The sequence below is a fragment of the Trachurus trachurus genome (assembly GCF_905171665.1).
Source record: "Trachurus trachurus genome assembly, chromosome: 19".
NCBI classification, from domain to species: Eukaryota; Metazoa; Chordata; class Actinopteri; order Carangiformes; family Carangidae; genus Trachurus; species Trachurus trachurus.
The window spans coordinates 11815001-11867103 of NC_139913.1; the positions used below are offsets into that span (position 1 = coordinate 11815001).

At 42.1% G+C, this 52103-nt stretch overlaps 3 protein-coding genes and 1 long non-coding RNA gene across 6 annotated transcripts; 3 read left to right on the forward strand and 1 right to left on the reverse strand.

Annotated features, from left to right (window-relative positions):
• Positions 1-695: 695 nt before the first annotated feature.
• Positions 696-12724, reverse strand: LOC311002657. Its single transcript, XR_014596248.1, has 3 exons — positions 12649-12724; positions 10534-10762; positions 696-851 (listed from the first exon to the last, which is right to left on the reverse strand). It is a non-coding gene; the product is annotated as an uncharacterized lncRNA (long non-coding RNA).
• Positions 8432-12065, forward strand: tha1 (threonine aldolase 1). Its single transcript, XM_083994069.1, has 7 exons — positions 8432-8769; positions 9543-9626; positions 9724-9812; positions 9891-10076; positions 10619-10756; positions 10886-11078; positions 11507-12065. The coding sequence occupies exons 1-7, from the start codon at positions 8469-8471 to the stop codon at positions 11812-11814; spliced, it is 1299 nt and encodes a 432-aa protein (XP_083850195.1). The 5' UTR covers positions 8432-8468; the 3' UTR covers positions 11815-12065.
• A 1703-nt stretch (positions 12725-14427) lies between the features above and the next one.
• eef2k (eukaryotic elongation factor 2 kinase) lies at positions 14428-27826 on the forward strand (the record flags this gene model as incomplete). Of its 3 annotated transcripts, none has more annotated exons than XM_083994057.1 (18): positions 14428-14673; positions 15271-15330; positions 16486-16586; positions 19574-19634; positions 19733-19770; positions 21344-21515; positions 22327-22476; positions 22571-22703; positions 22813-22940; positions 23041-23263; positions 23382-23446; positions 23790-23867; positions 24267-24323; positions 25132-25263; positions 26138-26326; positions 26435-26559; positions 26678-26856; positions 27252-27826. In XM_083994057.1, the coding sequence occupies 18 exons, from the start codon at positions 14428-14430 to the stop codon at positions 27362-27364; spliced, it is 2250 nt and encodes a 749-aa protein (XP_083850183.1). In that variant the 3' UTR covers positions 27365-27826. The 3 variants fall into 3 exon arrangements, with proteins under 3 accessions (XP_083850183.1, XP_083850182.1, XP_083850184.1); XM_083994056.1 differs by lacking the exon at positions 24267-24323 and adding an exon at positions 24525-24590; XM_083994058.1 differs by lacking the exons at positions 15271-15330; positions 24267-24323 and adding an exon at positions 24525-24590.
• A 1115-nt stretch (positions 27827-28941) lies between these two features.
• On the forward strand, positions 28942-41971 carry polr3e (polymerase (RNA) III (DNA directed) polypeptide E). The gene is made up of 21 exons (XM_083994059.1): positions 28942-29079; positions 29907-30022; positions 30808-30858; positions 31036-31113; positions 31225-31340; positions 32529-32611; positions 32885-32992; positions 33230-33279; positions 33379-33498; positions 33587-33672; positions 33855-33899; positions 34012-34103; positions 34385-34505; positions 34658-34739; positions 34830-34889; positions 34982-35139; positions 35704-35765; positions 35864-36309; positions 38442-38519; positions 38770-38892; positions 40510-41971. Exons 2-21 carry the CDS (start codon positions 29984-29986, stop codon positions 40564-40566), a joined length of 2055 nt encoding a protein of 684 aa, XP_083850185.1. The 5' UTR covers positions 28942-29079; positions 29907-29983; the 3' UTR covers positions 40567-41971.
• Positions 41972-52103: the final 10132 nt, after the last annotated feature.

Below are 52103 nucleotides of genomic sequence, written 5' to 3' on the forward strand. Positions count from 1 at the left end.
AGAAGTCTCTCTCCCTCCCTCCCTCTCCCTCTCCCTCTCCCTCTCCCTCTCTCTCTCTCCATTCACAGCTGTGCGAGTGTAAGCGGCAGTGGAGCTCGGGTGCCAAATGGCTTACTGTAACGGCATGGACCGCGACCAAACCCTCTAACACTCTCAGGTGTCACTGTGTCCCCTCCGCCAGCAAACAGGCCTGCGTAACATTTGAGCCTGCAGCAGCAGCAGCAGCAGATACAGGCATGAGTACGAGCGCCAGCACAAGCAACATACATATGTGGTGAGTAAGGTTTTATTTTTGTTTTTTTTAGGGGGTTATGAATGAATGAATGGCAACGCCCAGGATTTACCTAAAGTGCACGATGAGGAGCTGATTTGACTTTTTAAAGAAGGTGAAGCTGTGTGCATTTATTAAAGACTGTAGGAGTCCGGTTTCGGTGTCTCCACATTCTTGGAAGATTGGATGACAAAAAGAAAAGGACACAAGCAGTAGAAGCAGTAGACAGGAAGACATGAAGGAAGGAAGGAAAGAATCAAAACACATGAGGGTGGAGGGAAGGGAAGGGTGTCACACAAGAACAGACGAAACTAAGAACTGGAAAAAAAAAAAAAAAAGGAAACAAAGATATTTCTATAGTTTGACACACAACATGTTTATCAGGGGTTCAGCTCACTTACATGTGTGTGTGAGTGTTTTCCAACCCTGCACAGCAGATGATGGAGGAGGAGAGGTTAACCACCTCCAGCAGCAGCAGCAGCAGCAGCAGCAGCAGCAGCAGCCATGTGTCATTGTTTTCTTCAGTGTGTGACATTTATAGAGTTCAACTTCATCTGCCGAGGGAGTCAGTGAGATGCAGCTGAAAGAGATAAAGAGATCAGGAGTTAAGTTGTTTTTGTTTTTTTAAGACTGGAAAGCTGAAAAAGTTCACAAAGACCATGACTGAATCCCAATTTATCATTAATTCATTCATACCCCGTTCCCCTATGAAACAAACACCATTACTAAACCATAGTACATCATCTGCATCATAAAGAACTGATATAAGACGAGTGGTAAAAAAGTTTAACTAACTCACGGGTGCTGAACTTTCCGACACCATCTGATATACCACACAATAAAGTGTAGGACTGTTGTGCAGCAACAGCAACATTGTGATTGCCCGATTTCCACCATCTTGGACAACTACTTACGGCAACTCCACTTGGACAAACTTCATTGGAGTTGAGTTAGGGCACTGTCCGATTTCTGTTGCGCATGAAATGCCGCTGTCATTGAGTTTATGTAACCGGAAACAATTGACGGTACAAGCGCAAGTCTGTTTAAAGTTCTGTAAAATGGAAACACTGAAATAAAAAAATCAAACAAACAAAAAAAGCAACAGTCTGTTTATCTGCCCGATTTCCTTTGCGCATGCATGAGCGTGCGGCCGCCATCTTGGACAGCTACATACGGCAACTGATTTGACAAACCTCATTAGAGTTGCATTCTGTCACTGTCTGATTTCGGTTGATTTCCGCACATGAAAGGCCGCTGCTAGGTGGCTAATAATAACAGTGCGCAAAAATACGGATACGACCGGCCCATCAAGGATAGGTGAGATGTGTCCAAGGGGGCAGTTGTTGGTCTGAGAAGTGAAGCTCATTTCTGCGTTCAAAAAACTGCACTCCTCTCGGCTGCCACTGGGGGCTGGTGTCAAAAAGCAGCATTCTCCATAGACCCCCATGTTAAAATCGCCGACTTTACATCCTCAATAAACATGATCAAAGCCTGGTGTCATCACGTTTTTTGGTCTCAACCGATAGTTTCTACCCCCACACACACTCTGAGGGGGGTGATTTTTTTTTAAACTCTACCGTTTTACTATTATTAGGTTAAAATTCTGGCCAATTAGGGTGCGGAAACGTTGAGTGACAGGTTGAGTGACTGCTTCGAGGCCAGTGGGCGGGTTCTTGGCCGGTAAATCCAACATGGCGCTGTTCAGGCCGCCATATTTGAGTCACAAAAACGACTCCCCAAAACCAATGGGTGACGTCACAGATGCTACGTCCATATTTTTTACAGTCTATGGATGTGTCCTGCGAGAACAGGCAGGAGAACGATGCAGCCGCTGGATTGGGACCGATTGGGACACAGCTATAGTTCACTCATTCACTCATTCACTGTTGCCTATGCATTCAAAAACAGGAAGAGTCACTCAAATCTCACATCTATAAAATGAGCTGCATTGGGATTATTAGCATTAAAGAAGTGAACCAGTAGTGAATGTTTGCATATCAAATACATAGATTTACACTTTAATTCTAGACATTGCAATAAAATGGTGGACAGCAAACACCGTGCAATACAGCAACAAGTTATTTCCATATATGCAAACCTCACGGTGGCGCTACTGGTGACGACATTTGAATAAATCCTCTGGAGACTATGAGAATATCTGTGTGTGTGTGTGTGTGTGCAAATCTAGGTTATAAAAGTATGTTTCATTGATGGATGGTGATGGTTACAGGAAAAGCTTTGGATCAACAAAGTCATAAAAGTCGGTCCCATGGAGACCACGAGCGTTAAACAACATTTCACTCTGTTGAAATATTCATTTCTTTAGTAAGAGGGGGAAAAAAAAAAAGTACATTTGAGATGACGTCAAGTATCTGCTCTTCGCTTCACTCCCACTTCTGTTTACTTGCCAGCTCACAGTCATCCTGCTACACTGACACACACGCACAATGTCCATCTAAGTCAACATTACTGCTGCAGAGTGTATGAAATGACAGCAGTCAGTAGGAAAAGTGTGTGGGAGGGTGTCAGTGTGTTACCTAATAAGAGAGACTCCACATCCCCTGGTGTTTCTTTATCAATACTCCTCCATTGTGGTTTCCACATTGGATTAAAACAAACAAAAAAAATCATTAGCCGCCTCTTTCCTTTCCTTTCCCCTGAAGCTATACACTTAAACTACCAGCTGGAATATCAGTGTCAGTCTCTTTTCTCTTTCCTCAGAACAGTGTTTCGGTGTGTTTGGGGGGTGTTGTTTCAAATTATACAGGATTTTTTTCACTGCAAATTAAACTCGACACAAGCCTTCAATCCAACCTCGGGATTTTCAAGCATGAGCAGCAGCACTTTTCTGCCAATAACTAACAGGCTCCTCTGTTTCATCTCAACAAGGATCCAATTGGATTAAACAACCCTCTCTGCTGAGCCCTCTGCACCGAGTCCATTCAGCTATTGACCTGCCACAGCACGCACCTCCCCTCGTCCCCCCACCACCACCACCTTAACAACATAAAACAAATGGCACTGCTCCTCTGGCTTCAGTGTGTGCATATGATTTCACCTTGTGCAAACAGCCCACCTCCTCATTATGGGCTAATAACCAGCCCATTGCTGTATTTGAATGCTCTCTTTCCTGCAAGAGGTGGCGGCATTTACGCAAAACAGAAACACACACTCCCTCTCATAACCTCCCCCTCCTCCTCCTCTTCTTCTTCTTTTTCTTCTGTGTTTTTCCTTTTTTTTCCAATGTGGAGGATCACATTTGTTCCTGAAAGAAGAAAACAGGGGGTCCGCTGTGAGAGTGTGAGTGTATGTGTGTGTGTGTGCACCCAGCAGTGCACAGCATCTGACCGCGGGAGCCAATCAGAGCGCCGTATAGACAGAGCCCCCCAAGTACTGCTGGTTTATAGGGCTCAGCTTCAGAGAAGTCACATGACTTCCCAGAGAGAAGGAGGGAGAGAGAGAGAGAGGGAGAGGGGGGAAGAGGGAGAGAGAGAGAGGAGTGGGCAATGTGGTGGGAAAGGAGGATGAAGAAGAAGAAGAGGAGGAGGAGGAGGAGTGAAAAGAGGGTCATGAGGGTGACGGGAGCGCTGCGAGGGGTGAACTGAAGGTCTGGTAAATGAATGGAGGAGAGGGAAGGTTGAATGCAACTGTTCTCGGAAGTGAATTTATACAGGCTGGTCACGGTCTATAATTACAGCTGAATGAACAAAACGAGAAATGACTGAGAGGAGGAGAAGTGGGTGAGCAGATGGATGGATGAGTGGATGGATGGATGGATGGATGAATGAAGGATGAGATGAATGAGTGTACGCATAGACACACACACACACAGGCAATAGTGGTTGCAGTTGATTACCACATTGGGTATAATCTTGATGGTCTGGTTAACCCTGGCCGATACTGTCACACAACAAACCATCTGCACCGCAGCGTTTAAAGGCGCAGTTCACCCAAAGGAGAAACAACAACAACAACAACAACAACAACAACAAACTACTGTACTACTACTATTACTACTTTTCCAAGGCATTGCACATGACCTGTGGGCAGAGACACGGTGTTAATGGAAGTGAATGAAATTTACTTTGAGCACTCAGAGCATTTGTAAAAAAAAAAAAAAAAAAATCCCTTTGTGCGATCCCACAGGCAATTTTCTGGTTACGATAAATCACAGAGTTTGCTGTCAGGGGTTTTCCTCGGGACTATTTATTTGGAGGAAAGTAGTTCCAATGAAAACTATTCACAGCAAGTTCTGTGGAAACAAGTGATGCAGTCTCTTTCTCGAACTCTTTCTCTTTTTTATTTTTACAAAAGCTCGCAGGACCATAAACACAATTCTGTTTCGCCTCCAAACAAAACCAAAACAAACCTTTGTGGCTCGAGGTATGCAGACGCCCCTGCTGCCGGTCTGAGGGTTTGGGTTCAGGCCCCCTCACGTCCTCATGAAAGTGGAGGGGGGGGGGGGGGTGTCAATGCTATACAGTGTGCATGCAGGGGTATTTCAGACAATGGAGCTGCTTTCACTTTGTGGCATTTTCCCTGTTTCAACACGACAATGCCCACATGTGTAGAGAGCTGAGTTCACAGAGTCTCTACAGTCGGGTCTCTTTCTGCTCCGTGAAGCTGTTTTGGTCATTCCAGCTCTGTAAAAAGGACAACGTGGTTTTTCCCAGTTTGGTGTGACGGCACCTCGGCGCTTTCCAACTCCTCCGGGATGAGTCAGACCTTATCTGTCCTCCAACATAGCATCACTACTACCTAACCAAACACTTTACTTCACTTCACTTCAGCTCTTGTGGTGGATAAATAGGAGAAAACCCCTGCAGCCAGGATCCAAAAAGCTTGTGGAGAGGCTTCCCAGAATAAAGAGGCGGGGGTAGGGATGGGGATGGCTGTTCGGTTACAACAGCAGATTAACGTCCATGGTTTAGGAATGAGATGACGAACGACCGCATTCGGGTGTTAATGTTTGGCCTGTGCGGGTTTTTGGCGAACTGACCCTTTAAAGAGCCGCAACAGAGGACGACCCCCAGGAGAGAGCGAGAGAGAGAGAGTTTACACCAGCAGTGCATGCATGTGTGTGTGAAATAAAGCATGTCCACATGGCCCATGACATATGAACAGGGGTGTGTGTGTGTGTGTGTGTGTGTGTGTGTGTGTGTGTGTGAAATGTGAAACAGATGTTACTCTTTTTTCACAGGCACTGATGTCAACACCTTTGCACTGTACGGGGAAGTGTGAGTGTGTGTGTGCATCTTTGTGTGTGTATGCAAAACCACACTGGAGGGAGGGCTTCCCATAAACACCTGTTTTGTTCCGGTTAATATCTCTCGTCATAGTGAAGAAATGATGGCCTCAGTGAAAGAGGAGAGAGAGAGAGAGAGAGAGAGAGAGAGAGAGAGAGAGAGAGAGAGGAGAGAAGGAGGGGGTCACCTCCATTCCTCTCTCCGTCCGTCCGTCCGTCCGTGAAAGAGAAGAGCTCATGTGGGATGAACACATTCGTTTATTCATTCGGCCGGCCCGTCTATTTTCAGCCCAGTGGGTTTATGGTTATTGGAAAGGCGTTGCCGTCTCGCTCCTTCCCAGAAGGAGTCAATATTTCTCCCTCTCCTTCATTTCTCCCTCTCTGCCTCTTTTTCTCTAATTCAATATTTTCTCCAAAACACCACCACTCTCTCTCTCCCCCCTCTCTTTCTCTTTCTTTCTCTCTCTCTCTATGCACAGGGCCGAGGAATGCTGGAAGGCAAAGGCACATACACACATATACACAAAGACAAAAGTGTGAGGTTACAGGACGCAGTGCCAACAGTGATCCCGGAAAAAAAAAAAAAAAACTCCTGCTCTGGAGGACGTCTCCCCACTTTCTCTCTTTTTTTTAATCATTGCTCACCGATGCATCTTTATCTCCCTTTCGTTTCAGCGGCGGCTCTTTCTTGTGGGGCTCCCGCGAGGCCGACTGCGGCCGCTTTTATGACGCTGATGATGTTTGCTAATGACTTTTAATGACGACTTGTTATGGCCCATAAAACCTGCAGCTCTGTTACTGGCAACATCAAGTTTAACTACAGGACGGCGGTGCTGCTGCTGCTGCTGGTGGTGGTGGTGGTGGTGTGGCGGCGCTGATAACACACACTGGGACTTTTATCAAGTGATTAAAAGCAGACAAGACACCATGAGTATGCATGAGTGGGAAATGTGTGTCGGGGAGGGAGGGAGGGAGGGAAGGGGAGGTGAATGCAGCCATAGTATTTGTAGGTCAGAGAGAAAAAAGTGAGTGTGAGAGAGGGAGGGGGTTGTTTTGTAATGAGTGGCACCTCCCTCATAGTCTAATCTCAGTCCACAGGAGATAAATTCCCACAAGGCCTCACCTCCAAATATTGACTCAGTCTCTCAGACATGAGCGAACTGAGGCTTATTGCTGATAAAAATAGGAGACGGTGTTGGATATAACCTAGTCACTGCACTTTAGCACTTGTCACTTCAACTCAGCACTTATGCACTTTAGAAGAATCAGCCTTTATTGTCACTATACAGAAGTACAGCGAGATTACAGATCTTTATCTCCGAGAACAAAACTCTTATGGTCCCCCTACCTGTGGAATGTGTTAGTCGCCTTTTTGTCTTTTTGTGTTGTCTACATTATTACGTGTTCTGTTATTGAACTTTTTTTTTAATGTTTTTTTATGATGGAAATTAGCACTTTGCCATTAATCCAGCACATTTACATGTTTTTAAATCCATTAATGTGCACTGTCACATTCAAATAAACAAATAAAGTAAAGTAAAGTAGTCTGGTTTGCGCCCGAGCCCATATAGCTCCACCATCGTCATGTAAGGACGAGGGGTTGTGGAGGGATGAGAGTGAGCACATGTTTGCCTCGTCTCCACAAAAAGTAAGTGGATGATGGGTTAGAATTAGCTTTACAGCTCGGCTCAGCTCGGCGCAGCCAGAGGGATAAGGTCACGGCCAAAACAGGTTTGTGTGACCCCTGAAGAATCTCAGAGTGTCACAGTTATTTCAGAGCATTCATGACTACAGCGGCGTGTAAACACACACACAGCGTAGCCTAAACACACACACACACACACACACACACACACACACACACACACTGGCATTGACACAGACAGACAGACACACACAGATGCACACAGATAGTTATGCAAATGCATGCCTCTCTCACTGGGGGTGGATTAATGTGGGACATTAATGTGAGACTAACATGGGAAAGTAAACTCAATCTGATACACTCTGATTAAAGAGAAGTGTGAAAAAATACAAGACGTTGATTTGAAAATGCATAAAAAAAGATCATTTAGATTGCCTGCATTAGCTTTCCATTAATTTCCATAAATTGTTATTGTTTCATAGGTTGTACATTTCAGATGATCTGTTTTGTTTGTTTAATCTGATGGTAGAAAATGTAATATCTTTGAGGTTTCAGCTGTTTATATATCTATTCTTATGGGACTTTGGACTTTTTTCTTATGTTTTATAATCAGTCAGTCAAGATTTATTTGTATAGCTCTTAAAAACAGCCCAGAGGGTGAACTAAGTGCTTTTACAATAAAATAACCAGTAAAGTTAAAAATCAACAGAAACAACAGTAAAAACACAGAATAAACATGGCACAACACTTTTAAGTGTTAAAAGCCATTTTAAAAAGAAAGGTTATGAGTTTTTGACCTAGGTCAGACCACAGCATTGATTTAAAAAATGATCCACAGTTTAAACTGCGATTAAATTAATGATTTTTTGCTGCAGCCCTGGTAGCCTACTCAATCCATATAATATAAAATGATCCAGACATAAATGTTATGTCTGTGAAGTGTATTATGTTCAGATTTCCAACAACAATTAGACCGTGGATTCAATTTATTCCATCTACAATTTGTAAATACACCAAATTAAAATACACACAGCAGCAGCAGCAGCAGATAATAATCCTGTGTATTGTGTTACCAAGACCAGCTCCAGTTATGATGAAGTATCGAATAACCGTAGCTATAATAATCCCCTTTGTTGAGGTAACAGCGCCACCGTGAGGTCAACTCTGCTCTGTGCATGTCTAAAAAAAACTGATAGGTGATCCATTAACTGTCCTGGCAGTCAATGATTGTCGATTCCAAGCCCCGTCGATCCAAAGTTCAATACAATAACACCACGAATGAATATGTTTAACCGATTGGCACCATCATGTCTTTGAAAACATTTTCCTGCAGAGTTTTGTATAAGTTGTTGAATCCAGGTTTCCCGGTTGTCTCGGTTCAGCGGGATGCAGCAGCTTCAGCAGCGGCCGCGGCGCGGGGCCGGAGCTCCGTGCGGGGCTACTACAACACCGGGAAGCCCCGGTACTCGGAGCCGGGCGGGGCGGCCCACGTCCGGGTCGTCGACCTGCGCAGCGACACGGTGACCAAGCCGGGGCCGGCGATGCGCCAGGCCATGGCGGAGGCCGAGGTCGGAGATGACGTGATGGGAGAGGATCCGACAGTGAATGGTTGGAGATCAATAACAGTGATGATAAAATAAGTTAGTTAGTTAGTTAGGCCCAAATTCAAAGTATTGATAACTTATTGTGTTTGATAGATAAATCTTTATTGCTTTTCAATGCACAGTGTTGTTTTTCTGCTTAGAAATATCCACTAAATCAGTTTGCCATGTTTTGTGTATTTTGTTGCTCCTAATACCACATAACCAGTATAATAATTATTATATCATATAGCTATATTATCAACTTTCAAATGACATAATAATAATATTAGGTGCTTTTATTTTGTTGTAGTAGTCAGTTGTATAATTACATGGCTCAAAACTCAGTGATGCTAAAAGTAGCCTATAGCTTCAGTTAGTTAGTTAGTTAGTTAGTGGTAAACCAATTAAAGGAGGTATTGATAACTTATTGTGTTTCATAGACAAATCTTTATAGTTTTTAGATATATCCACTGAATCAGTGCATCTGAATCAGCTCCTAATACAACATAACCAGTATAATTATCAACTTCCTCGAAATTACATGATAATGCAATATCAGGTGCTATTTTTGTTGTGTTTTTGTGTGTGTCCCTCATATTCACATAACTGAAGAGTAGCCACCATGCAGACAGCAGGATTGTGGAAAAAAATACATAATTTTGTTGGCAAAGTTAGTTGTAGTTACAGTATGTGCCAAAAATGTGTGCCACAAATTTACAGGTTTGTGCACCCCCCCTCATCCCCCAAAACCTTGATTATCATTTTTTAAACTTGTAAAATTCTGCCAAAATCTTACAGAGTTACAGAAAATTGCAGCTGATATGTTTGGAATGGAGGCTGCACTGTTTGTCCCCACTGGAACAATGAGTAACCTTATCGCAGGTGAGTTGTGCTTTTTTTTTTTTACTGGTGTGAATCCATTTTTTTATGAGGTCAGCAATGCATGGTCATAAATGTCATAAATGTTTTCATTTCGCAGTGATGGTGCACTGCAGGGAGCGAGGTGATGAGATGATTGTGGGCGATCTGTCCCATTTACACATCTACGAACAAGGAGGTAGTGCACAGGTGAGTGCAGCAGACAGCGGCGGCCAGCTTTTGACTTTGCAGGGAACTCAGTTTGTGTGTTGTGTTGTGTTGACACAGCTGGCTGGTGTCCACGCCACCACGGTGACCACGCTCCCCAACGGGACGTTCGACTTGGAGCAGCTGGAATCAAAGATCCGACACGGTTACCCTGATCCCCACTACCCACGCTCACGCCTCATTTGCGTCGAGAACACGCACAACATACAAGGAGGACGTGTGCTTCCCCTGTCATTCCTGCAGGAGGTGTGTGTGTGTGTGTGTTATGTTTTTTAAATTTAGCAGGCAATGTTTAGACGTTTCAATCTGAAGAACTTCCTCAGGCAGTTTGACAGCACGTTGCTTTTAATTTTAACCACGAGGTGGCAGTCTAGTTTGCGCTATTTGCAATAATTTTAATTTTTATAAAGAATTGTAAAGTAGAAAATGTAAAAAAAAAAAGAAAAAAGAAGAAGAAGCCTAATCAGGCGGAAGTCTCCAGGCAGACCCAAATCCATTTGTGGACAAGCACAAAGAAGTGACAGAGACTTATAACTTATAAGAGACTTATAAATACCGTAACAAGAGAAAATTTTGTAAAATGTTTTGTAAGTTTGCATTTATAATCCTGCACCTGTACACAGCCCTCTTTGCCCTCTGTGTGTGTTATGTGTACAATGTGTGTGTACAAATGTGTAGTGCTGAACACAATACAGAAACCTACCTCATTTAAACACAGCAGAGAATCTACGGTAGTTTTCCTTTTGTTCATCTTTGGATGGTTTGTTTTGTTTGTTTCCATCTCCAAGGTTCGTGCTTTAGCAGATAAATACAGTCTGTCCGTTCACATGGATGGAGCCAGGGTGATGAACGCCGCTGTGTGCCAGGGGGTGCCTCCGTCCACCATACTGCAACACACACACACCGTCAGCGTGTGCCTCTCCAAGGTGGGACTGCAAAACAAAAACACAAACACACATCAGACTATGCAAGACGATACTAAAAAGTCATCTTGTTATGTACAGTAAGAACTTTTCGAAAACCAAAAACCAAATTCACTTTCTGGTGTGTAACAGGGTTTGGGCGCCCCTGTGGGTACCATGCTGGCCGGACCCAGTGATTTCATAGCCCGAGCGGTGCGGTGCCGTAAAGCCCTGGGTGGAGGGATGCGACAGGCCGGAGTAATAGCAGCAGCTGGAAAACTGTCTCTACTGGACATGGTAGGAAGACTGGAGGAGGATCACCGCAATGCAAAAACCTTTGCTCGAGGTAAACCGCTCATATGAAAATGTACTCATTAAAGGGATAGTTTAACATTTTGGCAAATTGGCCCATTGCCATAATCCCTATAGTTTTAGGAGTAGGTTCCATTATTATCTCATAGCGTGGTGAATGTGCAGGTCACAATTTGTCCACGAGAGCGTTGTGGAGTTGTTGGATTGTGTATTTGATGAGTTTGATGAGGGAAACCAAGAAATCCCATTAGCCTCTGTAGCATAGCTCTGAGCAGCTCGCGGCTCTGCTCCGCCATTCTAAAAATAGCTTGCACCGACAATTAAAGGTAACAAACCTACTCCTAAAACTATAGGGATTATGGCAATGGGCCAATTTGCCAAAATGTTGAACTATCCCTTTGACTGGCTGCCATTATGTTCCTGCTCTTAACTTCTTGCGTGTTCCTTCTCCCCTCCGCCCAGCTCTGCTCGACTGCGATGCCTCTCTATTTGCTGTAGACATGGCGGCCGTGGAGACCAACATCCTGCGTTTCCGTCTGCAGGATCCTGGGTTGAGCCCCGCTGAGTTCTGCGCCCGCATGGGTCAGGTTTGCGAGGGAGAGGAGGCGGCGCTGGGACAAGGGATACGAGTTCTCATGTACCCTCATTTTGGGAACTCAGTCAGGGCTGTGTGGCATCTTGGGATAGCTCCTGAAGATACCCAGCTGGCCATCCAGAAAATGCAATTTGTTGCTTCAGAGTACTCGAAGGAAAAACTCAAGGGCAAGTGAAGCCTGATGTGTCGCCCCCCCAATCACGAGGACTGATAGACATTTTTACACTAATCATGAAAAGACTGAAAGACATCAGAACGCGGACCTCTTTATATCCCTATTCATTAGAGTTTTGGTAATTCTCATGTATTAAATAAAATAAAATGAACCAGTGCCTCTTGTATGTATCATATTTCTATGCAGTGAATCATCATTAGACCATTATCTTCAAATGTAACGTTCCAAAATAAATATACTTTCTTTGTGTATGCCTCTTTCTATGAATGGTGGCATAAAGAAACTAAAACGATCTGGCAGCGGTGGGATTCGAACCCACGCCATCGAAATGACTGGAGCCTAAATCCAGCGCCTTAGACCACTCGGCCACGCTACCACGGCAGCATAATGTCACTTGTTCCGTTTATGTCACTTCCTGTCCAACACGTTCGTGAAGGTCCCTACAGTTATTTTTTGTAGATCCTGTGGTTTATTTGCACCACCTCATTACACTCTGAGTGAACATCATCATAATTTCAATTCTAGTACGACATAAAACGGGTGCACCAGGTTTATAATCGTATTTACTACTTTGGTAACACACTTTAGCTAATATTGGTTAGCTGACTAAAGTAACTAAGGTTACCGAGTTCACGTTAATCCGAGGTGGACGTTGACGTTATAGAACGTTGTTACGTCATACGACCGAGTGCATCGTTACTGTCGTTACATTATCCACTCACTCCACTCCGTCATGTATTTATGGTTTTTAGTAGCTTTTAGCTCTGTTAGCTAGCTATCATTAATACCCAGACTCAATTTAGTTTACCTGCTACAAATAATTACGATGCATACCTAACATTTATCGCACAAATGTGGCCGGAAGCTCTCAGAGGTTTCACTGTATTTCTCCAAACAGGTACAAACAAACTGCACAGTGAGTAGCGCACTACTGCAATGACTTACCCAGTGCTGCTTTCGAGTGCACCTCCGTAATCGTAATTGTCACTTTCTCGCCTTTCTTCTTTACATAATCATGGACTAGTTTTAATATATTGCTCCTATAAAATGAATGAACATTTAATAACAGGTAAAATTAACTTTTAGTGTCATTTTAATTTTGGATGTGTATTTGTATTTTTCTGTTTTTGTTTTTTTGTAGGAATTTAGTTGAGTCAGTCAAAATATCATAACTCAGTATTAATGATTGTTTCAAGTTATTGCGACTTAAAATGATCTCTTTTTTGTTCTAACGGAACATCTATTGACTTGAAATAATGACTTCATACGTGAACTAGCTACAGTTTGTTCATTCAACTCACCATAAATACAGTTTTAAAAGAAACAAAAGCATATAAGATACATATTAGCAGATTATTACAATTGCAAAACAGTATTGATTGAGTGTCAAATCTCCCCAACAAGTGAGTCTTGGTATTTGTATTTATTTGATAACCAGAATAGCTGTAAACCAAGCTGACAGCAGAGGTGTTATGTTATACATGCTGTGTTCATGTCAGACGAATTGAAACTTGCAGATGTAAGGTAATTTTGACTTTACTTTACTTTACTGGACTTCTCTCTCCAAGTTTACTGACAAAACACACAAAAATAACTTTATGAAAACCTTTCTGGCCTTTTTTTTTGCGGCTGACAACCTTTTCTTTTTACAGTCTATGCTGACAACATGTGCATTTAGGTAAGTGTTGTATTTCCGACATTATTGAATGCAGCAGGAAGCAGGGGCGTGTCAGACAGAGAACAGTACAATACGTGCAGAGGGCTCACATCGCTGTGGTGGACTGTAACGAGAACTGCAGGGCCGGGCTACTGCCAGGCACGTCGCCGGACCGTCAGGACACGTTGGAGGACCAGGACTGACACTGTTTGGTCGTGTTTGTCCTGGGAGAGAGACGAGACTTAAAAACAAATCTACTGCGATCCTCTGTCTTTATAAACTGAAGCTTGAGAAGCGGAAGAAGAGTGGGTTTCACTGTCTCAGTCTGTCAGTTTCAAGTGATTTCAAGTGTCTCTGTGCTACAGGATATAAGGTTGGTTCATTATTTGTTTATTTATTTAATACGTGCATCTTTTTTAACAACAGGTTCACAAAATGACCAAACTAAAGCCAATACCATTGAAGGAAATGAGCTGCAGCAGCATGATATATTGCTCCAGGGCTGCTCCTGCTTTATTACTATGAGCAGAGCACAGTGTACCAGCAGCAGGAGCTCAGGAACTTTATTGTGTTGATATTTCCACTCCAGCCGCCAGCTGTCACCTTAAAAATCTGTAAACACAATGAATGTTACTGCAGCTGAACAGATTGATGTTTACAGGATACCATAGAATCTATGGTATCCTGTAAACATAGATTAATTGAATTGCTTGTATTCATAATTTATTGTTTAAAGCCACATTAATATCAGTATCTTAATTCACTTTAGTTAAGAGCTATGATGAAGATGTCTTGCTGTAGCCATTTGCACAGTTGTGCAGCACAATGCATTGTTGTTGTACACATGAACTTACCATGGCTACTACAGATTAACCCTTAACTGCCTTTGTGTGGCACTGCACTGTCTGGCCCTCATGTCTCCTCTCTTGTCAACAACAACAACAGCAGCAGACATCATGGAGGACGAACTGATGTTCACCATGGAGGAGGACGGCAGCGCCAAGAGACCCCCCGTCCAGCAACGCAGCATCCCCCACCAGCGGGCGTCCTCCCTCAGTGATGCCAACGCCAGTGACGACGACGAAGACTTCATCTGCCCCATCCTGGACGACTCCGCCAGAGACATCTGCCACTACCTGAAGAACCTGGTTTACACCCGGCAGCTGTCAAACTCTCTTCCTAAGAGCAACTTTGTGTACAAGGTGAGCTGTTGCTCCGGCAACAACGATGCAAAATGACAGCCAGTTGAAAAGTGAGGCGAAAAATATCTGCAAATCGATCACTTTTGGTTTGTGTAGTGATGCTCGGTGTAAAATGAAAAACACTTTGTATTCAGTTTGTTGTGGTTTAGCACAGCCACAGTCTGTCATTTAACTGTGAGAACAGCTGTTTTCCTTATAAGGAGAGACGGCCTGTGCAAGTCAGCACACACCAAACAGCATGTGCGCTATTTGCACGTATGTGAATGTGTGTTTACAGAAGTAGGAAACTTGGTCAGCCACCTCTTAAATGCTCTCTCTCCGACAAGAACAGGAAGTACCAGAGAGAGTTTTTCCACCTCATGCGATTGGGTTGCATGTAAACACGAGTCTAACCTTCTCCAGAGCAGCAGATGGAGAGTGTGAGAGTGAGAGCAGTATGCAAGTGGCTCAATTCAGGATACAACGTTGTGTGAATGGCCTTTTAGTGTTGTTGTTGTTATTAAAAGCTTCCCAGTCTGAGTTGATGTTATGTATAAAATCATGTTTTAATGTGTCTGTTGATGAAAAGCCGTCCACTCTCTCCACCTTTCTACATAGAACGAAACAGAAATGGTGGCAGAACCTCGCTCGTACCATGTTTTGTCTCAGAGCGCACGGGTATGTTACAGATCAAATTATATCTTTTCTTTTCTCTCCCTCCTCACCAGCGACCATCTACGCCTCCCTTCCTCCTCCTCCTCCTCCTCCTCCTCCTCCTCCTCCTCCTCCTTCACTCTATAATTTACTCCCCTTTTCCTTCATTGTATTGGAATGTCTTTTTATTTTTCCAGCAACATCCTTTTCACCTACTTCTGCTTCCCATGACTCCGCTGCTGTTATCTGCACCCTTAATCTGTGCACCCTCCCCTCCGCCACTGTATTTCCCCCTTCACTGGAGATTGTATTAATTGCCACTAATGAAAACCAGATACTGTTTTTCCTTTTTGCTCCTAGAAATTAAAAATGTGCTCATGCAGCATGGTTTTGCATTTCAGCACCATACCAGGCGTCACCATTCGACCCTTTGGTCAGGTGGAAAAGGCCTGACACGAGACGTTGTCGTCGTCGTCGTGACACCTTATCAGTTAAAAAACACGACTCTTACTCTTCATGTAAATCCCTCGCTCTAAATATAAACATATCTAAGATGCCTGCTGTGGACAGTGACGAGGAAGACGTGCTGCTGTACAGCGTAGGGAGGGTCGGGGTTTGGGTTACTGTGGCAGGTTTGGATTACTGGTGACTTTTGATTTATGCGTCCTACTAGGAAAGATATTTTTTGAGAATGGCACTGCACGTGTCCACGAAACACATGATCAGATGTTAGTCAGATGTTCATCATGTTTTTATAAATGAACGAGTGCTTCCTTCCTGGTTTGTGCTTTTAACAATATTAAGTGTTTCTCTTCCTTCCTTCCTCCTTCCACCTTCCTTTCTTGTTTGCATAAAGTCACAAACTAAACAACATCTCACCCTTTGGTTTCAGTTTACACTGGTGTGTCACTGGGTGGTTAAAAGCAAATACTTCTGAGGAATGAGGAGGAGCTGTTCAGTGCAGAAACAGTGAAATTTAATTTGCTCCATTAGTGAGCACAGTTTCATCACTAAAGATGGAAAGTGTTATTGTCGTGCAGAAAGAGCATAAAATTAGATTTCACCCTTCTTTTTGTTGCACTGAGCAGCTTTGCCTCTGTTTCTATGTATTTTGGCTCCTTTTTGCATAAAAAAAACTAAATATACTGCCATAATAAGACGTGTTTCTCATTGTGGCAGGATGCATGGAAAAATGCAATACAAAAGGCCAAAGCCAGGCCGGACCCCTGGGCAGAGTTTCACCTGGAGGACAAAGAGACTGAACCGTGCGTTCGTTACAGGTAGGAACTGTGTGTTCGTTATCGATTTCAATTTTATCAACAATGTCTCAGTTCTTGTACTGTATGCACAATACCAGGAGTCAAGTTTTCTGCCGTGAAAAAGGTTTGTTGGTCTGTGGGTGGCAAATGTTTTTAAAATTATGTAAAAAAAAAAAGAAAAAAAAAGAAGAAGTTCAGATAGTGTTTGAAAGTTGAAATGTGCACTTACATTAATCATTTTAAAAAAAGAAAAAAAACTTAAAAGATGGGTGCACCAGATTTAGCACAGAGCTAACTTCCATAAAACATAAAATACACACAATGTTGTGTGCATTCCCACACTCATCGCATAACACACACCATCCTATGTGTTTTAAAAGAACTAATTACATGTGCAAATAGCATCACAATTGCACCAAAGAATAGTATAGTAATTAAAATGTGACATAAATTATATTTACCATGTTACATGAGCTTTATATTGTTATATTACTTATTTTGTTGCCATGTGGAAGCACCAGCTCATATGTGCCTGCAACTAGTTCCTTATTTGCACATTCAACAGACACAGATCAAGATGAGGCGTTATTTTAAAGTTATTGATTTGCTTATCAACATAAACAAATTCAAATATTAGGTCACTGACTGTGTGGCTGCTTAACGCACCAGTAGCACATCTGTTAACTTTTGAGCCGAGCTGTAGCACTGCAGCTGGAAACAATGTTAATGTGAGTGTGTGAAGACAAAACAACACATTCACTGTGCACAATGAGCCATGAAGAGGCACTGAAATGCATCACAGAGCTGCAGAGTCGAGTCGGGTGATGATACTCTGTGGGTTTGTCATCACAGACGAGCGCTTTCACATTGTAAACAACAGTCACATGAGCCAATTTCAACATAAAAATGCAGCTTTAATCTATGGATGTGCAGCATTATTCAGTCAAGAATGACCACTATCAACCTGCATTGCTGTTGAACTCTCACTGAAGTGGCTGCAGACTTCACACTTGGCTCATATCTCGGTCACCAGTGCTATTATTATCTGTTGTCAAACATCACTGGCCATTCAGTGCGGGCACATGAAATGTTGATTGCCGCCACGAGTTCATCCTCTTATCACGTCGTACTGTTGGTGTGGTGTCCACCCAAATATTACTGCCTGGATGACGACTACAGAAACGCACACAGCTCTAGGACACAGACATGGGCTGCTACTCTTAAAGTGAAGTGGGTGTAGGGAGAAAAGCACGAGGAAAATGACCTCTTTTGTATGTCAGTGTGTGTGTGTGTGTGTTGGGCTTGTTACATAACGCACAGAGCCGGAGACTTGGCAGGAGCTGGGATTTGCTCTCCTGTTCCCTTTTCATGTGCTAATTTTACCCACATGTAACCTCACTCCTCCTCTGATGCCCCCTCCATGGTACGGGCTTGTTGGTCGCGGGGGTACACCGTGTTCCTGCTGCTCAGAAACACTTTGTTGCCTGAAAAGTCTTTTTTTTTCAGAGTCTTTGGACACACAGAGAGAGAGAGAGAGCAGGGAGCTGGGCTGTCGTTTGAAGCGCTCAGGTTTCAGCTGTGAAGTCTTGCAGCTGCAGATCCAGTCCGCGCTTTACTCATTAACTCATGACACACACCCTGCTAAGCCAAACTGACACACTGACCCAGACATACAGTGTGTGTAGTGTACACCTTATTTGTATCACCGTAGTGAGTGTACAAGCTCTTGCCTGACATACATTCACCCCCCCCCCCACACCAACCCCCCTGACCTTTAGGAGTGTGTGTGGGGGGGGGGGGGGGGGGGGGGGGGGGGGGGAATGGATGCAGATTAAATTTCCTTTCTCTGGAAACAGGACACACAAACACACACACACACACACACCCTCCTCTTTTTCATTCTTCCCTCCCTGATGTTTTCCCATCCAGAGGAAACAAGATGTTTTATGTGCCTCCATGATAAGGATTGATAATGGGCTGTTGACAGGCAAACTCTCTTACAGAGGTTAAAGAGTAACTTGGCTAACTTGTCCTTTTTATTTTTTATTTTTTTATTGACAATTGAAGCCTTTGCGGTATGGGAGCAGCCAGTTCAGTGTTGTAAATGATTTGTAATGGAACAGGTGGTAAAAAAAACCAAAACAAGTGATCCTCTCTCCGCAGGGAGTCTGCTCTTTGACGTAACACATGGACGGTCTCACAGCCCCTCACCGTGAGGTGGACGTTGTTTAAAAAAAAAATGAATGTAGGGTAGATCAGGTTGCAGCTAAGAAAACAAAGGAAAATGGCAACTTCTCCACAACTCAAGCTGACATCGTCAGATAAAAAATCCTCTGTTTTCCCCCAAATCCCAAAGATATTAAATCTACAAGTTACATAAGACATATAAAAGCAACACATTCTTACATTTAAAAGACAGATGTGAGGTCAAATTCTGTGCTCTGTTTGGTGTTGTTTACCTGTACTTTCAGAATAAAATACAACTTGGGAGTCTAGTCTTGAGTTAAATGCAAACATTTAACAACAGTGCTAACGTGCTAATGGTGCGTTCCATTAAAATTTGGACGTTTCCACTGAGCTACGTCTTAAAAAACGCCCCCAAAAGTTGGAAACCCTATTTGGAAACTTGGATGAACTTCAGTATCCCTGAACTCACACTTAGTCTCATTTTCGTGTCATTAAATTAGGCGTCTTAACAGTATTGTACAATTTCTGCCTGACATGTTGTGTTGTGTTGTGTTGCTTTTGCGTGCAAAATATCACATAGTGTGTTATCATCTGATCCACTCAGCAGGTGTTGAGATATTTCAGTGTGAACCAAAGTTGCTGCAGGTCAACCAGTGTACAGCCGGTATCTACCGTGGTTTAAAAAACAAACTTTCCATGTGGTTATTTCAAATTTTATCTTATGAGGATTTATAGAGCATTATTTTTTTTTAAAAAGAGTTATGACTGTAATCAATACCACTCATCTTATCATTGATCTATTCACTTTTCCTTCTTCACAGGTACAGTGCCGTCACAGGAGAGTGGGCTCAAGACCAGATCCACATCAAGATGGCTGGCCAGGTATTGTCTTCTTTGCCAGGAGTAAAAACACAGATTTTCACAAGGGAACCACACAGTTTCTTATCTCATCTAATTTATTTCTCCCTGGTTTCTCACAGCCGTTTGGGAAAGGGGCGATGAGAGAGTGCTTCAGAGCGTAAGTTGGAACTATTTTTTCATTCATCATCTCATAATGAGAGGTTAATGCCCTTAAGTTCTATTAACGGAGAACGTCGCATAGCCACAGGGTAAACAAAGTCTGACAGGGTATGGTGCTCTTAGATAGTAGTCTATTAGTGGTGCAGGTCCACATTCCTCACATTCTGGCTCCCACTCATGAGAATAGCTGCTGACGAAAGTGACGGTTTCAGGGCCAAAGATGGTACTGAGAATATCAGACCGATTCAGCTCTGTAAAATCTTTATTTCTATCTTTTTTTTTAAATCAGTAATGACCCGCTGGATTTTTACTTTACAGAGTAAAAACAGAACCTGAGCGTATGTTGTAAACACTGCTCCGCTCTGTTCTGGCTTTTCTGCATGATGTTGCAGAATGAAAGAGAGAAGGGATAAAGGTCTGATTGTTGATGTTTAATCCTCAGTTGTGTGGGAACGTGACACAGAGGCATCCATGAAAACTACCCACAATTCAGCAGCTGGCTGTTTGCAGTATCCTATAGAAAAAAATTCCCTCTTAGACAAAACCACATCCTCCCAGTTCCTACAGGCCCAAACATGCTCTAAGAAAAGAAAATCTCTATATTTGCATTCTGGTATGTTTTTCCTGTTGGGTTGTAGTACATGTGTAGGTGGAGCAGTTGATCCTACAATAAATGTTTACTTTAGATGTGTCAATAGTGTGACAATGGGCCTCATTGACCAATAGCTTCTTAAGAAAACTCTACGTCAGATTCGCCTCGCACCGGACTCCAAACATAAAAGGAGCTTTAGTAGTGAAGTGGAGGTACTGCTGCTGGAAGTGAAACAAAAAAACAACAACTTATGTTTAGTTTATTATTATTAATTATTAGCATCAGCAGTGGATGTAAAGTAACAGAAAATAAAGATACATGAACATGGGATGCTGTCAGTCCTTCACTGAATGTTGCATCTGGAGAAGAGTGGACTACTAACCAAGTAAAGAAGAAATGGTTTGATCTCAAATCTGAGGTTAAAAAAAGTATTGTCAATGTCAAACAAAGAAGAGAGATGCAGAGCAGTGGAGGGAACAGGCTGATCCAGAGTCAGACTGATCAGAGCTGGACCAACGTATCGTGTTATTATCAGAGAGACCGCACTCTTCAGGTGTACCGTAATAAATAACATCATATTATATATATCACATGATTAGTCACTTAATTGCTATTGGATGGCGCAGCGATTCCCAATAAACCTACCGTAACTGTCTTTTTTTAAGAGACCACAATGATTTGTAAAATAATTAAAATAATTACTAAAAACATCATAAATGATAAAAAAAAATTCTAATTCAAATCATATAATATTATACAACTGCAGAACAGAAGAAAACGCAATAATCAATTATTTTGCACAAGCATCAGCTCTCAAATGTGTGTAAGTATGCTCCTGAGTGTGCGTACGTAAGTGGGACTTAAGAACAAATTTGTTCTTTATAATAAAGGTTTGTGAATGAGGCCCATTGTCACTGTGTACTGTGAATGAATGTCATGTTGGTGAGACGTCTCTCATCTGCATTTCCTCTCCCTTCAGGAAGAAGTTGTCAAATTTCTCACACAGCAGCAACTGGAAGTCGGCCGCCAACTATGTGGCCAAGCGTTACATGGAGACGGTGGACAGAAACGTTTACTTAGAGGACGTCAGGCTGCAGATGGAGGCCAAACTCTGGGGGGAGGAGTACAACCGCCACAAACCTCCCAAACAGGTACAAGACAAATATTATGTTCATGCAAACACACAACCTTTGATTTAGGGCCTTAAACTAAAAGTAGATTTCGGTCAATGAAATGTCCAAAAAAAAAAAAGTGTCTGGCATCTTATGGGTTAATTAATGAGTTTTATCAGCTTTACCGCAAGTTTTGGGTTTGGCTCTGTATCAAAACTCTTAAATGTCATGAGATCCTGGAGCTGGATTTAAAATAGATTTAATAGTTTCAGTGAGAAAATAGTAATGATGCTTAAAAAAGTTATTCAGTCCACGCCTGCAGCCTGCAACAAAACAGTAACGCACAAACGGGAGATTGAAAACAGCATTCTTAGTGGATTTATATTAGTAATAACAATCTATATGTATTATGTTAGCACCATTATTATTATGTATATGTATGTATTTTATTTTATTCCATTTACCTATTTTATCTTAGTTTTTATCCACTCTCTGGTGTTTTCCCCACTGCAAAGTACAAATTGAGTACTTAGAGCTGCTTAACGTTTGATGGATTAAATATTAAAGTGGGATTTTATGCATATTAATCATATTGAATTGCATGGTAATATAATCTGCAATAAATTTATTTTATTCACAGTTCTTATTGTGATATCACAGCTCAACTCACCTAAAAAAAAACATTAATTAGATCAGTATCAAATGGATGTAAACATTAATACTGAATAATTAACCAGAGAATCAGTATCTGTAAACCAGCCGTAACACATGTTGTTGTGTATTTACCTCTCTGCTGTGATGAATACATTGCAGCCCTTAAGGTCCAAGCTCCTCTCTTTGTAAACCTCAGGTGGACATCATGCAGATGTGCGTGGTGGAGATGACCAACAGACCGGGGAAACCTTTCTTCCACCTGGAGCATTACATCGAGGGCAAGTACATCAAGTACAACTCCAACTCCGGCTTCGTGAGAGACGACAACATCAGGCTCACCCCTCAGGTGAGCGACGCCTCGGCTCCTCATACGACACGTTCAGCTCGACGATCATCTGATAATCTTCATCATTTATCTAAACCTTCATCTCCACCATCAGGCTTTCAGTCACTTCAGCTTTGAGCGGTCTGGACACCAGCTGATCGTGGTGGACATCCAGGGCGTGGGAGATCTCTACACGGACCCTCAGATCCACACAGAGAAGGGGACCGACTTCGGAGACGGAAATCTAGGTTTGATCCTCCCGTCTCTCAGTCTTTTAATCAGCTTGTTTGTTGTGTGTGAAGTTTTGGTTTTGGAAACCGAAGGAATTGAAGCATCTGGATCTCACCTGTGTTCCAGGTGTGCGAGGCATGGCGCTGTTCTTCCACTCTCACTTGTGCAACAAGATCTGCAAGAGTATGGACCTGACGCCTTTCGACCTCTCACCTCAAGAAAGGACTCAGCAGGACTGCACCAACAAACTGCTCGTAATTTGAACATTTCCATAAAGCTAAATAAACTGTCAGCTTATTAATTGATTAATTGATAATTAATAAAATGTTATGATTTCTCCCCGTGGTATTTCAGAAGTCGGCCAAGACGGCGCTGAGGGGCTGCGAGGAGATTTGTGGTTCCCCTCGTGTTCGCACCATGTCAGGAAGCCACTTCCCTCCGAGGTTGTCCCGCATGTCGGAGACGTCGTCTGCAGACGAGAGCATGAGCGACGTGGATTCGACCGACCCCTGCTCGCCTCTCTTCTACCCCTGCTCCCCACCAGGCACGGCAGGATCCATGGGCAAGTCGCCTATGGGTACGTGCACAAACACATGACTACATACATACATACAGTACGATTATAGTGTATGTTATATAGATAACTGGTGTCCAGTTGTCCACACTAAATAGTTTTGTCTTGTTTATTCTAACAGGTGTCTCTTTTACTGGGATGTATGAACAAGAAAGACTCAACAATAACAACACAGGTGAACACAAGGTGAGAGACAGCTCAGTCAAATATTAATGATTGCATTTTATCTATCTATCTATCTATCTATCTATCTATCTATCTATCTATCTATCTATCTATCTATCTATCTATCTATCTATCTATCTATCTATCTATCTATCTATCTATCTATCTATCTATCTATCTATCTATCTATCTATCTATCTATCTATCTATCTATCTATCTATCTAAAGATATTTATGTCAAATACCCACAGTAAGATACAATCATTTATTTCTTTATTCCAATACTTATTTATTTATGTAAGTTATTTCTATTTTACGCTGCACCAATTTTTATTTATTTATTGTTATATATTTACATCTGCAGGAATCTGACAGCGGTGGGGACAGTGGATACCCCAGTGAGAGGAGGAGTGAGGGCGATCCCAACGACCACGTGGACGGGGTAAAGAGTTGACCCTTCTTTCATTCAGTCAGGATTTTGTTAAGCAGTCAGTCAGAAACACACACAAAACTCTTCATTATTGACATGAACACCCTCTTCAGTTGATCTTTAAAGAAACAAGTTACACAAATGAAGTCACAAAATATACATTTCGATACATTTAAGTACAATAAATATGTTAAACTGCCATACCAGACACATGCATTGACACAGAACACTTTTCCTTATATCCTTATCTTTACATCTATATCCACTCCACTCCTCTTTGTGCTTCAGTCGACTCGTCTGTGTAGCTGTAGGTGTCTGTTAACATTTCCTCTCCTCCACATGAAGTTTACAGCTGTTAGATGTCCTGACAGTAGGTTCTGCTATAATGCATGTTGTATCATCATCACATAGGCTCGTCATCGATACCACAGACATTATTCCGAGTCGGATGAGGACAGTGTCAGACGGGTAAACGAACAATAGAGACATCAGTGTGCAAGCGTCATCCTCACCTCAACCCATAATCAAATAACTCTGCTCTAATTACCTCATCCTTTCTCTTCATTGTGTCTTCTCCACTCTAATTCCTCATCACCTCATTAACAGTGAAATCAGTTTCTCACCTTCCTCCTAATCCGCCTCCTCCTGCTCTTTGTCTTCCCTCACCAGAGGAAGGTGGTAGCTCCTCCAAGAGTCTCTGCAAACCTTTATTCAGCCACTCCTGACAACGAATGGGTGATTACATTACATGCATGGAGAAGTCTCTCCCCCTCGTGCAGCTCAGTGCAGCTTTACCGCTACGACAGCTTGCTCTGTGCTGCAGAAAAAGAAAAAAACGCATCAAGCATGAATCTCAAGTTAAGATTTGAGTAAAGTGAAGTGCAAGCTGCTGCTGTTTCTGTGTCCGCTCTGCAGTCAGAGAAGTTAAATCTGACATTTGGAAACGAAACACCATCTACCTCTGTTTTCATCTGCTCTGCCATATATCGCTCATGATTCCTGCCATAATAGCTTTGTGCGTGTGCTCCTGTTTGTTCCCGAGCTTTACATGATTTTGCATTCACCAAGTGATGAGCCACAGGTGTGCACTCCTCCAGATGAAGATCGAAATGAGACTTTACTGGACGGGTGCACTCCTGAGAGCAGAGTGTGATTATTGTGTGTGTTTTATTTTTATTTTTTTATTTCACCATATGATTTATTTTCTGATCACAGATGGCGATGAAGAGTGGATGGTTACTTTCTTCGTCTTGTGTTTCTGTCTGTTTCTACTCAGCTGTCTGAAGAGAAGTGGAGCTTCTTTCATTCATCTCGCGCTCACGTCCACCGATCGTCATGCGTGGCCACTGAGGTGGAGCGACTCAACGCTCTGCTGCAGAAGAAGATCGGCCAGTCCGTCCTCGGAAAGGTAAGAAACCACCTGTTGGTGCAGCATCCTGTTTTGTTTTTTCCAACTTCCAATAGCAGCTCAGACCCGTATCATTTTGGGTCGTCTGTGTCAATAAAATGTCTGTGTAAAATGTGTAAAAAATGTCTTCATTTGGATGGATATTAATATTATATTGCTATATTAATCATATTTGTGAGGTGACATACAATATCATTATTCAGATAAGAACACCAAGAAGGAAACAAAAGGAACAAATTGTAATACATATATTAAAACAATTTAATATAAAAAAACTCTTTAAAATACTGTTATAATTTTCTTGGCAATTAGAAGGACTCATTATAATAAAGTCTTATTTTTATCTTCTATATTCTTTGGTAAGATTCCTTATATAAAATAAGATTGTTCTTGGGAAAATTCTATATGAAGACATTGTTTTTATTTTAGTTTTGCAGGTCATCTAATAACTAAGGATCATCCTAAATGATAGTGCTCATCTCTAGTTCCCATTTATCCTAAATATCTAAACTGTTGTATTTTGATTCTTCTTCTAATATTTTGAGCACCCTGGAAAGTTAACAAGAGCTGCTCTCAGCACTAAACATGATTGGATTGGAATGTGTATATACTTCTTTCTTTCTTTCTTTTTTTTTTCTTGTTATTCATTGATCATACTCTATTACAAATACTGCTATTGCCATTTGCTATATATTATCCATGCCATGCTATACATTTCTTTGCTGTTGTCCGCTGCTGCAACCTCATAAATTTACCCACTGTGGAACAAATAAAGGATTATCTTATCTTATCTTATCTTATCTTATCTTATCTTATCTTATCTTATCTTATCTTATCTTATCTTATGTTCAATATAATGTGTATCTCTTCTCAGGTCCACCTGGCGATGGTGCGGTACCACGAAGCGGGTCGTTTCTGTGAGAAGGACGAGCAGTGGGATCAGGACGCCGCCATGTTCCACCTGGAGAGAGCCGCCCTGTGTGGGGAGCTGGAGGCCATCGTTGCCCTGGGACAGTGCTGTATGCAGCTGCCTCATCACATACTGCCAGACATGGAGCTGGAGGTATACCGCATGCACGAACACACACCGTCTACTTTGCATTTAATTCTTCACCTGCACCCTTACTCCATGTGTGTGTGTGCTGTGCTGACATTTTTGTGCCGTTTGCAGGATAGTGCTGGAAACAGGATGAAGGGGTTCAAGTATCTCCTGCAGGCTGCTGAGGCGGGCGACAGGCCCTCGATGATTGTAGTGGCCAGAGCCTTTGATACTGGGATCAATCTGCCGGTTGACAGGTCAGTGAGGGCTGTCGAGTCCTGGCGCAACAGGCAGGACAATACTGCCCCCTGCTGGGACCTTTAGGACACAGGATCCATTTGTGAAATCTCTGCTTCTTGTCTTTGAATTTACCAGAAAGGTGAATTGGGGAGAAGCGATCCGCTGGTATGACAGTGCATTGAACATGACGGATTATGATGAGGGGGGAGAGTTTGACGGGACCCAGGATGAGCCACGCTACCTGCTGCTGGCCAGAGAGGCAGAGTTGTACCAAGTGGGAGGCGACAACCTCACCGCGGACCCTCAGAGAGCAGGTTCGAGTCCAACAACAGCACATCTGGTCAAATTAATGGAGGTTTTATCTGAATTTGTACCGCGTTTGTGTCTTTACTTTACAGGTGTTTTCTTAAAGAGGAACTATGCAAGATTTCTACCTTAACTACCATGCTGCATTTTCCCCTTAATTAAACAGCTTCCCACTAATTGTGATGGTTTAATAAATGATGATAAATAACGTTATCCAGCGCTAGCCTCCATGGATTGATTTCTCGCCAGCTTTGTTGTAAACAAATGCACATGGCCAAGAGGAGGGTTAGTAAAACAGAGGAAAAGTGACCAGATTTGCACAGTTCCCCTTTAAACTGCAGTGTGTTGAACCCTCAGGTTGCAGTAATATAACCTCATATGCTCCTTCTTTCCCTCCTTGCAGGTGATCTGTTTACAGAAGCAGCAGAAGTCGCCATGGAAGCCATGAAAGGCAGGCTGGCCAACCAGTACTACATGAAAGCTGAAGAGGCCTGGGCGCTGATGGAGGAGGAGTAATCCTGGATACACACTTGCATCCTGAAAATGCTACAGGAGTTTATGAGTCTGACTGAGAGTCAGGCTCAGTTTTACACATTCAGAATACAACCTCGTTGTATCCTAATGGTTACCGTTTACATATTTTTTTTATATCCTTGAATGAATTTGTGCTTTTGGTGCTTTAGGTGTGCGTGCGTGCATGTGTGTGCGTGTGTGGGTCCAGCCTTCCAGGTTCTGGCTCAGACCTCCAGGTTTCTGTTCATCCTTGTGTTTGTTAAAGGATTCCTCTTTTCTTTAATTTCCTGTCTCTGATTACCCTCTGGCTAAATGACTGTTGTTGCATGAAAGAGAAGGCCTGAAGAATCAAAACAAAGAAACTGGTTTACTTACTTTGTGAGCGCACTTATGTTGAAAGAATGTATGTAAAAACATACTTGGAGTATGAAATTGTAAAATAAAAATAAAGCTTTTTATGGAAAAGACTTGTCTGTGGTCCTTTCTGTTGAGGTTGGTAGTATTGAAGGTGTGTAATTGAGTCTACCTTGTAGAATATTGCAGAAATGCTCCAAGTCTGCAGATATATTTGATCAATTTTCTCTTGCAGATTAAACTGAGATGCAAAACTAAATCTCTAGGCAATTGAATCAAGTCAACTGGATTTAGTTTTTGTCTTGAAGATATTTCGCTTCTTATCCCAGTGGCTTCATACATACAGTAGACTAGGCCAGTCTAAAAAAAGGTGGATGACTCAGGTATTTAAGCTCTGTGAGGGTGACACCCAGTTCTGCTGTTAGAAGAATAAATCATTTGCTGAAATTGAAAAAATAAATAATGTGATTTCCTCAATCCCCAATTTATATTACAGAAGTGTTGCAAATTGATTTTAAATGTTCATCTTTATCTCATCGGTCTAAAGTTTCAATTATGTAAACATGAGTCCAACCCATAGACTGTAAAAAGAAGGTCCAACCCAAATTGCAAAATGAGCTTGACATTATAAAACACAGTATATCAAGTCAGAAGTGATTAAATAGAGTTAATCAATTCATGTCAAAGCTATTAAAGTGACTTGTTGTAATGGCTGTGAGCAGAAAGATGATGACAGAAATGTTAACAAATAGACTAATAAAGCACTCAATCAACAGTATTTTTCGTAGTAGATGGAACGTTTTGTTTGATTGCTTTTACCAAAATAGATTCTAATTTAGAACGTTGTCAAAACTTCAATGATTTTTTCCACATAAAATGGAACGTTACAGCACAGGTAGCGTGGCCGAGCGGTCTAAGGCGCTGGATTAAGGCTCCAGTCTCTTCGGGGGCGTGGGTTCGAATCCCACCGCTGCCATCACTTTTTTCTTAAACCATTGAAGCAAACTTCAGTGCACTGCACACTCCATAAATGCTACCAGAGCTGAACAACACATGCTACAAGAACCAACGTCCAGTTGTGAAACGAAAGGGTGACACTTTTTTTCTTACAACGTTTTTAACCGATTGACAAAAAAGAGAAAACGTAAACGGCCCGGTGGAGTGAAGTCGCTCTGCAATGCATCATGGGACCTGGGCTCCTCCCCACGTGTGCACAGTCAACATGGTATCGACACATTGATACTTTATGCTGCGTTAGCTAGACGCTCCTGCTCCCTGTACGCAACGTTACTGGACTTGGTTTATTTCTGGGCTGTTTCCTTTACACGGATGAGATAGCTAAAACTGTACAGCGAAGTGTGCAGGTGAGAGATGTGTCTAGTTGTTGTTCTGTTTAGGAGAAAAGAGGAGTTAAACCAGGCCCCGGTGACTGACTTGTGGCTTATTTTGACTTGCTAATGCTAGGCTAATGTTAGCCGGTTAGGCTAGTTAGCTTCGTTGTTTTAAACGTTTGTGCACGCGGAGGGGAAACGCCGAGTGTGTTTTCTTATATCGTGTCATCTTTTGCAGAAATGTGTTTTTATACAGAAATAGAAATGCTTCCTCTCAGTGTAGCACAGGCTAGTGACAAGTAGCTGGAGTAGTTTGATGCCAAGGGTGCTAATGCAGCTAACGTAGCCCAGAAACTAGTGTCATTTCATTTCATTTTTAAAGAATAACAACCTGATAAAAGTTTCATAACAGGTTGACATCGCAGTTTCACATCTGTGTTATGTACAACCCTCTGTTTCCAAGTGTTTGTATGGAGAGAAATGTTTCAAATATGAGTTGCACTTGTGTTACATCATGTCAGTTTTACCTGGCTGCATGATCATGGTCCCTCTGTTAATTAGGTTAAGTGGTTTTACTGGTTCACTCTTCACATAATGTCCATTAGATATATACACCCATTATAACAGATTTCTTCAAGACTCACACTCTGAAACATCCAGACCAAGTGATGATAGATAGACTAGCTGATATAACCTTGGTATGCTGGGCCACATTGTTCTTCTTTCTGCTCCAGCTGCTTGTCACCTGTTTGTCTCTGTTAGCCGTCTGGGTGGAGCTGCTTTTGGTAACAATGATGGGAGTGTAGTTGTTGTCTGCACAATAAATCCTCTGTAACCTACTTTTGTCTTTGTTTTTCCAGGTTGGATCTTTTAAAGATCTGCTGCCGCTCCCCTCCTGTTTCATCTCCTCACCCATCCTCGCTCTGCTCACATCAATATGGCCAGTGGGGATGACGATGACCCCATTATAGAAGAGGTAGGCCCATAGATAGGGGTTATATGAATTATAACTAAAAGTAAAGTTAAAGTAAAGCTTAATTCCAGCAGATCCAAACAGCTATTTATAAAGAATAGCAAACATTTTGTACTGAATAATACACTTAAAAGTATGTATCAGAACCAGAAACAAATCTATGGGCCAAGTATTTTGCATACATACAAGGAATTTGACTGTGGTTTGCATAGCTCTCTGACATTCACTTAAAAGACGTACAACAACAATGAACAATAAGTTAAGAATAAGAATAATACAAAAAATAGTTAAATAATAAGATAAAGTAAGGTGGCTGGATTGTACTGGACAGTCACATGTGGTGCAAATAGACAATGAGGAAATGCCATGAAAATACTTGATGTGTGAATCCTCTTCTAAAATTAGTAGCCATAAGATTAAATGCATGACTTTCTCCCTTGAAATTTGACTTCCTCAACTCATGGTACCTGCAGATTTATAATCACATCCCAATGCGCTGTTCATCCTTAATTTAAAATCTGTACATCACACCAATGCAGGGTAGCTAGCACGTGGCCAGGGATTCTTGTGTTGCTGCAAGTCGAGTAAGAGAAAGTGCAACATTGAAACACTTGATTTTAATGAGATCAAGGTTTTATTTGCAAGAGAGGTTTGAATACAGCAGAAGAAACAGAGCAGAGATAAAACAACAACAAAACACAGAAATGATCTCCGACATCTCCATAAAGGTCAAATCCACCCAGTAATCCATTATCTATTAATTAAATCACTGTCTCTGTGTGTTTCAGATTGATGTGTACCTCGCCAAAAGTCTCGCAGATAAGTTATATCTTTTCCAGGTAAGGTTTATTTTACCCAGACTATCTTTTAATCTGTGCCCTGATTGATTGATTGATTGATTGATTGATTGATTGATTGATTGATTGATTGATTGATTGATTGATTGATTGATTGATTGATTGATTGATTGATTGATAATTACTGTGTCAAATCACCGTCATTGTCTCTTCATTCAGTATCCTATCAGACCATCCACCATGACCTATGATGATATGGACCACTTATCAGCGAAGATCAAACCCAAGCAGCAAAGGGTACAAAAAGCATCTTTTTTCTCTTCAGTTTCCATCAGTAAAGGAAACAAGAATATTTGATCTATTATTTATATTCTAAAATGATTTTTGCTCTGATCATTATTTACACAGGTGGAGTTGGAGATGGCCATCAACACAATGAGTCCGAACTACTGTCGCAGTAAGGGAGAGCAAATCGCCCTGAATGTGGACGGCACAGTTTACGACGAAACCAACACCTATTCAGCGTACGTACACTGTTGAACCTTCAGGCCTTGTCCACACGGGAAACCCGAAATGATCTTTTTCTCGTTCGTTTTGAAAAAAAATCTCCATGGCACAGCGCTGCAACACCAACATAAACACCAAAAACAGTGAAGAAGGTGGAAAGCTTCCCCGCTGTATTCAAACTCCAAACATTATAAGTCGATTAAATGTTGACTGGGACTCGTGATTTAATCGGCAGTAGTCGGCTTGTTGTTGTTGTTGTTACGTTTATAGACTGTGACGTCAAGCGTTGTGTCTCAGGTTACAGGTTAGAGAGGTGGGGGGTATGACATCATCGTCTTACAAAAGATTTGTTTTGGATGTCTAAACGAAAACGCTGGGGTGACTTTTTTTTAGATTTTCCCACTCTGGGACCCGATTCCAAAATGCCGCAAAACGCACTTTCCATCACTTAAAGCAGAAGTAAGCAATATTTTTGTGTTAATATAAGTCTTAAATAGTTATATCTTCCGACAGCAATCACTTACATAGAGTGTTTGGACCGAATCACGGGTCTGTCAGTCACTCTGCTCTGCTCTGAGCCGAGGAGAAAACTTTTCTCGTATCCTACAAGTTTTATCCAATGAGGACGTTATGGTGCGTTCAAGGCAACCCGTAACTCGTGTTTTTCCGACCTGTGAAGTCGTACCAGTTCGATCTGGTACGAGTTCACGGGTCGGAAGTTACGAGTGGCCGTTATAGTGACTTTCACAGGTAAAACAGGTCGGAAAAACACGACTGGGTTGCCCGGAACGCTACAAAATCGTGACTTGAAGCTGTAATTTACGGTTTCAAAAGCCTGCCTGGAACGCAGCATTAGCCAACGACCGGATCGCTTACTTCTGCTTTAATCTGTATCCGTGTGGACGGGCTTAGTTGTTAATGTGATCCTCACTGTGTAACCAGAAGACTGGAAGCCAGGGATTCATTTTCTTGGCCGAGACCAACAACTTCTTGGAGCCTGTACTGGTCGATCATCAGAGCCAAGAAACAGTCTGATACGTAACCTGACAAATAATCGTTCGTAAGCTTAATTTTTGTGCAATAGACTGAGCCAGGCTTACCGCTTCCAGTCTTCTTGATAAAGCCAAGTTAACCATCTACATCTGTGGGCATGAATGTGAAGCTTTTTCTTCAGAATTAATAGATTGATCATGTTTCTCCTACAGGAAACTGATGGACAAACAGACCTTCTGCTCCATCCAAGCCACCACCAACACCTCCAGATACGCTGCTGCCGTGTTTCGCAAAGGTCTGATCTAATAACCCATGGTTCTGTATTTACAGTGCTTGTTGTTGTGGTTGCTGCTGCGTCTTGTAAACATACAAAGGTCACTCACTCGGATGTTCACAGAGTCCATACAAGTCCTTATCAGTGTCACCGCTTCTTATCTTTTAATGTTTAGTTCCCACGTTTTTTTTACTGCGTGGCCGCCGCCATCGCCACCCACAGCTGTAATGTCTGTGATCCAAACCAGGAACTGGTTTCTGAACTGTTTCTTTTTTTCATTATTTATGTCAATAGGTGAGCTCCACGTCACGCCGCTGACGGGAATCCTCCAGATGAGACCCAGCTTCTCCTACCTGGACAAGGCCGACACCAAAACCAGAGAGAGGGAAGCGGCCAACGAAGGTGTGTTTGTTTTTTAATCTGAACATCTGAGTTTGGAGCTGTCATTCACACAAACGCAAATGCAAGGAATGAACGCCCTGGAATTTCATTTTTATATAGTTTTACAGTCTTGATAACTAAAGAAGAGCATAAATAAATGAATACATCAACGAATAAACAGTCACCACTGCCCCAAAATATTGAAACCTTATTTTTCCTGATATAAGCCGTTGTATGAGCACAGTCTTCTGTCTGCAGGCGGAGACTCCTCCCAGGACGAAGCTGAGGAAGAGGCCAAGGCCATCACAGTGAGAACCTGTTCACACACATTTGAATATATGTTCAATTTGACTTAATATGTCCATAATCAATCATTTTTTCCCACCACATCCGTTCCCCTCCTCCAGGTGAGGTTTGCTCGTCCCGAGTCGGAGCAGGCCCGGCAGCGGAGGATCCAGTCCTACGAGTTCCTCCAGAAGAAGCAGGCGGAGGAGCCCTGGGTTCAGCTGCAGTACCACAGTGTGAAGGTAGGAGGCCACATGAATTGTATCGTAGCTGCTCCTCTGGTCTTTGTCATGACGCGTTTGTCTAACGTTGTGTGTTATTTAAACTCAGGACAGTCGTTCAGAGCATGAAAGACAGTACCTGTACTGTCAGTCAGTCGACGCCTCGGAAAACTCTGAACTGGTCAAAACCCCGAAGTGAGTATGATACATTTCATTATTTCTCCTTACAGCCTGATTGTCCAGTTAATGTCCAAACCTTTGCATGTGTTTAGTCCATATTGGATGATAAAGATTTTATTTAAATAAATGAAAATCTAGTTTCCTTGTCTGTTCAGTCTCAGTTCCCTTCCTCACTTATTTCTCCTATTGTTCCTCAGGGAGTACCTGGCGATGCTGATGCCTCCTCTCACTGAGGAGAAAGTGTAAGTATTCGTCAGTCGTCTGTGAAAAAGATCCTAAATGTATAAACTTTTTGACTGCTCCAGACATGAAAGAGTATTTATCATCTTCTCCTTCCTGTTTTCTGACCGTCAGTGTGAAGCCTGTCGGTCCCAGTAACGTTCTCTCGATGGCTCAGCTGCGTACGCTGCCTCTGGGAGAGCAGGTCAGGACCCTGATGAAGAACGGTAGGTTAACTTAATTTGTATTTGCCTTTTTTATAATTCAAACAGGAGATTGGTATCGGAATCAGTTCAGTTTCCCGTTTAGGTTTTGTTTAAGCCAGACAAGGGAGACAAGTCGGAAGTATCAATTTCAATGGTGTCAGACCAAAGTGAAAAATTTTAAACTTTACCTTCCTCAGCGACAGGATAGATAAAAATGTTGGTTGCTTTGTTGCACTGTTTTTAAAGCATTTAGATTTTCACTATTGCCTCTTCCTTGCTCTGACGTCTTCTTTCATCCCCAGTCAAAGTGATGCCGTTTGCCAACCTGATGGGCCTCCTCGCCTCCGGCACTGACTCGGCCGCCGTGCTGCGCTGCATCCAGCAGGTGGCGCTGCTAGTTCAGGGGACCTGGGTTGTTAAGAGGTGAGTTTTACTTCCTCTTTCATGTGTAAATATTAAGATTGAACCATTGGCTCCAGTGCAGATGGAGTTATTCTCAAGTGCCACAGAAAACCTTTCACTATTTAAACCTTCTGTATATGGTGTAATGTGTTTTTTTGTTTTTCCTCACACAGTGACGTCCTGTATCCGAAGAACACCTGCAGTCCTCACAGCGGCGTCCCTGCTGAAGTGCTCTGTCGTGGCCGGGACTTTGTGGTGAGTTGCTGCTGATTTTAGTCGTTGATGGTTTTGTTTTGTTTTGTTTTGTGTTGTCACTAGGTTTTGACTTCCTTGTTCCTTCTGTAGATGTGGAGGTTCACTCTGGAGCGCACTGTGATGAGAAAGGAGATTTCATCCGTCATCAAGGTGAGAACAAGAACAAAATTTTCCAAAAGTTTGTACAAATGTTGGTAAAGATACAGTTTGGTCATGTTCCTTTTTCTTCTGTCTCCCAACAGCTTCCTCCAGAGGATGTGAAGGAGTTCCTGGAGCACGTGGCAAAGCCGCGGATCAACCGGGGCTGGGAGTTCATGTTGCCCACCGACTCCGACTTCATTAAGAAGCACCCGGACGTCGCCCACAGGCAACACATGCTGTGGCTCGGCATCCAGAGCAAGTAGGTCACACAGGGTTTTAAAGAGGAACTATGCAAGTCACTTCTCTTTTCCGCTGTTTTACTAACCCTCCTCTCAGCCATGTGCATTTGTTTACAACGAAGCCGGCAAGAAAACAATCAATAGAGCGGTACGTTACGATAACATTCAGGCATGAAAATCACTCACCTTTCGGCGAAATTTGCCGTTTTGAAACCAAAATAGATGACCTACGTGAATTGTGCAGATCCGATGAGAAAATTTTTTTTTTTGGGGGGGGGGGGGGGGGGGGGGGTTGAGTGGCAAGTGATCGGGATTTTGGAGGTATAGATTACAAGAGCCTTGAATTGAGAAGAAAGAAAAAAAAGTAGAAGAAGATGAAAACACCCACTAGCGCGAGAGCACCTGATTGGGTTGTGAATTGTACTGTGCAGTCCAGAGCGGCGGCAGCGGTGACGCGCTGCGAAGTCGCCGCATTGTAATTTGAGCGGTTACAGCACGACCTGTCCATGTGCCTGCGTTTGTGTGTGCACCAGCGATTGATTATTGATTCCTGTCTTGTCTCCCTCTTTTTTTTATTTTTAAAGGTTGGAAAAGGTCTTTAACTTTTCTAAAGACGACTTCATGCCAAAGAATTCCTCTCAGCCTGGTGCGTAACAGACCGCCTTGTATTTATAACAGCCGCTCATAATGAACACATGACACATTAGGCGTTCAGTAGAAGTTAATCTGACTTCTGTTTTCCAGAGCTCGTCCACGTCAGCGGAGAGGAGCGTCTGAAGATGGCTCAGGACCGAGCGCAAGAAAAGCAGGCGTCCCTGCAGAAGGACCTGGACGCCAAACGGGCGACTGGCGGCGTCAAAGAGGATCCCAATGAGAACTTGAGGGAGGAGGACGAGCCTATGGACACCTCCTCGTCCTCCTGCATCCCCAACGGTTCCGTCAACGGCTACCCAAACGCCGCCTCCCCCGGCTTCAACCACGCCAACGGCAACACGGCGTCGCCAGAGCTGCTGGAGTTTGTGGCAAAGACTTTCAGGAAGCATTTTGTACTGACGCTGAACGAGCTAAAGAGGCTGTTTAACCTCCACCTGGCCTCCATGCTGGTCGGACAGAGCGCGTTTCACTCCATCTCGGACCACCTGCTGCAGGACGCCATACTGCTCTGCCACTGCAAACAGATAATGGTGCCTGTGAGTATCAGGCCAGGACCTCCGTCATTCACCTCGGATGCTTCTGTTTTCCTCCCGTCTCTCAGTCTTTGTCTGTAGTCGTGTTTCCAGTGCGGTAGCTTCTGGTAAAAGAGTGGCGTAGGAACTTTACAGGAGCCGTCTCCACGCCGTCACCTCTCACTCGGCCGCCGTGTCTGCGCTACGGAGCAGGACTTGTCGGACACTTCACAATTTCAGTCTTTGTGCAGCAGTTTTCTTTTCTGCTCTTGGTGTTTTCGTTTTTTCTGGCAGTATATAGACACTTTATTATAATGCTGAGTTTTAAAGGAATAGTTCAACATTTTAGCATATTGGCCCATTGCCATAATCCCTATACTTTTAGGAGTAGGTTTGTTACCTTTAATTGTCGGTGCAAGCAATTTTTAGAACGGTGGAGCAGAGTCGCGAGCTGCTCAGAGCTACACTACAGAGGCTAATGGGATTTCTTGGTTTCCCTCATCAAACTCATCAAACTCATCAAATATAGCCTCGTAAACCAGCCTCTCGCGGAAGTGCATTTCATTTCATTCCGAGGGAGAGTCTGGCCTCATCCCCATTCTAAGCGTTTGGACTGAAACCCTCAGAAGGCCGAGCCAATCAGCGTCGCCCGCTGTGATTGACACAGCACGTTGGCCAATCAGGGACCGACTGGTGCAAAGCCCCGTCACTACACCAACTTGCTGATTGGCTGAATGGGGTTGTCTGTCAACGCTACTACCAAAGATATTAAACCGTCTTTGCTACTACTCCGCCCAGCTCCCGCCCCCCCCAAACGCTTGCAGGGGGGATGAGGCCAGACTCTCCCGAGAAATGAAATGCATTTCCGCGAAAGGCTGGTTTACGAGGCTACATCAAATACACAATCCAACAACTCCAAAATGCTCTGGTGGACAAGTTGTGACCTGCACATTCACCACGCTATGAGATAATAACACAACATTATGAGACAGAGTTTTGGAGGTAAATACAGAGACTGCTTGCTGAAAAACTGCCCCCGACGGGAACGCGCATCAGCGGTTTTGCATGAATTTACCTCTAAAACAACTCTGTCTCGTAACGTTCTGTTATTATCTCATAGCATGGTGAATGTGCAGGTCACAACTTGTCCACCAGAGTGTTTTGGAGTTGTTGGATTGTGTATTTGATGAGTTTGATGAGGGAAAACAAGAAAACCCATTAGCCTCTGTAGCGTAGCTCTGAGCAGCTCGCGGCTCTGCTCCGCCGTTCTAAAAATAGCTTGCACCGACAATTAAAGGTAACGAACCTACTGCTATGACTATAGGGATTATTGCAACGGGCCAATTTTCCAAAATGTTGAACTATCCCTTGAAGAACTCTGTTTCGATCGACGTGTGATCGCATAGTTGTCTGTCCCCTTCTCATAGATCTTTTACTGCTACTACTGTGATACGTTTTTTATTTCTTATTCTCTTTTTCCGGACGATTTTTTAATAATGCCACTTATTTCAAGGCTTCCTCTTGGCGGCACATCACACTTTGAGTACAACCAATAAGCACAGAGAAAACCTCAAGCCCAACCTGGGGGCTTTTCGTCCCTAGCCCCGAGGCCACTAGTTTAGCCCTCGCAAAAGTTTCAGGAGATGGTCCTTAGTGGGCGGTTCCTGCAGTGGAGACGCGCACCAACAGCCCCTTGGAAACGCCCCCTTATGAGCTGGAAGCTTTGGGTTTGTTGCAAAAAGTGTTGAGATGAGAAGAGTAAATAGACACTTGCAAATCGAGCTTTGAGTAATCCTCTACTTCACCTTCACATCAGGTTTATGAAATGCGCAGTTTACTGTTTTGCAAACGCAGGCAGATCTGGAATCAGGCGATTTGTCGTCCATGCGGTTGTAAACAATATTGTCTAGTTGTCCGACAAGTTTATAAATGGGTTTGGTGCAGGTGTGTTTTTTCTGCAGGGTTAATCCCATTATAACCCCAGAGAGAGGAAACATCTACATATAAATAAATAAATACATTAAACAGCCCCTGCATGCTTGAGTCAAGGTTTTCAGGAACATGCATGTGTTATGGTCAATCTAGTCCTGACAGTTTAAACACAACCTTGTTGTTGTCGTTGCCTCTCTAACTCCACTTTCTCACTCTGACTCTAGTTTCCTGCTCAGAGCACGGCAGCTCCCGACGAACAGAAGGTGTTTGGTTTATGGGAAACTGGAGAGGATTTCGACACGGTAAACACATGAAAACACTTGACAGATATTCCTTTTATGGTATATTTTTAACAAATAAAAACTATATAGTATTATCAGTCACTCATTGATTGCCAGCCCTAATAAAATCCAATTTGGGGTTTTGTTATTGTTTGGTTTAATGCTTCTGCTGCTGTTAAGTTAATCTTCTGCTGTATTATTCCTCCCATTAAAGTCAGTCCCATCAAAGTCAGTTATTTAAATGGATTCTTTGGCGTGTTTCCTCCTGCAGCACCGCCGGCTGCTGTTTGACCTGTTCACGAAAAACTACCGGCTCAGAAGGAACATGATACAGGCCCGACTGACGCAGGAGTTTGGAGACGCCAACAAAGCCGACATCGACCGGCTGCTGAAGGTGAGATCCATGAAGAGTCTTTTTTTTTTCTTAAAGGGATACTTCATCAATTTTCTACTCACCGTCATGCCAAGGAAGGGTTTGGAGAAATTTCGGAGTCATCAAAACGCTTGTGGAGTTCCTTATTTGGCTTATATGGACACATTGTCAGCCTCTATGATGGACGGGTTGTAGATTTACAAGCTTTTGTCTACCTTGCCTCTCGACTTTTTCCTTCTTTTTTTTCTGTCATTATTTCTCTTTTTATTTACTTATTTATTTATTTTTCCTCTCTCTCTCAATTTGTTGGTGGGTGGGTTGGGGAGGGGTTTGGAGTTCTGTGTTTGTGTTTTCATGCATATCTTGAAAAATCCTGAAACTAAAATACTCTAAAAAAAACAACAACATCCAGATACCTCCATACTGCTCGAAGTGTTGTTGTTGTAGTAGCTCCCAGAGGCCAGAGGTTGATGTTTGTGCGCATGCGCGAGATTTACTGCAAGATGTTTGTTCGTCGTTGTAAACCACTGGATGTATGATGTCAACACAGAGGAACATCTGGCAGCAAATCTCGCGCAGCCACTGGGAGCTACTACTACAACTAGGCTAAAAACAGAGATCACATTTATTTTTTCCGAACAACTTTTTCATGTGGCGACTTCGGGACACTTAGGTCAGTATGGACAAGCAGTATGGAGGTATCTGGATGTTTCATAGTGTGTGTTAAAAGTGAGCTCCATCCGCCGCCATTATAGGAAAATAATAGAATTTCAAAAGCGTTTTGATGACTCCGAAATTTCTCCATACCCTTCCTTGGCATGACAGTGAGTAGAAAATTGGTGAGTTACCGATTTTGGGTGAAGTATCCCTTTAAGGAGGTTTAAGGAGTTTTTTCTTTGGGGTTTGCAGGGTATCCGCGGGGTCTTAAAAAGTCTAAAAAAGTCTAAAATTTGAAAATCTGAATTTTAGGCCTTAAAATGTCTTAAATTTGTTGAATTATTGTGTTCAAGTCTTAAATAATTTTAGACAGGTCTTAAATTTTCTTATGCCCACCATGGGCGAGCATTTCTTTGTCTATTCTGGGTCACATTAGAAGTCGTCACATTTCAGGCCAAAGGTGAAGTGTTGGTGTTTTTACTGTTCTCCAATGTAAAAATGGATCACGTTTGACCCTTAACATTATTCAAGGCTTAAAGCCATCTGCCTGTTGGTTGCCAGTGAATTAAATAAATAATGTGTTACATAAACATTTTTAATTTCATTCCCCAATTTCTTTTTGTGCCCCCAAATAGTTCACTTTAGGCGTGCTCCCTGGGAAAAATGTTATGGTAGAGCCCTCGCTACCGCAAATGCTCAATAAAATGCTCCTGCGACACTTCATTGTGCTTTATTGAATGTATTTTCAACTACAAACAAGCCTAACACGCAACTTATATATTGCAATCAATTTCTAATTTTGTGACTCCGCATTTCTTTTGTACGTTTTTTATTTGTCATGATAGGTCTTAAATTTCATCCATAATGGTCTTAAAAAGGTCTTAAAAAGTCTTAAATTTGAGCTGGTGAAACCTGCAGAGACCCTGGTTTGTGTTTTTCGTCTCCGTTGACCTAAACATCTGTGTGTGTCTGTCGTTGCAGGAGTGCTGCAGCAGCCACGCGGGGATGTGGTACCTCAAGGGAACGATACAGTCCTGACACTGAGTCCCCGCCCTCTGCGGTCACCGTCAGCCAATCAAATCCTTTCCCGGGTGTCTAGTGGGAGGGCAGTCGAGAGAGATGAGGGCCAATCGCAGCTCGCCCCCGCCCCCCCTACCCCCTCCTTACAGCTCCTGAGGGCGCGGGGCGACCGGAGGACGGAGGCGTCAGGCGTCTGCTCTGCTCCGAACACGAAGCTTTTCTCGTTTCAGCTGAAGCATCTCTGACGTCAGCGCGAGGAAAGAAACTCCTCACGTCCTCACACTGACAGCTGGAGAATCGGAGGGGGAAAAAAAGACTATTTAAAAAAAAAAAAATGAAGAAAAAGCAAAGATACATATACGGTTTATCAGTAGGTTTTTTTGGGAGGGATTTATGACCATGTTTGATTATTTTTGAATTAAACTTTTACCAGATGAGGCCGCGGTTCACGAAAGCAACCGAATGCTTTCATCTAACTTAATTAAATTTCACCAGAGAAAACATTGTTTTACTGTATTATCAACAAAGCAACTGAGTTAAATGCCTTGTGGTTAAAAAAAAAAGACAACCTTACACCTGTTTTTTTTTTCTTTTTCTATCCATTAACTTCACACACTTTGCTGGATCTGACTTGGTTAAGGACTGAACAGAGTTATTTATTCCACCATCAGTCCACAAATGAACGGGGTTGAGCTTTAAAGATGGATGTTTGTGACGGGCTGGGGGAAAAAAAAAAAAAAAAAAAAAACTAGAGCACTTGGAGGAAAAAGTTGCCAAACTCACAAGTCGAAAAATGTGAAACAAAAGGGAAAAAAACAGAACAAAAAAAAAAACAAGTCCTTATTTTCATGTCGTTAAGCTGAAACCACTTGGTGTCTTTGGCAATCACGGACCTGGAAGCTGCTACATCAAATGTGGCTTTTCCCACATTTCTGTATTATTCAGTCAAATATTATGTCTGAGGAAAAAGTGGATTAACTTGCGTGATGTTGAGTTTTTTTTTGTTTTCCTTGAATGGTTTTTTTTATTTTTCCTTTTTGTGAGAGAAGCTTGAGTGACTGATGAATTTGACGAGAGACGATAATAAAGATGCAACTTGGAGTAATAAAGCGTTGTCGTAGATCTTGTGGATGGATGCTGGGCCCGGTGCAAACACTGGGTCGCTGGCTACTGTAGGTGAATGATGGGGGGGTGGGGGGGTAGTTTGTTGCCATGGATACGTTGGTTTATTGCCACGTGCTGCTATCTTGAGCCTCCATCTTAAGTGCCTCCGCCTCTCACAAGGCATTCAGGACAAACTCCCACTCCCACTCATATGATGAGATATAGGAGCAACGACAACAACACTCAACGCATTTAGACCTTAAATCTGGATGAAGTCCCTTCATTTCACGCTCAATTCAAATTTTACCTTCGTCAGATTTTTTTCCCCCCTGCATTGGTTTGTTGCTTTGCTCAATAAACACTGTAACATCAACTTGTCTGGTGAGTTTTGTTGTTATTATAGGTGCCAGTGGGGATGTGAGCTGATCTGGTTTCATAACGTCTGAATAGCTGCTCATTTAAAATAAAATATCGTAAACTTTAAAAAAGTTTTTCAACTTTTGCTTGTTACCTCTAATGCAAATCATGTTTTAGGCAATCACTGTGTTACAATCACAATTTCTTCTTCTTGCTCTCATGATAGCAGCATGCTTGCCTAGAGTGGGATTTGGCCCCCGAGCCTCCCAATCCAAAGTCAGTGCCATTATTTACTGAGTTCACTCAGGGCCGTTGTATCCACCTTTTTCCGAACGTCAAAAACGTAGCCTGTTTTGCCGGTTTTACGTTTCCATGGTTTCAGTAGCCGCGGTAAATGCATGGATTTTTTTTTTTTTTCCCCCCAATGAAAATCTGTAAAACACATGGATCATCACAGCAGCTTTTAACAGTGGATATCACACAAATTGACATCTGTGTTAAAAGCCAGCGTTAATAGATCCATGCGTTTACCGCAACTATCCACCTTTTTCCGAACGTCAAAAACGTAGCCTGTTTTGCCGGTTTTGTTCTTCCGGTGGAATTTTATGTTTATGTTTCCATGGTTTCAGTAGTCGCGGTAAATGCATTAATTTTTTTTTTTCTTTTTCCAATGAAAATCTGTAAAACGCATGGATCATCACACCAGCTTTTAACAGTGGATATCACACAAATTGACATCCGTGTTAACAGCCAGCGTTAATAGATATGCGTTTACCGCAACTATGACAACGACTGAAAACCATGGAAACGTAACTGTAAAATTCCACCAAACCGGCAAACCGGAAGCCAGTTTTGACCATAGATGACGTTCGGAAACTTGTGGATAGGGGAGAAAGGTGATGATAATTCTAGGGGCCCACAAAAACCCCAGTAGTCTAATCTTTGCATGACTGATTTATTCTGCATAAGACCCTGACTGGTACTCCTAGTAATGCTGCATTAGCATCAAAACAAAGTAGGCTAAATAAAAAATGATAATACATACGTAGTCTAAGAAAAGAAAGTGGAAAAGTCAGGGGGCAGGGGCCCACCTTAGTATACTTTCAGGGGGCCCAGAATTCCTAGCAACGGCCCTGGTTACACTTCCTGATTGTACTTACTGCTCTGGTTTGGGGCTACTCTCTTTTCCCTCTTTCGCTACATACACATTCACTTTTCCCTAGCTGTTTATTTTCATGCCACTTCACTCTGCACTTCTGCAAATATGCAGCTTCCTCTCAGCATCACGCTAACCATTATAATAGTTTAGAGCCATTAAGTTTATTCCCTCTGTGTTTTGTCTGTGTACTAACAAATGTGTGTGGGCCTGTGCAACTTATGACTCCTGATCTTAAGATTGTGGGTTCAATTCCCATGTTGGCAGACGTCACATCCTGTCAGCGCCCTCCGTGGCACGTTCAAAATATCGGCAAGTAATTTTTTTTTACTTTTTAATTCAGTCTTATTTGGAGGATGAATGCACCAGTAGTGTAAATGAAACCTGCAGTCTGTGTGTTTACTTTTATTTATAATAGTATATCTTGATCTTACCATTGATTTAATCTAATATGTTACATTCATTGAAGATGTTTTCTCATAACCAGTGATGTTGTTTCAAAAGGTTTTCAAAACTACATGTTGGAAGTAAAATCATATTTTGTGGCAGCAGAAGAACTTGTGTTTTCAAGATGATCAAGTTGAACCCAAAATTATACACAGTGTGTGAGATAAAACAATACACATTTGCTGGAAGATTTTTTTTTTTTATTGACCAAAGTGAATAAATAAATATTGTATAAAAATATATTTCATTTTTTTTTCAATCCAAATTTCAATTTTTTAATAAAAGACAAAGCAATAAATAAATAAATAGATAAATAAACAGATGAATAACTAGTTAAAGCAGAAGTAAGTGGTCCGGTCGTTTTCGCTACTGCTGCGTTCCAGGCAGGCTTTTGAAATTGTAAATTACAGCTTCAAGTCACAACTTACGACTTTGTAGCGTTTCAGGCAACCCACTCGTGTTTTTCCGACCTGTTTTACCGGTGAAAGTCACTATAACGGCCACTCGTAACTTCCGACCGGTGAACTCGTACCAGATCGAACTGGTACCACTTCACGGTCGGAAAAAGAGTTTCCTTGAACGCACCATAACAGTCCTCGTCCCTACGTCACCACATTCACGGCGTTCCTTGGCTGCACACACAGCCCTGCATGCCGTTCTCTCTCCTCATTGGATAAAAACTGTAGGATACGATAAATGTTTTCTCTTCGGCTCAGAGCAGAGCAGAGTGACTGACAGACCCGTGTTTCAGTCCAAACACTCTATGTAAGTGATTGCTGTCGGAAGATATAACTATTTAAGACTTATATTAACACAAATATATCACTTACTTCTGCTTTAAGACTTTATAATAACTAGGTTATTATAATAAGGTTTACGTTAGGCTAAGAGTAATGGTTAAGGTTAGGCATTTGTTTTGGATGGTTAAGGTCAGGGTTAGGGTTAGGGAATACATTACGTCAGTGAGTGTCCTCACAAAGATAGCCATACAGACGTGTGTGTGTGTGTGTGTGTGTGTGTGTGTCAAACATTCAACAATCAAAAAACATATTCATTTTTTTTTCAATGCAAATTTTAGAAAATAAAAAAAGCAGATGTAACTAAATGTGTTTTGGTTGAGCAGAGATGAAATCAGCTGGTCTGCTCTGATCAGATGGTTTCTGACTTCCTGTCTGATCAGCTCCCAGGATTCAGCGCTGTGGCCCTGCACACACAAGAATATTATCATTATTACCATAGATAGATAGATAGATAGATAGATAGATAGATAGATAGATAGATAGATAGATAGATAGATAGATAGATAGATAGATAGATAGATAGATAGATAGATAGATAGATAGACTTACTCTTCTTGCGAGGAGGTGGCGAGTGAGTCTCTTGAACGACATGTGCAGCTTCTTGTTCCTCCTGTGTCTCCCAGTCTGAATAAAAAAACAAACATAAAATCATGTTTTAAAAAAAAAAAAATCTGTGTTGTTGTAGTTACACTGTCGCCGTGGAGACAGATGTTCATTAATTAGAGAAACAGGCTGGTGATCCACTCTGACACTCACACAGGAGCGAAGGCCGTCAGCCTGCTGCGTCACAACGCCCACAAAGTCCTTCACTGTCTTCTCCTCCCATGATGCATTGCTGTAGTCCTCTTCAAACACAACGGCCACCTCGTCCAGAACCTCCACCGTGAAACTGACTTTATCCTCAGCCTGGAGGAAGAAGGAGGAGGAGAAGAGTAATCAGATTACTACAGGGACACATTCACATAATAGTAATAATAAAACTAAAGGCTTTTATTTTGAAAACCATTAAAAGAGAAGAAACTTACTGATGCTGTGAACACCTGGCTGTACAGGTCATAAGGGAAGGACACAGCGTCGTTCACTTCGATGTGCTCACCCTGCATCACACACACAAAGACAAACACACACATCATGAGTTGAGGTGAACACACACACACACACACACACACACACACACACACACACACACACACTGGTCCACAGAGTTTGAACAGAGCAGCACTCAGTGCAGTGGACTCACCACGTTGTCCAGCAGCTTCAGATATTCTTCACTGTGCTCTCTGAACTTGTTCTGCATCCAGCTGCAGCTCAGCGACGAGCCTCCACTGAGCTGAGCCACAAACAGGCAAACAAACAAGATCCTGCTCAACATCTTCACAAAGATTAAAGATGACAAGTCTCCTCTGAGGGTGTAGAGTCAGTCCAGATGTGTCCAGCTGCTGTGATGAGATGGAGCTGAGCTGCTGCTCATTTATAAAACTCACCTGTTTCACATTCCTGCTTGGGAAAACCTGCACACATACCTGTGGCTTTCACAAAGGTCCAGACAACCACAACAAGAAGCTCATGGTCAGTGCTTCACATTTCAGGTTTGATCAGTGATTCAGAAAACCAGATGAGTTTATTTAATTCTGTTTCAATATTTTTGCAATTTAAGTAAAATTCACATTTGTTCATCAGATTGATATTTGCATCACTGCTACAGGTTTAACAACAAAAAGTGAATCATCATTATTATTGTCTGATTTAAATCTGTTACTTGTTTTGTATTTTTAAAGAGTTTAATGTGTTTATTTAGTTTTATTGCATTTTTTATTACTATAGTCAGTGGTTTCATTGTGTGTGTGTGTCCAAAGCTGTGAAGCAGGTTACATCAGTGTGTCATACACCAAACTCTCCTCCAGGGGAAAGTGGAAATGAAAGTGAGTGGCGGTGACGCTGCTCTGCGCTCATGTCGTGACAACCACAGGAGGAACAACCACAAACTAGTGAATGAAGAGAAGAGCCTCGTTGTGATTTCATCCTCTGTCATGAAGTCATTACTGTAAATAGTATCTTAACACGTGTTGTGTTGTTCCTGCAGGAGAGGGAGGAAAGAATCAGACTGTTTATTATTTTTCTGTCTATTGTTTATATGCAAATTTAATTGTGTTGTAAATTATCATAACACAGAGGTCACTTAATGTGCTTAACAGATATAAAAGGAGCAGAAATGAAGGAACAATAAGGAAACTGTATTGGGAAAAATGTATAAGACAAAGGAGAATAGAGTAGTTATAACTTTCTGTTTAAAGCCACAGTTTGAGTCAGAGCCAGTAAACTAGAGAAAGACTGAGGGGAAGTAAAGTGTCACAGTGTCACAGTTCATCTGTAAAGACTGATTTAGCACTTCTGCATTTAGGAAACACAGTTTATTCATTCAATTTTTATTTCAATACAATGTAGTTGTAGTTGTAGTGTAGAGTTTTTACATTAAAAGCAGCAGGAAATGAAAAAAAATATAATGAAATAAAGAATATGTAAAGAGATCAACAAAATTAAAACATAAATCATTTGTCATTTACATTTTGCTGCTAACTCCATCAGCTGACAAGAAGTTACCCAAAACGACCGGATCGCTTACTTCTGCTTTAAGTACAAATCAGATCAATCATTGAAGTGAACCACGCTGCTGCAGTGTCCTTCCCTTATGACCTGTGCAGTCAGGTGTTCACAGCCGTATGTTTCTTCTCTTTTAATTCTCTTTTATTGTTTTGAAATTTTGAACAAAGTCCTGGAATTTTGTTGTCTTGCCAACTGCAGCTTTAACAAGGGAAATTAAAAACAATGATAGAAAAAATAAGTGTGCTTTTGCTCCCTCTGATGAATCACGGTAGTATTGCATCAATAAACATTTCACATTGTAGAAGTAGGTGAAGAGTTTAAAGTAATAACACGTTGGTTTATTGCCACGTGCTGCTATCTTGAGCCTCCATCTTAAGTGCCTCCGCCTCTCACAAGGCATTCAGGACAAACTCCCACTCCCACTCATATGATGAGATACAGGAGCAACGACAACAACACTCAACGCATTTAGACCTTAAATCTGGATGAAGTCCCTTCATTTCACGCTCAATTCAAATTTTACCTTCGTCAGATTTTTTCCCCCCTGCATTGGTTTGTTGCTTTGCTCAATAAACACTGTAACATCAACTTGTCTGGTGAGTTTTGTTGTTATTATAGGTGCCAGTGGGGATGTGAGCTGATTTGGTTTCATAACGTCTGAATTGGATTGGATTGTCTTTATTGTCATTGAAAAAAGAATTCCAACGAAATTCATGTTGCTTCTCCGCTGTGATACCACACAACACACACAAGACAGAATAAATACAAAACATAAAACCTATAAAAACATCATGAAATATTAGTATAAAAGCATATGGGAACATTAGTCCACACACAAAAAAAAGAGATATTGCATATTGCCCGCTGGGGATTGCACGACCCATTGTTGCCTATCTGTTCTTTAGGCTGCTATTTAGTTCTTTAATGGCACAAGAATAAAAGCTGTTCTGGAGTCTTGATGTACGACTCTTCAGGCATCTGTAGCGCTTTCCAGACGGCAAAAGTGTGAGGTGGTGGTTTCCTGGATGTGATGAGTCTTTAATTATGTTATTTGCCCGTTGTAGGCAACGAGACCTGTAGATGTCTTCGAGGGCGGGGAGTTGTGTGTTGGTGATGGACTGTGCCGTCTTTATTACCCTCTGTAGCGCCTTCCTCTCGGCTTTCGTGCAGCTCCAGAACCACACAAGGATGCCATGGCAGAGGATGCTCTCCACAGAGCAGCGGTAGAAGGACAGCAGCAGCTCTTTCGAGAGGTGGACTTTCCTCAGAGTCCTCAGGAAATAGAGCCGCTGCTGAGCCTTCTTCACGAGGGCAGTGGTGTTGGTAGCCCATGAGAGGTCCTGTGACATGTGTGTGCCCAGGAACCTGTATTCACCGACCCTCTCGATAGCTGCTCATTTAAAATAAAATATCGTAAACTTTAAAAAAGTTTTTCAACTTTTGCTTGTTCCCTCTAATGCAAATCATGTTTTAGGCAATCACTGTGTTACAATCACAATTTCTTCTTCTTGCTCTCATGATAGCAGCATGCTTGCCTAGAGTGGGATTTGGCCCCGAGCCTCCCAATCCAAAGTCAGTGCAATTATTTACTGAGTTCACTCAGGGCCGTTGTATAGGGGAGAAAGGTGATGATAATTCTAGGGGCCCAGCGCCCAGTGGGGCCCACAAAAACCCCAGTAGTCTAATCTTTGCATGTCTGATTTATTCTGCATAAGACCCTGACTGGTACTCCTAGTAATGCTGCATTAGCATCAAAACAAAGTAGGCTAAATAAAAAATGATAATACATACGTAGTCTAAGAAAAGAAAATGGAAAAGTCAGGGGGCAGGGGCCCACTTTAGTATACTTTCAGGGGGCCCAGAATTCCTAGCAACGGCCCTGGTTACACTTCCTGATTGTACTTACTGCTCTGGTTTGGGGCTACTCTCTTTTCCCTCTTTCGCTACATACATACACATTCACTTTTCCCTAGCTGTTTATTTTCATGCCACTTCACTCTGCACTTCTGCAAATATGCAGCTTCCTCTCAGCATCACGCTAACCATTATAATAGTTTAGAGCCATTAAGTTTATTCCCTCTGTGTTTTGTCTGTGTAATAACAAATGTGTGTGGGCCTGTGCAACTTATGACTCCTGATCTTAAGATTGTGGGTTCAATTCCCATGTTGGCAGACGTCACATCCTGTCAGCGCCCTCCGTGGCACGTTCAAAATATCTGCAAGTAATATTTTTTTACTTTTTAATTCAGTCTTATTTGGAGGATGAATGCACCGGTAGTGTAAATGAAACCTGCAGTCTGTGTGTTTACTTTTATTTATAATAGTCTATCTTGATATTACCATTGATTTAATCTAATATGTTACATTCATTGAAGATGTTTTCTCATAACCAGTGATGTTGTTTCAAAAGGTTTTCAAAACTACACATTGGAAGTCAAATCTTATTTTGTGGTAGCAGAAGAACTTGTGTTTTCAAGTTGATCAAGTTGAACCCAAAATTATACACAGTGTGTGAGATAAAACAATACACATTTGCAGGAAGATTATTTTTTTTATTGACCAAAGTGAATAAATAAATATTGTATAAAAATATATTTCATTTTTTTTCAATCCAAATTTAAATTTTTTAATAAAAGACAAAGCAATAAATAAATAAATAAATAGATAAATAAACAGATGAATAACTAGTTAAAGCAGAAGTAAGTGGTCCGGTCGTTTTTGCTAATGCTGCGTTCCAGGCAGGCTTTTGAAATCGTAAATTACAGCTTCAAGTCACAACTTACGACTTTGTAGCGTTCCAGGCAACCCACTCGTGTTTTTCCGACCTGTTTTACCGGTGAAAGTCACTATAACGGCCACTCGTAACTTCCGACCGGTGAACTCGTACCAGATCGAACTGGTACCACTTCACGGTCGGAAAAATACGAGTTTCCTTGAACGCACCATAACAGTCCTCGTCGCTACGTCGCCACATTCACGGCGTCCCTTGGCTGCACACACAGCCCTGCATGCCGTTCTCTCTCCTCATTGGATTAAAACTGTAGGATACGATAAATGTTTTCTCCTTGGCTCAGAGCAGAGCAGAGTGACTGACAGACCCGTGTTTCAGTCCAAACACTCTATGTAAGTGATTGCTGTCGGAAGATATAACTATTTAAGACTTATATTAACACAAATATATCACTTACTTCTGCTTTAAATAAAATAAATAATCATGTAACACATTAATAAATAGATACTATAAAACATATTCTTTTTTTTTTCAATGCAAATTTTAGAAAATAAAAAAAGCAGATGTAACTAAATGTGTTTTGGTTGAGCAGAGATGAAATCAGCTGGTCTGCTCTGATCAGATGGTTTCTGACTTCCTGTCTGATCAGCTCCCAGGATTCAGCGCTGTGGCCCTGCACACACAGGAATATTATCATTATTACCATAAATAGATAGATAGATAGATAGATAGATAGATAGATAGATAGATAGATAGATAGATAGATAAATAGATAGATAGATAGATAGATAGATAGATAGATAGATAGATAGATAGATAGATAGATAGATAGAACGATAGATAGATAGATAGATAGATAGATAGATAGATAGATAGATAGATAGATAGATAGATAGATAGATAGATAGATAGATAGATAGATAGATAGATAGATTGATAGACTTACTCTTCTTGCGAGGAGGTGGCGAGTGAGTCTCTTGAACGACATGTGCAGCTTCTTGTTCCTCCTGTGTCTCCCAGTCTGAATAAAAAAACAAAACATAAAATCATGTTTAAAAAAAAAAAATCTGTGTTGTTGTAATGACACTGTCGCCTTGGAGACAGATGTTCATTAATTAGAGAAACAGGCTGGTGATCCACTCTGAGACACTCACACAGGAGCGAAGGCCGTCAGCCTGCTGCATCACAACGCCCACAAAGTCCTTCACTGTCTTCTCCTCCCATGATGCATTGCTGTAGTCCTCTTCAAACACAACGGCCACCTCGTCCAGAACCTGCACCGTGAAACCGACTTTATCCTCAGCCTGGAGGAAGAAGGAGGAGGAGAAGAGTAATCAGATTACTACAGGGACACATTCACATAATAGTAATAATAAAACTAAAGGCTTTTATTTTGAAAACCATTAAAAGAGAAGAAACTTACTGATGCTGTGAACACCTGGCTGTACAGGTCATAAGGGAAGGACACAGCGTCGTTCACTTCGATGTGCTCACCCTGCATCACACACACAAAGACAAACACACACATCATGAGTTGAGGTGAACACACACACACACACACACACACACACACACACACACACACACACACACACACACACACACACACACACACACACACACACACACACACACCCTGGTCCACAGAGTCTGAACAGAGCAGCACTCAGTGCAGTGGACTCACCACGTTGTCCAGCAGCTTCAGATATTCTTCACTGTGCTCTCTGAACTTGTTGTGCATCCAGCTGCAGCTCAGCGACGAGCCTCCACTGAGCTGAGCCACAAACAGGCAAACAAACAAGATCCTGCTCAACATCTTCACAAAGATTAAAGATGACAAGTCTCCTCTGAGTGTGTAGAGTCAGTCCAGATGTGTCCAGCTGCTGTGATGAGATGGAGCTGAGCTGCTGCTCATTTATAAGACTCACCTGTTCCATTTTTCATCTGGGGAAACCTGCACACACACCTGTGGCTTTCACAAAGGTCCAGACAACCACAACAAGAAGCTCATGGTCAGTGCTTCACATTTCAGGTTTGATCAGTGATTCAGAAAACCAGATGAGTTTATTTAATTCTGTTTCAATATTTTTGCAATTTAAGTAAAATTCACATTTGTTCATCAGATTGATATTTGCATCACTGCTACAGGTTTAACAACAAAAAGTGAATCATTATTATTATTGTCTGATTTAAATCTGTTACTTGTTTTGTATGATGGTTCATCATGCTGGGTACCATCATACAAATCCGTTGTTTTTAAAATCGGGTATTTTAAGATTTGAGGACCTGGTCAAATTCAAAACAGGTCAGATTTTGTTTAAAGCCTGAATAGGCTGCTACTGTACCAATAAACATC

Excerpts from the sequence above, each read along its gene's own strand:
- tha1 (XM_083994069.1), top strand. The coding sequence starts at position 8,469 with ATGTCTTTGAAAACATTTTCCTGCAGAGTTTTGTATAAGTTGTTGAAT. Across the intron at positions 8,770-9,542 it reads AGAGGATCCGACAGTGAATG|AGTTACAGAAAATTGCAGCT; the intron begins GTTGGAGATCAA and ends AAAATCTTACAG. Across the intron at positions 10,077-10,618 it reads CCCTGTCATTCCTGCAGGAG|GTTCGTGCTTTAGCAGATAA; the intron begins GTGTGTGTGTGT and ends TCCATCTCCAAG.
- polr3e (XM_083994059.1), top strand. The coding sequence starts at position 29,984 with ATGGCCAGTGGGGATGACGATGACCCCATTATAGAAGAG. Across the intron at positions 32,993-33,229 it reads GAGGGAAGCGGCCAACGAAG|GCGGAGACTCCTCCCAGGAC; the intron begins GTGTGTTTGTTT and ends TTCTGTCTGCAG. Across the intron at positions 35,140-35,703 it reads TGGCTCGGCATCCAGAGCAA|GTTGGAAAAGGTCTTTAACT; the intron begins GTAGGTCACACA and ends TTATTTTTAAAG.